This window comes from Rattus norvegicus, chromosome 16, assembly GCF_036323735.1.
Source record: "Rattus norvegicus strain BN/NHsdMcwi chromosome 16, GRCr8, whole genome shotgun sequence".
NCBI lineage: Eukaryota > Metazoa > Chordata > Mammalia > Rodentia > Muridae > Rattus > Rattus norvegicus.
The window spans coordinates 64337157-64409245 of NC_086034.1; the positions used below are offsets into that span (position 1 = coordinate 64337157).

At 43.6% G+C, this 72089-nt stretch overlaps 1 long non-coding RNA gene across 1 annotated transcript; it reads left to right on the forward strand.

The window, feature by feature from the left end:
• Positions 1 to 19996: 19996 nt before the first annotated feature.
• On the forward strand, positions 19997 to 26703 carry LOC134482398 (uncharacterized). Its single transcript, XR_010058438.1, has 2 exons — positions 19997 to 22378; positions 26401 to 26703. It is a non-coding gene; the product is annotated as an uncharacterized LOC134482398 (long non-coding RNA).
• Positions 26704 to 72089: the final 45386 nt, after the last annotated feature.

Here is a 72089-nt window from a genome sequence, read left to right on the forward strand (position 1 = left end):
GTCTCCCTCCGAAGCCATCTGGATTCAAGAGAGAAAACGTAGACTCCGTTTTTAAAACCACACACCCGTGAGCAGTAAGTCCTTTCAGCATGTTCCAGCTCAATCCACACCACCAGAGTAACCTCCAGTTAACAAGGAAACACTAGATTTGGCAGATGGGACTGCCACCCTTAGTTCTTTGAAAGCCTGTCCTATGCAACAGCAAACAGATTTAGCCCACGAGGCCTCAAGGACAGAACTAGAGAGCTATGAGCCAACAGAAGAAAAAGTACTCACTAGTTTTTAGGGATGCCTGTCAATGAATCCTTCTGGCTAGCATGACGGTATATTCTTCGATTTGTGAACTACTGATGAACCCCAAAGCAGCAATGTCCTAGAGGGCCGTTAGTCATTGTCTGGGAGATGAGAGGGAATCATTTCTTTAGAAAAACAGGGGATGTAAATGACCACATGCCAGAAACATCACAGCAAGATACAAGAGATCTTGAGCAATAGGCCAAGGCCTCAGCTCTCTTTTTCTCAAGTCACTCCTGAAGCATGTGACTCCAGGGATGGAGGGAAGATCTGAAGGACAGTTGTATGTCCTTCCTGTATCAGGGGCTGAACATCCCCCACCCATGAGACATGAATTCTTTTAATCTTTGTCAAAATGGCATACTTTAGGAGAGGTGAGAGCAAAGCTTTTTTAAAAATATGTAATTTAACATGAATGTGTTTAGTATGTAATTTAACATGAACGTGTTTCAAGCTGTATTCCATAAGCATCACTGGACAAGAGAAACCAGGGAAACCAGTGTCTGGGAAGGGTGGAGAGAACTGCTTCAAAAGAAGGAGAGGAGGTCAGAACTCCCTGGTAGAAGGCTGGTTTTGTTTTGTGTTTCTTTTCTTTCTTGGCTTATTGTAAAAATAGGAAGCCACAGTTTTCTGAATAACCAGTAGTAAGTGGGTACTCTATTAATTCCTCTTTCTCAGCGTGGGGAATACAAACATGGTTCCTTTTGGAAAAGACCAGGAAGAAGCCTCTTTCCTTGTCAGAACAGAGAGGGAGGCCACCCTTGGTCATCTGTTCCCATCCCCACACTTCCTCAGAGCAGGGATGATCTGAGGCCTAACTCACTTCCTGGGAAGCCATAACAGTCTCTATGTAAACAGTATAAAAAAAACTTAATCATACATTCGCAAAGCAATCGAAATCCCAGAGGAAGAAGGAGATAGTGTGGGGGTGTAGGCGTGATCCCAAGGGAACATACTTCAGGTTGGACTCACGAGGTCAGTCATTTAAAAATGACCCTTTTCCAGAACCCAAAGCTGAGATTCTAAAGGAAGTTGCACAAGTTATCATAAACAGAGCATTCAATACAGAGAATAACCAAGGGGCTCCTGCATCTTCCCTCCTTCCCCCTACTTCCGTCCCGTCCCCACTCAAACCTTAGCACTGTATTCCTACACTTCCGCACATGCGCACTTTACCATCACAGCCCCAGCCCCTGTGTGGCTCCTTTCTTGCTCTGTGGCCCATTTTAGCCTGATTTCTAAGGGTAAAGTGAGAGGCTTTCAGGAGAGAATTCCAAATCGGAAAGAGTCAGATTAAAGTGAGCCCAGTAGATATCATGTGGTCTCTGGATCTGGTTGTGTCTGGAGGTCCAGAGGATTCTGACTTTGGTACCTACTTCTGGTGAGCAGATACCAAAGCGAGAACGCAGGTTCTGGTCCCTCTTGAGCCCGTTGGTCCTTTTATCTTCTACTATTTTCTTGTAGTGGGTGAAAAAGCCAGTTCCCCTGGGGGTGGGGGAGCTCAGCACTACAAACCTTCTTCTGAGATATAGGGATTTTAATCTGCTTGTAAACAGCCCACCATGAGACCAAAGGAGAAGGCTTCCTACAGATACAGTGCATAACATCACACAGTCAGACTCAATGGAGATCCGAGGATAAAAACACTATTCATTTTCCCTGACACAATATGAAACCAAACAGAGTCCTGAGTCTGGTATGCATTGCCAAGGATCAACTTTACAGGGCCACAGACACCATCCGTAGTCCCCAAGGCCCCTTAAAGCGATTTTTCTAGCATTAGGCAGCCTCCAACATGTAGATGTCTCAGTGCTGAGCCGGTGAGATTGAATATCAACCCACTATTAGAAGATGGAAAGTGAATTCAATACACAAGATCAAATGGAGGCTTTGCTTCCCTCCTCCCCTCTCCCCTTTCTTCTGTTCATCTCCCTGTCTTCTCTCCCTCTGTCTTTTCTCTTAGTGAGCCAGCAGGTCTCTGTTGTAAAGGGATTTCAAACTTTCAGAAGCTCAGTCACAGTGTTATGTTCAACAAATTTGTTTTTAAAGGAGCCATCGGTAGAATTAGGGGAACGATGTATTTGGCATAGATCTTGTCCAAAGAAAGAAACAGCCTTGGAAACTCGATATGAATAAAATTTCAATGTGACTCAAGGGGGAGTTATTTTATACATGAATTTGATCTATGTGAACCCAGTGGCAATAAACAGGACTTATAATACTATTGATGGCCAATAAACACAAATGAAAATCAGAAATAATATCATACTCTAGGAACCGACTCAGCCAATTCCCCACTCTGCGAGACATGTTTTTATTGGTTCACGGGCATAGAAATTCAAATAAGCTGGAGAAAATAGAGGGATGGACTTCTGCAAGTGCACTCTTGTTGCCTGGATTCTGAAAGAAAAAAAAAAAAAAAACCAAATCACCTGTCTTTTGAGGAAAAGCTCAAAGCCTCTCCCATTTGTACTGGCTAAGGAAGAATCTTTTTTTTTTTTTGGAGCTGGGGACCGAACCCAGGGCCTTGTGCTTGCTAGGCAAGCGCTCTACCACTGAGCCAAATCCCCAACCCCACTAAGGAAGACTCTTATCCAGGCAATTTCCTCTGAGAGTTTTGCATTACAAACCAGCCTGAGTTATATACTTAGAATGTTTAGTGTATAGGGCTGGAGAGATGGGTCAGCAGGAAAAACCCTGGCTGCTTTAGCAGAGGACCCAGGCTTGGTTCCCTGCACCCACATGGTGGCTCACAACTGTAACTCTAATCACAGGGGATCTGACATCCTCTTCTAATTGTGAGTTCTGCAGAGAAAAATCTCCAGCTTAAAATTACCCTTTTCTTGTAAGTGATTGGAGAAGCAGTTTCTTGGTTGGTCTGAGAGGATCCACAGCAAATTTGGCTTGCTGGGGAAGAAGGGTCCAGTGACTAGAAGAGATATTTATAGGCAATGTGTTTGTCCTTGGAAGACTTCCTTGAGGAAGTAGGAGTCTATAAACATGCCAACAAGCAAACTGACCCACAGGTCATATAAAGAGGGGTGCAGACCTCAGAAAGACTTGAGTAATATGGGGAGAATGTTTCATTCATTCATGTATCCTTTCCCTTCGCTGTAGATCAAACCCAAGGCCTGGTGTATCCTGATCAAGTGAGCTCCAGAGCTACACTGGAGCTCCTTTGATTTATTTGAAAGACACACCAAGAAGAAGAGACAGCCGAGGTAGGTCACAGACCTGATGTGAGTGGAGGGAGAGGGGCCTAATTGTCTGATCCTCACATACGCTTTTGAGGTTCTCTTTCCCTACTATACCTGCGTCATCACTATGGAGGGTCACAGCGGTGAGAAATGATGTCTGAACAGCTGGGTTCAGAACACAGCTTCCTTTCCCAGAGAGAAACACCGGGGCAAGACCCTGGATCAACAGCCGTGGTTTTCCAGTTACCCTGAGGAGCAGCAAGGTAGTTAGATGTCGTGGACAAGCAGGCATATACTGTCAGAAGGGAGCGTCATTATTAGTGACCCAGTGAAGAGCTCATGAACCCTGAGCCTCAGAGGTTCATGACTCTCTGTTGACTCTGGGTTCGTTCACTCTTCGTACGCTCAGCCATTCATTTTAACTCCCTTTTCGTGGCTGTTTTGTGAATTTTCTGTGAATCAGGAGCTGTCTACTCATGGCTTATGCGCTGCATGAAGTTCATCTATTTTGTTTGCATTTGCTTATTTTCTAGAGCAGAATTGACTGTTACCGACACATACAGCCAGGACTCGTCACCATAGCAATGGTGTGTGTTTAGTGATTCACAGTTTAGAAGGTTTGTTTCCACGAACCCCTCAGTTCAGCCACCTGTGCATGTGACAAATATTTGCTGAACACCTACTGGAAGTCAAACATGAACCGAGGCTGAGGGAAGATGAAAAATTAATACATTTGAGTCTGGAAAGAGTCATGCATTAGTGTTAAAGGGAGACATAGCAACGATGAAGTGTCACAAGGAGTAAACCTGTCAAGAACAATGGGTGAAGGACAACATTAATTTTATAAAGGATGTGAAAGGGATGTGTGAATGACAGTGGTGTGTCTTCTCGGAGGAAGTTGTGTTGAAGTAGCAAAGGTGACATGTTCCCAGGCAGAAGGAGAGTGACTGATATCAGTAGAGAGCCCCGATCCCCATGTCCCATGCTAGGTAAGGTGGCAGAGAGAAGCTAGATCTTGACTTCTAAGAAGAAGTGAGAAGCATCTGTTTCTTTAGGGGGTGCCTCCAGACTCTCCATGGCACAAAGGTTAGCACCCTTCTTCACTGTCTGTGAACAGCTATGGTAGCTAAGGAACTTGTGAGATGTTATGTGGGATTGGCAAGTCACCCAGTGACCTAGTACCAGAGAAGTGCCCAGCAGAGGGTCTTGACAGTCCTCACTCACTGTCATGCTTTCAAATTCCACAAAGGTTGAATGAGATAGTGAATGGGGTTTCGGTGTATCAGACAAGGTCATTTACAGAATGCCTACCTAGTGATATCCGGATAGACAGAGAGCTGTACTTCAAAGTGTACTTTGAAATTCCCTGAAAATAAATAATAATGATAATATACTAGGACTTCATTAACCCATCCCAAATGTAAAAAGACATATCTATCTTATTTCCTAACATTTGGGAAAGCAAGGAAATTTGATACACACGTATGTGCGTATACATACATAATGTGTGTGTGTCTGTGTGAGTGTGTAAAACACACAGAGACGCACACAGTTGGAGCTATCTATCTTGAAAAACATCTTGCCTGTGACAAGGCGTCTGGGCATTAAACCTGGAGCTCTCAGCTGCTTGGCTAGACCAAGGCCAGGCAATGAATCGTCTTTGTGTGGGGCTGACTAAAGGACAATGGGAAATGTCTGGAGACGATTTGTGCGGCCAGCATCTTCAAAACTGAGAGAGGATGGAGAGAAAAAATATGACCAGGGCTGGTGGTGTGAGGAAACGATGATTCAGTTTGTCTCTTTGACCGGAATAGTGCATAGTTTCAAATTGTGCCCAGTAATCATTGGGACAGAAACAATTCTTGTCAATAAATTAGAGCGGATGTGGGGAAATCACTCCCAGGGTGAGGTCTAGGCCTGACCGAGTCCCGTGAGGTCAGTCCTCACAGAAGGAGCTGCCAAAATTTATATTCTCCTACTTACCCTCTGTCTCTGAATGGATAGAAATCCATACAGTGCAGCCCCAAACCCCCTCTCTGCTTGTCTTCTGGCCGTGTGCTGAGGTGTGTGATAATGGTGGTCCACAGGGAGGAACTGGATAGGCCTGATGGATAGACGATAGCTTCACTGAGTGTTACGTGGCTACCCTGACTACTCCAGACTTCTGAATTCCTCCTGAAAACATCCATCCCTCATTAAAATGTCCCATCCCATCATAAGTACCATCTCATCATTATAAATAATGAATTTCTAATGAGTGCCCCAAAAAGACATTTTAGCGTGTATATATAAATATGTATGCATATTTAATTAGAAAAAATATATGCACACTCTAAAAGTTGGAGAATGTTTAAATGGGGATGAAGTAAAATATGTCTTTCCCTTGATAATTTTTTATCCAAGTTCAATTTCTCATAAATAAGTGCTAATGATTTATTGTGCATTCTCTGAAATATTTTTATTATGTACAGAGTAATAAACCTGCTCATGCTCTGGCTGGGTTCGAACCTTCCACTTAGCTGTCATAGTACTACACAAGGTTCTTAGCTTTTCTACAACTCAGCTGTGTTATCGTTTTAAAAATTATTTATTTTATTTTATGTGTATTAGTGTTTTGCCTGCATCTGTCTATACACACCATGTGCATGGTTTTTGGTTCCTGCGGAGGTCAGAAGAGAGCATCAGATCGCCTGCAACTGGACTGAGTTACAGGTGACAGCCATACTGGGACCCAAACCTTTGTCCTCTGCAAGAGTAGCAAATGCTCTTACCTACTAAGCCATCTCTCCAGTCCTGCCATCTTTAAAATAATACTAGGTCATAGGTTGTCACAAGGATATAACAGATTTAAACATAAGCACACATAGGATTTATGTCTGATATGTAATAAACCCTAAATATTCACATAAAAAAAGACTAAAAGGAATATTGTTTTGAAAAAGAATTCATGAGGGACTTTGTTTCCAAAGGAAGGTAAAGTGGAAGTGGAAGACTGAGTTGTGTTTTTTTTTTGAGCAGGATAGGTTGGACTTTCAGTAATTCCTACTTTCAGAGAAGACCCTGCTTCAAGGGAGCGAGAGATTTGTCATTCCCCTGTGGTGGTCAAAAACACAGACTTGAAGGCCAGACAAAGATAGTGACCCTCTGCTTGCTAGTGCCATGATAGTTACCCACCATGCTTCTCTGAGCTTCAAACTTTGTCTGTGCGATGAGGACAAAGGATTCTTTCCAAGGATCATGGGAATACACAGCCATGACATTGTAATCTTTTGAGCATGCTGAGCACGGTGTCAGGAAGTGAAGGGCATACTTCCTTCCTTCCCTTAGTTACCCAGGAGAGACAAGGAAGATAGAGAGAACAAAAACCAGGACAGGAGACTTGACTTTGGTTGTTCTGAAAGTGACCGATTGGCACAACAATGTTATCTCACTGTTTTATTTTGTTTGTGACTTTTGGCAATCCGTTATGCATAGGTCATAATAGTTTTTTCAGTGGACAGAGCACTTTCAAGAGCATTTACTTGGTTGCTACCCTTGGAGTGAGAAAATGGCTAAGGTACCGTTGGCAATGGATTAGTGTTTGGCCAGTGTCACCTAGCTCACGGCATCTCCATACTGTGGCAAGTCCAAGCCCTCACTCCAGTTTCCTGTCGATGGCCAGTACAGAGTACCTCAGGCTTCACAGATAAAGTCTTTCGGGGGGGGGGTCATCTGGGTCCTCACAAAGAGGTTGTCAGACCAAAGCATCTTTACCACCAAGTCTACCTCCCATGATTGCTTTGATCCAGAATTCTTTTTATGGTCCTGGTATGGCTGATGAATGGAATATACTGGACTAAAGTAATTATAGAGGACCAAGATAAAGCCATGTCTCCCTCACCGAGGTGATCTGTGTTTGGGGAAGTACAGCTCACTCTTACCTTACACCCCATTCACATATTTTGACTGAAACACGGTCGGGGCGATTTATCTACAGCGTTTGGGAGGGAGAGGATAATGGGGATTTTAATGAAAACGCCAACGCAGTAAGGCTAGGAATCGGTTCTTTTGCAATAGGAAGCAGCTACTTTGCTCAATAGGCGAGAAAGCCTTTAGCTTGTGTTCATGAAAATTATGACCGGCTCTGGCTCCGTTGAGATTTAACCAAGGGGAAAAAAAGAATCTGAAGGGTTCAGAGGCAGTTCACTTGCAAGTTGCTGCCTAGAGCAATAACATTTCCCGTTTTCAAAGGGGGCACAGAAAGAGGCTGTTCCTGTGCCTTGGGATACGGGGTCTCTGAATCCTCAGACCGTATGCAAATATGTGTTTCTGGTTGTCTGTGCTTTGTGTCTCATGGCTATGAGACATTATTAATGGTCTGATTGTAACATACCGGAATCATACACTGAGGTCACCACATCAGGCACAGGTCTGCACCACTGTCTTAGTTCGGGTTTCTATAGCTGTGATAAAGCACCCATCCCCAAAAGCAGTTAGGGAGGAAAGGGTTTATGTCACCCTACAGTTTACAATCCATCATGAAGGGACGTCAGAGTCTGGAGCCGGGAATTGATGAAGAGGCCAAACTCTGCTTATTGGCTTGCTCAGCCTTTTTTCTAATATAGGACCATCTGTCCAGGGGTAGCACTGCTGGAGATGGGATGGACCCTCCCATACCCATCATTAATATAGAAAATGTTCCAGAGGCTTGTGTACAGGCCAATCCTGTGGAGGCATTTTCTAAATTACGGTTCCCTTTTCTCAAATAACTCTAGTGTATGTCAAGTTGACTAAAGTCCTTACAGGACAACCTTGAACAAGAATGACAACCTGATCATCCACCAATGCCTAATTTGTGTGCTGTGTCTCTGACATGGGCCATCTAGAGCAGGGGAAGGTAAAGGGGTGGTCAAGACCAAGCTCTACCAGTGCTGATGTATGTGTATCTTAGGTAACCATCTACTAGAGGCCTAAAAGAGACCTTCACACTCACAAGGCACTGCCATTGAGTGGCAGGGCAGGGGCACCCTTGTGTTTTTAATATACCGTGTCTGTCATAGGTTCATGTCTTTGAACACTTTGTTCGAGACTGGTGGCACTGTTTTGGGAGATCATACTTTAAGAGGTGGGACCTCACTGGAGGGAAGTGGGTCACTGTGGGCGGGCTTCCAGTTTTATAGACTGGACCTACTTCCTATCTGCTGTTCCCTGTTCCACTATGGAGCTACCCACTGCTTGCCTTTCCCACAGTGATGAGCTGTATTTCCCCAATTGGAAGCTAAAATACCATACCAGCTAAGTCACTTCTTTGGTGAGAATGATGAGAAAAGTCATTGGTGTATCCATCTAGTCTTCCACTGAAAAAATGAAACCGTTTCCAAGAAGGGCTCCATCACAGCTCCTCATGACAGAGGATGATGACACTCAACAGCTACCATTTTGTTCCAAAAAAAGGAAGGGCAGCCAAGATTTCAAACAAAACTGTGTTCAAAGTCTGCCTGGTTGTCAGGGTGCTCATAAGACCAATAGCAGTTAAAATCAACCCAAAACGGAGTCTGCTAGTGATATCTGGAAACTTTGTTCTCCCTCATTTGTTCATTTGCATTATGATATGTATGAGTGATTGCTCTGCTTTGTGGTGACCCCTCTCACCGAAAGGCCAAGATTATTTCTCTGCCCCAGGACTCTGGATTTGGCTGTGGGACTTGCTAACAAACATGACACAAACTGAAACTGAAATGTAATTGCACAGTGGACTTTCTATCTCTTGAGGTTCTCAGAAACCTGAGGCTGCGATGCGAAGATACCAGAGCTAATCGATTGTGTGATGAGAGAAATGTGGTCTAGACACTCCTTTGTTCTGGTCAACGATATGCCAACCACCAGAGACATGAATGAGCCACACTAGGTCATCCAACCTCCAGTCAAACTAACTCTCCAGGGGCCTACAGTTGAGCGAGTGAACCCAGCAGAGTCCAGATCTGCTCAACAGATAGAACGGTTGTTGATTCAAACCATTAGATTTTGCAGGTAGTTTGTTACTCAACAGAAACGAATCTATATTTCTTCTCCATCACTTGCTTCTTCCTGCTTGGAGGGCAGATGCAAGATGAAAGGCAGAATGGCAGCTTCCCAGTGATCAAAGAAATAAATGTCCCACAGAATGGTTGGAGGGCCTGGGATAATGGCTATGCTGGAGAAACCATGACTGTTCCAATACCTTCTGCTCAAGACTTTGTTTAGTGAGAACAATAAAACCGTGCTGTTAACCACCTTTGCATCATGTGCTCTTAGATGTGGACCAATGAATCTACTTTTGGTAGTCTAAGTAGAGAGTGGTTTATTAAAATATGTAACATCCTAGAGAACCTCTAGAGATCCAGAAAAACAGTGTAGGATTGTATGTAGTCAGGAAAAGGGCAGCCAAAGACAACAGAGCTAGAAAATAGGCCCAGAGCAGGACTGTTCCTATCGAAATGGAAATGTTGGGGATGAACATCAGAAATTTCCTTCACAGCCAACCCTGAGGGACAGAGGCTTCACATGGGGCCACTTCTACCTCAGTCTCCTGCCTATTTGATAGAACCATGGGTTGGATTCAGTCTCTCCTCACTAGTTGGCAAGGTTGGGATTCCTCTTCTAGGATTGCAGGAGTGGCCAAGTCTATACCAACTCTTAGAACAGGACAAAGAGTCCCAACAGTTTATAATTCAGAGATTCGCGGGGCAGGACAGGAGGACACCACGGCTATGTAGGGCCACATAAGCATGGGAGCAGACAAGTTGAGTATCCTAATTCCTTTTCTTGCCACTGTGACCAAATACAGGACAGAAAGAACTTTAGGGAAAAAAGAAGTCATTTTGGCTACAGCTTGGGTAGACTTGGTTCACAGCCGGAGGAGCATATGGCTGTTCATATCAAAGCAACAGTCCAGAATCAGAGAGTTCCATAGGAAGCTGGCCAGCCTGCAAGTCCTTAAGGCCTGTTGGCATAACCTGTAGAAGGCCTCATCATTTAAAAAAAAAGTCACAACCTCCAGAAGCAGACTCATAAGCTGAAGATAGTGTACCTGAACACAGGAGTCCATGGTAGATACCCCACTTGCAAATAAAGGGCCCCGAGGAAGCCAGTTGTGAGACTGAGGTGCTCCTGGGTCCCATCGTGGGAGAATCTGGCTGACTCTTTTGAATAGCTCCCTGTGCTAGCACAGGACCGAAGCCTCGTATTCAGTACATTGACCCCACAACAGGGAAGATTATTTAGGTAGAAAACCCTACCTACCAGAGCAGAGAGATCAGAAGCCTTTGGTCATTTGAAGCCCTTCTAATTTTCCCAAGTTGGACATACTGTTGAGCTTTAATTCAGGCTTTATTCTCTGACATAGCTAAGCAGGGACCCAGCTGAAGGGCAGGTTGGGAAGCCTAATTTTTATCTTTCTGTTCTCTAGCTCAGGAAGGCAAACTCTGGAGATCAGAACGGCTGGCAAAGGAGCACTGTTCCACCTTTTATTGTTCTGTATTCGTATAGAGCTTTCTTTCCATAGCTACAGTTTTAAGTAACAGCAATAGCAAGACTGTGGTTCTACCTAATACAGGCCTTCCTCGTCCCCTCGTCCCCGAGACAGATCCAAGTCTACTTGGTCAGCACTTGCAGCTCTGGGTGATGTTTATGCCTCCTATACAAAAGTCAGAATCCTGCTCATAGCCCAAGGACTAAAGGCAGTGGAAAAAAGGCCTGAGAGGACAGGAGATGCATATTCTCCCTCACACAGGCATCATGGAAAGGAAGGACATAACAGGCAGCTACTGCCGTCACATTCTGAACAGGCAAAACACAAGAAGGTGTAGAAGCAAGAGGATCTGCAGGCGGGATGGTAATACTCATGGGTCTGTAGAAAGCCCCAGAGCAAACACCAAAAAAATAAGAAGAGACAAGGTGTGCAAGAGCGCACTGCATGAGAGTCCACGCGGCTTTAGAACTATGAGGAAGACTCTGCAAGGAGCTAGATCCTTGCATTGCTAGGAAAAAAAGAGCCAGCAAACACATGCTAAAAGTCACAAAACAGCCACTGCATGCTGTCTCCCATACGTGGGGAGAACTGCACATGCTACTGTGGGGGTGGGCAGGAAAACTAAGAAAGGTTTTTGTGGAGGACATGGGACAGTAATAGAACACAGGGGGCAAGAAAAACTGGAAGCAGGGCGAGTGAGGGTGGAGTGGTTCAAGGAGAGGCAGGGGGATGGGGAGGAGGCCTATCGACAATACGGTGTGCTAAAATGCCAATCGACACCTAATGTGCTGTATGCCAATGTAAAAAAAATCACAAATGAGGGCTGACAGTTTTTGTCAATTGTTTTCTTCATTTTAGACCCCCTCCCCAGGGTGGGGCAAAATCTCAATGTATTTTAATTCGAGTTTCCATGATTTTTTAGGAAGTTGAGCTTCTTAAAGTTTCTATTGCCCATTTTAGCTTGCTCTTTTGAAGTTGGAAACATCAACTTGAAGTAAAACTGTTAGAAGAAAACACAGTCATTGCCAGGTGTGGTGGCTTAGAGCCTTAATCCCAGAACCAGAGTGGAGTTCTATGAGTTCAAGGTCAGTTGAGAACACATAGTGAGTCTCAGACCAGGTAAGTCTTCGTAATGAGACCCTGTCTTGGGGAAAAAAGAAAAGAAAGAAAAAGGGAAAAAGAAAAGAAAATATAGGTAGGGTCCTATAAGACAGAGACAGGAAAGGGCTCAGTGAGATAAACACACACACACACACACACACACACACACACACACACACACAATTTCGTTCTATATAAAATCTATATCTTTGTATATCTATCTATTCGGCAAGGTAGGAGAAAAGAGCCTGACCATGAGCTACACCCATCTGGGAAGACAAGTCATAACGAGGCCTGGTAGTTTGCATGGAGCATATCCTGTGTTTTCAGAGGTTACAAGAACTTTCCAGGCCCAGTAATGCCTACGCTGGCTTCCCTCTCCGTCAAAGAAAGGAGATACTGTCTGAGTACAGTGAAGTCATTTGATTTCCTCGTGCCTCCAGCAGGCAAATTCTCCTATCCTGTCATCTGCCTCTCAGCTGAACAATTCTGGCTGGCAGCAGAGTGACAAGAAAGGGTTTTCTCTTATAAACATATCTTAAGTGCTGTGTGGTAGACAGGATAATTAGCTGGAGGTCAGGAGACCTGAATTCATCTCTTGCCTTGCTAGTGACTACTTCGGCCAGTGACTACTGGGTTTTGAGCAAGCCACTTCATCCTGGAAGGGTTGGGGGGCTGGGTGGGGGGAGATTTGCTTCATCTGCAAAAATGATAGTGTTCACTTGGAGCTACTGTTTTCCAGCTGAACCCTGGAATGGTAAGAAGACATGGTTTATGCCTGAGGAATGGGTAAGAAGATCAAGTGGGCTCGATGTAGTTCACCGTTAGAGCTTAGTTTCACATATTGGTGTTCCCATGCTATAAAAACCCTAAACCATCTAAAAAATTATCCAGACCCCGATAATCTGTGATTGCAAGACAGTGGTTGATGGTTCTAAAGATAGCCTACGCCCACATGCCTCAAATGAATATAATTTTGGGTGGACTAAAAATAAAGAATGCTGGTTTCATTTCATTTCCTTCCTTCCTTCCTCCCTTCCTTCTTTCCTTCCTTCCTTCTTTCCTACCTTTCTACCTTCCTTCTATGCTTCCATCCCCCCAGAACAGCTTAGAGAGAGAGTGGACTGACTGAGAAAAAAATATTTTGTGAGTAGGGAATTATGTGTCTTTCCCGCCAAGATTTCTTACATAAGCATGATTTGTCCTCAGCAGCCCCAGCCCCAGTGTAAAGCTTTACTGCATGTGCTGGGAGGTTCTTATAGGCTGGGCCCATACATCTGCCTTAATGGTGTGTGCTGGGAGCTTCTTATAGGCTGGGCCCATACATCTGCCTTAATGGTGTGTGCTGGGAGCTTCTTATAGGCTGGGCCCACACACAGCCTGCCTGGAGCTTGTCAGACCTTCCAAGGAAGTCAGTGGGGAAGACAAAATTAATGTTTCTTGTTGACACCTCTAGAATCTTAGTCACACTAGGAAATTATTAACCCATAAGATAAATGCCTGTTGCTGTAAGGAGAAGCTACATTACACATAATTTTAGAGCAGTTCCTAAGCAAGTAGGCTTACCCAGTGTTAGTTCAGAACAGCTGTTAAATGCTCTGGCAATATGAGAACTGTAAGGAAACCGACATTCTCAAGATGCGTTGCTCGATATAACTGGAAAATGGTTTCCAGGGCACAGACATTTGGGCTAATAAAATATAAGGGATGAAGGGACTCTAGAGAGTCAAATATTAGAATTCAGATAATTGGAGCTTTTGTTCTTGTTGTTGTTTGTAGATAGATAAGCACCCAGGAAGATCCCATTGGGACTGTCTTCTAGTGAGGAAAGAGGTTTTGTGAATTAGATCCTTCATCATTATGCCCCCCTAAGAAATAAGGGATGAGAAATAAGAAATGTGTCCATTTCAAGGCAAATGGCTAGAGAAGAAGACATTTAATGTCTTGCTAACTGTAGGTAGAGCATGTGGAGAACTGTGAGCTGGTACAATTATTATCAGCACATCACATCTGTACAGGTTGGTTGCTTAAAAAAAACCTTTTCCTGTGTGTGGTGTGAAGAGATACTGAGCCTTAGTCAGGTATGATAGCTCAAGCCCGTGACCCAGATCTCTATGAGAGAGGGCTAAGACAAGAAATTACTACGAGTCTGTGTCTACCTAGGGATGCCTAGCAAGACCTCAACTCAGAATATAAAAGGGGAAAGCCTGCCACAGAGGAGTGGAAGCAGTGACAAGAGTAAGAGAAGGGATGCCCTCCTGTGTGGTCATGGGTCCCCAGGCACTGCAAAGGACTGACCACAAAGACAACTTTGAGGAGATGCTGGCTTTGACAAGGCAGTGACAGAAGTGACCTAGTGAAGAAGTGTGCCAAGACTGTGCAACATGGCTTGATGTCCTTGAGAAGGGCTTTGAGATCTGGCCCTCATTGATCAGGGCTTCCCCCAATAACCCCTGCAAACACTCAGCTAGATTCAAAGGCCAGGCCACCAATGTGTTTATAACAAGAACGACCCTCAGGCATTAGACTGGAATACACTGCACTCTGGACTGAAGACAGGGAGTGCTTGAGGAAACTGAGGACCGGGGTAAACTACTAGACCAATGAGAGAGGGGCCCTTGGATTTGGTCACATTACAAGTCAGAATAAATGTTTGTAAAGACTCTTAGCTGTCCACTCTTGACAAGGTCTCCAAATATTACTTCTTCAATGAACTCAAACTTGTTCCCATAGTCCCACATACATGCTTTCATCTTACCACTAGAATCAGGCTGCCTGGTCATAAAAGTCATAGAATCATTTTGCTTGGAGAAATATTTTGTAGAAAAACTATGATGTATATTTAGTCTCTTTCCTGTATCTCTGATGATTAGATCCATCAGCATCACTCAGTGATCACCTTTTCTCTCTCTAGACAGTGCTGAAGGAACCAGACACTCCTGTCACTTGACACTCACCATGGTACCCCCTCTTTGAATAGTCCATTTGTTCTTTGAGGCATCAATTATCCTGATGCCTGTGTATTCTAGGATATTTGGAGAACTTTCTGGTGCATTCTCAAGTTTGATCTTTTATTTGTTTATTATCTCCGGTGCTGGGGATGGAACCCAGGGCCCTAGGCTTATAAGGATGTATCCCACCAGTGAGCTACCCTCTCTACCTCAGTTTCAAGGTGCCTATTCCAGTTTGGTTGAGAATTGGAGGATCTACATATTAAAGAATTGTGTAATAATAAATGGGTTTCCCCAAATATTATATCTTCCCTAAATTTACTAGATCAAATCCTGGATACAAACAATAATAAATGATTCCCCATTCTTTGACATTTGATTTTCTTCATGCTATTAATTTTCTTTTGGAGCCATTTCCAACTCAACTTTGAGCATAAAGAGAACCATGTTGTTAAAATAATGCTCTCCCATGCCCCAGCCCTGACCACCAGCAAGTTTCTATGAGGGGGGAGGTTTTGAAGGTTGCTGCTACAGGACAGTTACACACCCTCTTCTCTCTTTTCCATTTATGGATCCCGTGGGTTGACCTTGAGTTAACCTTGACATGACTGCTTCCAGCCTTATTTTTCCACCTGCAGAGAGGAAGATAAGGGAGTCTCAAGTCTCCACCGGTTCTATGATCTCAGGAGGCTTCCCTTAGCTTAAAGAATCTGAAATTGCACATACCGTCAATGGCTCTTGTTTCTGTATGCTCTATTCTGTGGATGCCTAGTCATATTCTAGATATTTGGAGCTGAGTGATAGGGTTCCCTGGGGGTATCGTGTCCGTTGCTCTCTAGGCCATTCATTCAGCCCTTTCCAGGGACCAGCCTCTGAACCATCCCTAAAGCATAACTGTCCTTTTTGTCTTTAGAGGCTTGCAACCCACACAGAGTATTCTGATTAAAAATGTGCATTTTGAGAAAAATGTAAAGTTACACCCTCATACAGTGGAAGAAAGGATCTCTGTTAACTCTCCACAGGCATGAGAATAAATCTCCTGTTAGAAAGAGATTGCTCATTCTACATATCCTCCCTCTGCTGGGGGCTAGCCCAGCACCCAGTTCTCTCAAGGAAGGCAATGAAGGGGTATGGAGTTGGTGATTATGTAGCCAAAAGCTGCTTATTTTGTCAATTTAACTCTTTCTTTAACTCTTTCCTATTCTGTGGCTAAAAGATGCTGGCTTCAGTCAATTTATCCCCTGATAAAAGAAGGGGATTTAAGAAGGGGGCATAGTTACCTGGGCTCTTTTCTCTCTGACTCAAGGGTCCCTTGTTGGCCAGGTGGGATGCTAGGAGTTCATTAACTCTTCATAAGACAGAGAGAAAAGAAAAGGAAGAAAAGAAGAAAGTCAGCACACACACACACACACACACACACACACACACACACACACACTAGCTGGGCCTGACCACCTGTTTCACCAGTTTCACAAGTGCATGTGCAGATTTATATGCACACATATATACCTATATAAGTATGTATGCATGCATATACATGTAGACACACAGACAGATATATCTATATACATTTGGTGGATGGAGCAGAGCCCCAAAAGTCATATTTTAGATCTTCTTTCAGCCTTTTTATTCCTTCTTAGACAAAACTTCTTTACAAAATTACCTCATAGATAACATGTTACACAAAAGGGGAATTACAGAAAAATGTCGAAAGTAAGTTCAAAGCAGTGTTTCATTCCGCAAGTTCATTATAAGTTCAAAGCAACAGTTTCACAGGACCCTGCTTTATTATAGTGCACGCTTGTGGCTTCATCCTTGGACTTGACCTAAAATAAATGCTTTTCCTTGATCACAATTTGTTCCAAGCCTGTTTCTCTTCTTAGTATAATTTATGAAAGCTCATTGTATTCCTTATTATGCAGTCTTTACTTACTATTCTCTGAGGAAGCGACACATTCTATTATTGATTCTAACTTTATTACGTCTTTTTAGCAAAACAACTAAAACCATCTCCTTAAAATTTTCTTCCTAAAATTATTTGAATCAAGTCAGGAATGCTATAAAGTCATTAATTCATCTTAACAGCATTAATTCATGAAATTTCATCTTTGTGTTGATCTGTAGAAAATTTGCCCAATAGGGTGGGCTGATGCCCAGGGATCATTAAGCTGTATAATAGTGGCAGGAAAAGTAAATCAGCAGAAAGAAGCAATCTGGAATGAAGTCTCTGGGGCTGTGCCTCTTCAGAGTGTATCTACCATAACCATGCAAAATGGTGGGTCATCTCCAGGAAACTCCCTTAGTTGTCATAGCCTTCTCTAGATGGTTTCTGTCACTCCTCCAAACTTCATAATCCACCCTGAGCAGAGGAGCTATGATTTGATTCGATTCAATTCAATTCAATTCAATTCAATTCAATTCAATTCAATTCAACTCAATTCAACAGAGGAACCCTGTGGTCACAAGAACAGACCTTTACTTACCACCTGTTAGAGCCTTCACATGGTAATTCACTCAATTCAATAAACATGCTTAAAGGACCTATTATGTGTCTTGTCTGATGCTCAGTACCATGAAGGATCCAAAAGTAGTATACAGTAGACACTTAATGAGTCAGATGTGATTTGGATCAAGTTTCTAGGGTGTACAAACTCCATGGCCCCCTTGAACTTGAGAATCTTCATCTGACAAACAGACATAACTGGTTTATGATGATGTTGTGAAGTAAGGCATGTATTGCACCTGAGCAACGACTGGTTCCAGTCAGCCCTTAATAACTGGTAGCTACTATAATGATCAAAAGTAGAGAGATGACATCCATTCAGTGGGCCTTAGTCAAGAGCCTTTCGTATTGCAGACTCTGTTTTAGGACACTGGGACATGCATTGCTAAACAAAACAGGCATCAACACTGTTCTCACTGAACTTGTCTCATAGGAGATACAGTCTGTATAAAATAAACAAACCTAGAAATATACAGGGCCAAGTTACAGTAGGTGGTATGAAGGAAATAGATGGTGTCTGCATGTGCTTGTGAAGTTCCTGTGGGCACAACTAGGTGGGTTTTTAGAAAAGAAAATACTCTTGTGAAAGAGAGGCCCAGGGAAGGAAAACACTTGACAACAGGAAACTTGATTTTGTTACATTATTGACTCACAGTATTTTAATGACTGAGCATTTATCTAGAAATGTCTGCCCCACATCTTTTGCTGAAGGACCCTAGGGGCTTTCACCAACCTTACACCCACCACCTCAGGTCAAGACTAGTCCAAATACCAGCTTCCTGCCTTGGGTCAAGGCTAGGCCAAGTTCCATTCTCCATCCAAAGTTCTTGGGAGGAGCAGGGACATTCTTGAAAACTGCAGAATGTACTTACTGATAGTCACCTGACCCTCTGGTCCCAGATAGAGTACAAATGAATGCTAACCAATAGATTCAAAGGTCAATATGCTTAGCCAATAAGTTTAAACTGTAAGCTGTACCCCTAAAAAGTATAAAAACTGCTTGTTATAGCCATTCGAGGTCGCCTTCTAGTTACCAGCCTCGAGGGGCTGATTAAGGGTCAACCCCAATGTGCTGGAAAAATAAACCTCTTTCACTTGCATCAAACTCTGTCCCTATGTCTCATTTGGTGGGGGAGGGGTCTCCCAGTAGTTAAGACTCACTTTGAGTCTTACACAGCCAGATAAACAGAGTCAAGGAGAAACAAGTTGCCTCCAGGCATAAAACCAGATGAAGAGAGTGAACTCTTCAGAATTCCAAGGTTTTGTTTTTCTGTTATAGGCTCATAATTTGTCTAATATCTCTCAGAACACCTAGGATTTTTCTAATTAAAGAATCAATGTATCTTTTTCTTTTACCACCAAGAAAAAGGAGGCTTAAGGTGAAGAACCTATGAGAATCATACATTTTTTAAGCGGTTTGAACTGGAGCCAACTCCCACTCCCCATCCACACTTTGCTGTTGAGTGCTCCCCTTTGCATGTGGATAATGTTGCAATCACATTTCCATAAAATTCTCTTGGGAGCCTAGAGTCCAGCAAGCTTAAAGGCTCTGCTGTTAGATCCCACCATACACTGCTTATAGCATGAACCACTGTGCCAGCTTTGCCAGGCTACTCATCCACAGTAAGCCAGAAGGGGCTCTCACTAGGGATCTGGCTGCTGTCACCAACACCTGGACATGACCCAGAAAGTAATAAGATTCTAGCTAGCTCTGAGGGAAGTAGATGTCCTAGATGGCCACTACATGGGCTTGGATAAATCTGGGTTTGAATTTCCATTCTACTGCTGAAGGGCTCTGGCACCAGGAGTTCTTCACAGCGATCTCTCATCTGACTAGGTGTGTGGGTTCAGATGAGGTGGAGAGAATTCGGGCAGGGAGGAGGGACAGCTTTCAACGCCCCCAGCTGCTGGCGGTTCTCCTTTCTGCTACTGCCCGCTTCAGTTGCTCAGGCAGGGCGGAGCCAGCAGAAGACTGAGTAGTAGGCGAGGGGTGCAGGGGAGCTTCTGGTGGCGATTTTGGGGACGGCAGATCTCTTCCCCAAGCGGAGGTGTTACAACTGTTATGACAGAAGCTCTCAGATGATTGAATAATTCCTGCACACCTTTAATTCTGAACACAACACTTAAATACAGTTTTTTGGATGGGTCAATGTCTGACAGTAGGTACTTCCTATTGGTTTGGCCCTTGGGAAGACCTCATCTACATATTCAGGGGCGTGGTCTTGTTTCTCAACTGATCTGTCTTGAGCCTACTTGACCTGTGGTCACATCTTCACCTGTGGAGGAGGGTTTTGGGGCATTGTCCTCTTTCACTGATCTGTCTTGAGCCTATGTAACCTGTGGTCACGTCCTTGCCTGTGGAAGAGGAGCTTGGGGTATTGCCCTATGTGACTGGTCTGTCTCAAACCTCTCTACAGGGGTCTGGGGCGGGGGGGGGGGGGCGGCGGTATGTAAGGCCCTGATATCCTGGGGGAATGGGAATGCCTGCTGTCCCTTTTAGGGTCTCCCCAGGATTCGACCTATCTCAACCAGGAATCAAGGTACCTTTCACCGCCTGTCGCCCCACATACTACTTGTTCAAAACCTGTTAATCCTGACTACTAATGTTCTTATGAAGAAGATGATGACGAAGATGAAGACAAAGACGAAGATGAAGAAGAAAGAAAGAAAGAAAGAAAGAAAGAAAGAAAGAAAGAAAGAAAGAAAGAAAGAAAGGAAGGAAGGAAGAAAGAAAGGAAGGAAGAAAGAAAGGAAGGAAGGAAGAGAAAAGAAATGAAAAGAAAAGAAAAATCATCAGGGACATTTGAACATGTCAAAACCTTGTGACACTCCCTCTCCTTCCTGCTTGAGGCTCAAGATGTGAATTCTCAGCTATTCCAGGTGCCATGCCTTCACTCCACCATCATGAACTCTAATCCCAAATAAACACTTTCTTCTATATATTGGTCATAGTGCTTTATCATAGGAATAGAAAAGTAACTAATACACTATCTTTGCTGCAATAATTAATAATATCAATAAATCCATGGTGTTTATGGACTGCCCACTTGCTGACTGGCATCATCCTTAGCGCATGATCATGATCAATTTCTTTAGTAGACAAATGAATGGGCTTATATCTACAGAACTAGGGTGCTTGGAGTGCTCAAAGGATGTTCTCCTTAAGATTTCTGGCAAGCGTCCTGTAAGCTTCACCTCAGTCACTATTTCCTTTTGGCTTATGAGACACTTTCTGACCTTTTGAGTAACATGGTGAGCTCTCCCCTGTTAGGGAACCACTGTACTATCAGTAGCTAGAGTTAGAAAGTTCTAGAAGGGTAGAAACTATATCTTATTCAACTTCATATTCCATTACCCATACCACTAGTCTACAGTAAGGAAAAAAAGTAAAAAGGAAAGGGGGTTGTGGTGCTTTGAATACAAATGTCCCCTCCGGCCACAGGCCCATAGGGAATAGCACAATGAGGAAGTATGGTCTTATTGGAATGAGTGTGGCCTTTTGGAGTGGGTGTGGCCTTGTTGGAAGAAGTGTGCCACTGGGATAGAGTGGGCTTTGAGATTTCAGATGCTCAAGCCAGGCCTGGTGGCTCACCATCTCTTCCTATTGCTTAAGGATTCAGATGTAGAACTCTCAGCCCCTCTCCAGCACCATGTCTGCCTACATTCTACCATGTTTTCCACCATGATGACAATGGACCAAACCTCTGAAACTGTAAGCCAGCCCCAGTGAAATGTTTTCCTTTATAAGGGTTGCCATGGTCATGATGTCTCTTCACAGCAATAAAACCTTACTATGACAGGGACAAAAGGAAGGAAGAAGATAACAGGGAGGAAGCAAGGAAGGACAGAAGAGGGAGGGAAGGAGGGAAGGAGGGAGGGAGGAAGGGAGGCAAGGAAGCTGTTACTACTTAATAAGTCAATGCTAGTATTAACTTTCCTCATTCTTGGTCCCTGTTCCCAGCTCTCGTTGCCCCACCAGGTAAGAAACGGGAAGATGAATTTGAGTTTAGATTCAAAATGGTTGTTACCACATGACCACAAAATGACCATTTTGAGGTGTTAGAGGAGACAGGTACCCTCCTCTTAACATGAAATCCTCTTTCATTCCATTAAAAAGCAAACAGGCCTGAACCTGGAGCTAAATGCAACCCTGATGAAGTTGGAAGATGAGAGCCGAAGGGTACTAGCACCCTGGCCCTCTACCCTGTAGAAGGAAAGAGAGAGCAGGTGGTAATCCCTGAGGGATGAATGGGCCAGGTAGAGCTCTCTTGGAGCAGACACTTCTGCAACCCCAGTCTTCTAAGCTGTTATTGAAGCCTTCATCTCCACTCCTAAGGTCTTGCTTGGCATCTAAGTTCTATAACTGCAACTGTGCCTGGAGAGACAGATGAACATCAGGGAAAATGAAGTGAGAGACTAAATGGAGTGAGAGCAGAGGACCTATATTCATTCACCCGTTCATTCTTTAAAATGTCCTTTCAAAGAAAAATCTCCATATGTTATTTTTAGGTTTTTTTCCCTAAGAACAAATATCTTGAATTAAAATATTTTCTTCTTTACCTTCATAACTTCATTTTAATGCTGACTATGTCCTGAACAGTTCTAGACTTAGGGAATAGGTGTGATGGTTTGAATATGCTTGGCCCAGGAGATGTGACCTTATTGGAGAAAGTGTGTCACCATGGGGGTGGGAAATGAGCCTCTCCTCCTAACCATGTGGGAGCCAGTCTTCTTCTAGCAGCCTTCAGATGAAGATGTAGAACTCTCAGCTCCTCCTGCACCATGCCTGCCTGGATGCTGCCATGCTCCTGCCTTGATGATAATGGACTGAACCTCTGAACCTGTAAGCCAGTCTCAATTTAATGTTGTCCTTGTAAGAGTTGCCTTGGTCACAGAGAGGTGTGGTCAGTAAAATCCTAAGACAATAGGGTAATAAGTAGTGAGCTCTATTGTTGTGAAGTGTAGTGATTTAAATGAAAATGGCCCCTTAGGTTCATAGGGTGTGGCACTGTTAGGAGGTGTGGCCTTTTTGGAGTGGGTGTGGCCTTGCTGGAGTAGGTGTGGGCTTTTTGGAGTGGGTGTGGCCTTGTTGGAGTAGGTGTGGCCTTGTTGGAGTAGGTGTGGCCTTGTTGGAGTAGGTGTGGCCTTGTTGGAGTAGGTGTGGCCTTGTTGCAGGAAGTGCATCACTGTGGCTCAAGCCAGGCCCAGTGTTGCCTGTTCTGCGGATGTAGAACTCTTGTCTTCCTCTCCAGCACCATGTCTGCCTGCATGCTCCTATGCTTCCCGCCATGATGGCAATGGACTAAACCTCTTAATTGTAAGCCAGCCCCAATTCAATGATGTCTGTTCATAGCAATGGAAACTCTAAGACATGGAGTGTATTTATTTCCCGTTAGTGTACAAAATAACGAGTTTCATCAATACATTTTCATGCATCCGTTGTCCTTTGTGCAAAATATGAACTGGAAATACATTGAATCAAGAGAGAACCCTGCAGACAAGGAACTCAAAGTCCCTCCATCATCCCCCCTTTTACTTTATAGAAATGAGAAGCTCGAATAACTTTCAGGACACCAATTCCTATTCCAGTAACTTGTCCATTCCATAAACGTAGACAAGCCTATACAACTTTTCATGTAGGTTCAGGGGTCTCTTATAGACACCCTGAATCCCACTCACAAATATAGAACCCACATTCTTGGGTGAGAAAACTGTTCTAATGTCTCTCTTTTCAAAGCCATGTTCTTCATAAGTTTTATTAGGAGAATATGATATTTCTCTTGCTCCAATGCATTCCTTTAAATGTATTATTTTTTAAACATTCAGCAAAAGCTTCAGCCTTTATGGAAGGAGTTGTACTTTGATGCAATTCGAGGAGACTGACTGGGAAGAAGAAGAAAGCAGAGCTATGGTCTGTCCAGCTCATCCCCTTCTTCACCTGACACAAGAGGTCCTCTGTGTATAGCTCATCTGGCTTAACAGGGAGTCAGGCTGGCTCCAGAGCTTTCTGTGACAGGCATGGCTCAGCTTCCAGGAGAGGATGGGGTGGGAGTTCGGTTCAGGAATTCTATTTTCCAGTTTTCCTCCTCACCAGCTTCCTCATGTCATGCACCTCCCCATTTAACCCTGCCAGGCCTGTTGCGTGCCTCTGTGGCCCAGCAGACCAGCAGAAATACTTTCATCCCTAGTCACCAGCCACTATGTGCCAGGGTCCCTAGGGATTTAGCAGAAAACACAGATATTTACATTACAGTTCATAACAGTAGCAAATGATAATCATAAAGTAGCCCCAAAATAACTTTATGGTCGGGGAGTCAGCACAACATGAGAAACTGTATTAAAGGGTGGCAGCATTAGGAAGGTTGAGAATTGCTGGTCTACAACCTGACTTCCATCAATTTATTGTCAGAAATACTCTCCTCTGTCACATCATTCCTGACCCATCCCCTCGATGGTCAGAGCCAAAATGAGGTTGGGGGAGGCAGGAGAAGTGACCGGAATGTAAGCTTAAGCTGCACTCACCCTCCAAGGTTGCTCCTGGGCACCTGTGCCTTCGTCCCCATGGGGTGACTTCCTAAACCTGCTTGAGATGCAAGGGCTCTCTTCTAGAGTTTTCTAATTGTTGTTTTCGATATCTGGAAGGGATCACAGGATGATATATAGAAAATCCTACTGCTGAGAGAGAAAATTCATAGGGAAGAGGTTTTCTTTTTTTTTTTTTTAAATCTCAAGCACAGCCAGTTTTATGACCAGTGATTAATCCCTTTATGAAAAATAGCAATTTGAACATTGGCAAGAGTAATTACACCTTTTCTTTGTGTGGTAGTTGAGCATTTCCTGCTGTAATAATTCAGGTGAGTGCCTCATTTGGGGAAGCAGAGGTGTCAGCACACCATTAGTTTCCGGTGCCTTGGCCCATTTGTTTCCTCATGAACTGCATCGGGGATCTGCTGCCGCTGATTCATGGTGCACATCAACTTGGGTTCTACAGGGCATCACCAAGAAGGGCCTCTGCACAGAATACATTTCTCAACTTGGTGACAACCCAGTGACCCAGAGATTTACTTGGTCAGAAGGGTCTTTAGCTATAAGTTTCTCTCTTCTAAGATATTCAAAGTCGTTGTATCTGGAAATGTAAGGCAAGGTAAAGGAAAAAGAAATCCCTGTACTAAGGGTCAGACCTCTTAGATCCTTAGTCCTGCCTTGGTGTCTAATTTTTCTAAACTTGACCTACAAGAGGAGACTGGTTGAGAGCTACACCAATAAAGACCTCGTCAGCTTGAAAATTCCTCGGGGCCTCTTGACATGAGCATCGGGCTGCTTCCCTAACTTAGTTTTCTAAAAGATCTTTCACAATAGCAGTGCTAGTCTGGTTCACACCCAGGTGCCACACTGTGTGCTAAGACACTCAAGGCACCTTGGAAACCTCACGTGTATTAGCCTCCTGACCCCACCTCTTAGGACGCCTCCTTTCCTGCCCCACGGCATAATACCCCCTCACATCAGCTTCCCCTCTGCTGGAGCTGCTAACTCAGGCATGCTCAGAGGAGGCTTCTCCATCAATTCCCCAGCACCATCTCCCTCCCACTAAGGTTTCTGACTCATCAATGCAGTATAACATGTGGCATCCCAGTCAAGAATAAAACTGCAAATTGCTTTTCTCAGTTTGTCCCTTCAGGATACCAGAACTGTGCTGGCAGCTGAAATTGGATTGTTCACAGGTTAGAGAACATTCGACTTGATCCGGATGTGTTCTTTAACTTGGACTTTTAACTCTGCTGGTGCATATCCACATACAAATGTGCAGAATTATATATATGCATATATTTATATCCATATAAAATATGAGGTTATATCTATGCGAATGTCTTTATATTCATATACAAATATGGAATTATATACGTATATGTCTATAATAAGCCTAGCTACTGTTTATAGTAATATCATTCTATGGCTACAATTGCTTTACCTGTATTGGATTATCTAATTATAACCAAGCTTTTGGAGTTTTATTCTGAAGGATATGTTCAGAATACTCTTCTCTGAGTATCAATTCTTCCAACTGCTTCTGGAGAGACAGCTTAGGGTAGGATTGAGTGGTGCCAATGGCAATGCCAATCGACTTCTAGCAGCATCCTCGTAGTCATGTGAAGAAGCAGGGGAAAGCACAGGTGGAGGAGCGACATGTCCTGGGCCAGCAGGGAACTACAGAGTCTGCGTGCTACTTGCATGCCACCTTTGGATGACATTTTGGCTGTCATTTCACACCACAGAAGGCACAGCATGACACTCAACCAACATGGCTATTGTCTGTGATAGATGAAAGTCCCGGAGGACACAGTAATTCAGTAAGGAACACTGAATTAAAGAACACAGTACTGTAACCTTAATGCTGGAGCCTCCCTTCCACAGCACCCTACGTGGTAAATGAATTCAAAATTTTAGTGAGGATGAAAGGGGTTTCACTGGACTCCTAACGTTGACAGCGGGCAAATAGAAGGAAGTGGAGAACCCATGTGTCCTGCTGAACCATTATGAAGCAGATAGACGCATATAGGAAGTTAAGGCCAAAGCCCCATTGGACTCTATACCGAAATCCACTTCATGCTTACTAAAAAACCGGCAAGACTACCAAAATGGTCTCACTAATACTGAATGACCCCCCCCCCCACACACACACATACATTTTTCTATGCTGGACACTTTACTTTCCAAGTTTATGTAAATGTCAGTGGGAAATGGGCTCCTCGGTAGGTGGTTGGGTCTTGAGCCCTCATGAATGTGTTGAACGATTCATAGACTAATGGATCACCAAAGGAATGGCTTCGTCAGAGAGTGAACTCATCAACTGTTGTCATTTTCCAGGTGCTCCCTGCTACGGCATGAGCAGCAAGATGGCGCTCACAATGCCAAGAAGTGCTTAACTGTCTTCATCCTGGTTTACCAACGCTCTCTGTTTCCCGCATACTTTCCCCCAAGTCTCTTCATGTTAGAACAAGATTTTCTTTCAAAAGGGACCCAGCACATCAAATGCTAAGAACTATTTTTCCATCCTGTTTAGTTTTAGAACCTGAGGAAAGAGCCCCCCACCAACTTATATGGCTACAAATTTTTTTTCATTCCCTGTTTGCCCAAACAAAATAAAGCTATTTATTTTATGCATAAGGATGTTTGGCTTGCATATGTGTACTTGGTACCTGCAGAGGCCAGAAGAGGGCATCAGATTTCCTATAACTAGAGTTATAGGCAGTTGTGAGCCATCATGTGTGTAGTGGGAATTGAACCTGGGTCCTCTGGAAGAGGAGCCTGTGCTCTTAACTGCTGAGCTCCCTCTCCATTCCTGTGTCTATGTTTTAAGAATCTTCCTTCTGAATTTGCTAGTTGCTTGAACTTTTAAGGAATTCAATTGTCTGTGATACACACTTTCCCATTTGGGAATCTATTGATCTCGTGTATCACATTGCTTTTTCTGTGTTCTCTGATCCCAGTATAGCCTGGCTTATTCTTTGACTCCAAGAGGGATTTCAGTGGATGAAAGAGAACATGTTTTTTAAGAAGAACAAGGAGGATTCTAAAATTAATAAACTCTCATCGATATGCTCGGGGGTCAGGTCTCTTTGGCACAGCAGTGATGTATTCCGCTGTTGGGTAATAGAAAGAATTTAAATTCTCATAGTTACCTCGGTGTCATTTTTCCAGGGAACACTGGTTGTTCTCCCAGGACTCCTGGTCTGGGAGCCTAAGTGGAGGTGAGACAGGCTCCTCTGTGTGACGTAACAATCCCAGGGCGGACCTTTCTGTACACTGGGCATGTGCCAGGGTGCAAGGAAGAGAAGGAAGAACAGAAATTTATCATGGGAAGTCAGATATTATGTAGTATACAATGCATTTCTCACAACCCAGAGCTCCCTTCTTCACCAGGGCACTGCAGTTTACTGAGGCAAGTAAGCCTCTCCAGCACCAACTGCTACAGCACATCTCCGACTTTATAGGTGGCAGGCGAGAACACTTGCTAAGTGTCTCATGACAGCATTGTAGAAAACAGGTAAGTCACTGACTGGTCTGCCCATCCACATCTAGAATGAGTGTCCCTCTTGGGCACAGGTCATATTTTATTGGCATGCCACATAGAGTACTCAGTGGTCCAAGTGTTCTTTCTAGTGCTTTTAAAGGGACCATGCATAGGGCAGGTGTCCCTTGTGCCTTGTGTTCTATCATTCGTCGCTCACCGTGTGACATCTTTTACCAGACTTTTTCCTCTTTGTGGCTACTCCCCCTTTGTTTTCCAGTGTCATAATACTTTTCTGGAATATGTCACTGGTTTAATTTCTGTGTCTGTACCACCCCCATCCCAATTCATGTGTCGGACACTTAATCCCAAAATTCATGTGATGGTGGTACTTGGAGATGAGACCTTTAGGAAGTAATGAGGATATGATGATGTCATGAGGTCCCCAGGACATTAGTGACATTTGAAGAAGGAGAAACACAGCCATCAGGCTCACTCTGTTTCAACATAGGAAGCACTTCACTGTGTTAGGAGCCAATAAGAAGGCACTCAACAGATGTCAGTACCTTGCTCTTGAACTCCCCTAGCTTTTAGTGATGAGAAAGAAATCTCTCTCTTTTGTAAATTACCAGGATGTGATCTTCTCTTGTAGGGATGTCCAAGAAACCAAGGCTATCTCTTTTGCTCCTTCCCACCCCACTGAGCAGGCCACAAAAAAGCAACATGCACATAAGCCAGGTGGATTCCAAAGAGGATTTTCCAGGCTTTGCAGGCTCTAAGAGTATTTCTGTGGACTCTCTTGCATTCTCATCATTGTCACTGTCCCTTGCCCTCCTTTACTAACTGCCAGTTCTTTGGAATTCAGATTGTGTTCAGATCAGGATAATCCAATCCTGTGTCCCATATAACTAAACTGAGGCACAGCCCGGTGAGCTTTTAGGGTTTAGACTGATTAAGATGTAACCTTTGGCTCTACCTTCTTCTCCTGAAGAAACCTGGAGGGTAAATGACTTGCTGCCATAAAATGACAGGGAAAGTTGTTTATCGATACTCAGCTCAAGGTCTCCAGGGTTTGGTGGTGTATAGTATATATAATGTTTGGACCAATGGATGCAAGCTGATATTCTTGTCAAGTACCTGGGGCTATGGAAGAGGGAACAGATGTGAGTGAGGGTCAAGGTTAGAGAGGCCTGAAGCTTCCAACAGGACTCAGGACTGGAATGTGCTGGAAGGCATGTTAAGATCGACCTGGGCAACCCTAGGGAAACAGGAGCAGTCGTCTGAGTGGGGGCCATTCCGTTGTTCCAATGAAAGTGGCTTCTTTGACTAATTATGGTGCTGATGACTGGAGACACTACAGATAAATCTGCTCTAAATAGCAACTTTTAACTCTCTCAATGAGCAGTCGAGAGAAGCTTAGTCACCACAGCCAACTGTTGTCACATACCTCAAGTACACTTATGTGTGCAGAAAATTCACAGCCAGTCTCTTAAGTGTACAGTCTCTGGCTAGCCATCATCATTTAGGCTTTTGGACTTGAAAATTATATGGAGGAAAATATGCCTTTTCTCTCTAGGTTAGGTTTTTGTTATTGTGTATCATGGGGACTTTTAGACGATAAACCATTAAGGCGATACCCATAAAGAGAGACCAAGGAGTCAGCATTAGATGATTAACTGTAGCCACTTCTCTGATTATTGTAGGAGGGTGCTGCAAAGGAATAGAACCAGACGCTTTGGACCAATATAGCGGGGCTCAGATGTAGCTTGGGGCAGAAAGGAAATGGGGTTGAAATCGATGTCTTTGGAAGACGCTGGAATTTAGAAAGATAAGGCAGAACCTGATAAACCATTAAATGGAGATGCTCAGATGTTTTCTATCTTGGGAAAAGATACACCTTGCCAGCACACTGTTCTGTGAGTCACAGCTCCCTACACTAAACTCCGTGGACTAGTTTTGACCCCTACGGGTTCATGTAAGCAGAGGTGGTGGCTATGGCAACTGCCTCCAACAAGAGGTGTGCATAGAGCAGCATCAACATCATAGCTTTCACTCTGAACTCTGAGCAGAGGTGGGGCTCAGTGTAGCACCATTTGTAGATGATGCTCTTGCTTTGTGTCTTAGGGTTAGATTGAGTTCAACATACGCAGCTCACATCCACACATGCAATGGCATCGAGTAATAGGGCTAGCAGGTGCCCCTTCTGTGCAAAGAATACACATTCTAAGACCCAGTGAATGCCTGAAACCATTGCTAGTGCAAAGGTGTGTGTCATATGTATGTGTACATATATATATATATGTCATATATGTGTGATATTATATGTCATATTATGTATGTGTGATATTATATGTCACATTATGTGTGTGATATTATATATGTCATATTTGTGTGATATTATATATGTCATGCTATATATGTCTGTGGTATTATATATGTCATGCTATATATGTCTGTGGTATTATATGTATTATAAATGCCATAAATGCATGGCAAGAGAGAAAGACAAGAGAGATAGAACCATAAGCTGTCTCCTTTTTCTATACATAGCTATGATAAAATTCAAATTATAAATTAGGCACAATGAGAACCCAATTATAATAACAAGGAAATAGAACAGTCCCAGCTATTGCTGCAACAAGAGTGATGGGATTGTGGTCTCGATTAAAATCTTTTATCAAACCGAACTCGGCCTCCTAGTGATGACGGGAGGTCGTCCTTAACCGGGAGCTTCACGGTTTCTCTTTAGCAAAACCGTTACTTGCAGTACTATTCTGGTGTTTTGGAACCCTTCCTAACTACTAAGGATTTCCTGAAACTAAGCACAGAGATAGCGTGATAGTTGAACCGATACCTAGTGACTACTAAGTGACGAGTGGGCGGTAAGCGTATAAACATCGTGGATGTGCTAAAGCAAAGAGACGACTCACCTCTCAAGTAGAACAACGCAAGTGAGATGTCTTTTCGCCACTCAAAATGGTGTGCAATTCAAAACACGGATGGTTTCCAGAAGCTTCTACTTAATATTTTCAGACTGTGGTTGATCACAGGTAACCTAAACAAACAAACAAACAAACAAAAAACAGGGAAAACATGAAAAACGAAGTACAATTGAAAAAGGACTATTACGCTCAAATCTATTCATTGACTGGTCGGAGAATGGCTGAATATTCCATGTGCTACGATAGTTCTCAGTGACCTTCATCCTTGCCCTGCAGGAGCCCCCAGCTGCCTCCAACCTCCCCTTCTAAGTGGACTCAGGTTGAGTTTCCTGCATTTCTGACTCCTTTTTGGCTTGCAGACTTGGAGGCCTGAAGGGTCGGCTGAAGTGGGTGGAGCCAACAGTGGTGCGTTCCCTTCTGCAAAGTCTGAACACGAACACAGAAGCGTTGGCAATAGCCATTGTGAGCATAAACTTCAGAAAGACATAAAGAAACCGGAGGACTGAGCCCACACCTAAGTGGCTCGTTGAAAAGAAAGACAGGAGTGCTTTGACAACCCGGACCCAGCTCTGTACGGCCCCCTTCTGTGGATTCCACTGCGCATGCTGCCAAATGCTAGGCAGGGAGGAGGTGGGCAGAAGCCATGGAAATTTTGTTGCAGTCTTCCAATATTCTTGGCTATAAAAGTAATATGACCACACGGCTCTTGCTCATTTTGGAGTAAAGCGCTCATAAAAAAAGTAAATTGTGAACGTAAAACTGGTAAATTGGAAAATGGCCATCTGTCCTGGGAACTCACTAAAGTGGCAGTTTCCTCTATCGAGAGACCATGTGGATAGCTCTATGCCGCTAGGCTACCATGGCCGACTGTCGCTTAGGCCCAGTTGGAGCAGGGTTTCTGAACTGGTGTGGGAGGCAGAGATCAACTCCACCTTAGAAATGAGGCTGGATGTTGGTCACTGTGATTTGCAGCAAAATATCAATATCCACATGGCTTCCTTTCGGCTCTCCAAAATGGAAATACTGATCCCTAATGCCTACAAAGGCAGGTGAAGGGTTTTAGAACTGGGATGACAAAACTACACGGCTGAATTTCATTTTGGATTGTCACTGTGGTTATTGGCCCCTGTCTTGTCTTTCTTTTCCTTTCTTTTCCTTCCTTCCTTTCTTCCTTCCTTCCTTCCTTTCTTTCTTTCTTTCTTTCTTTCTTTCTTTCTTTCTTTCTTTCTTTCTTTCTTTCTTTCTTTCTTTTTCTGAGACACGGTTTCTCTCTGTAGCCCTGGCTGTTCTGGACCACACAGAACAAACTAGCCTCAATCTCAGAAATTCGTCCGCCTCTGTCTTCAAAGTGCTGGGATTAAAGGTGTGGACCACCACCACTCTTCAGCCCCCATCTTTTAACTCTAGAATCGGGGAATGCTTTTAGTAAGAGTTCCCAAGACTGCATTCTTACAGGTACATATTCAAGGGCTTGCTGGTTGATGGGAAGGCGGGGACTACAAATAGCCACAGAGACTAATGTGAACATTTCAATCTGTCTCAAAATAGAATTAATTTCACTGGAGCAGATGAATATGTATCTCCTGCAGCCCGGCCCCCAGCCCAGCATGCCCACACCTCAATGGAGGACATAGTCAGTGGCCCTGTTCTAGATTTTGGCTCAGGGAAGACCCTTGATTCCTTTGGTCCTTGACACATGAGCATACTTGAGCTTAAGTGTGTTCAGTACTCTGTTTTCCCAGGTATCTTAGGAGACAGAGATGCTAAAAAGAAATTGGTGGATGCCTCGTTCATGAATCTGTTGGGCCCTCCACCATGATTTCAGACAGAGCAAGACAGGGGTCTTGGGTGCAGTTCTCAGTCCTGGAATGGGACCTGCACAGGCAGTAAACCCAAGCTCAGTCCATCTCTTACCAAGAAAGGGAACTTGCTCCCTTTGCCCAGCTTCCCTGACTGTGGTAGAGATGAGTGACGTTCCTTGTGACTCATTCTGAGTCAGATGGGGAAGGAAAACAAACCCATCAAAGTCCGACTTTCAAAGATTTGTGTGAAGATTTGGCAGTTTGATTTGCGACCAAGATTGATTTGAAGAGGTTAGAAGGGAAACTGTGAGTGCTCTCTTTCCTTTGTTCATTTAACCCTTTTGTGGGTAGGCTGGGCAGAGGCTCTAAGACAGCCGGCTCTCAACCTGTGATTCAAAATACCTTTAGCAAATTTCTATCTCTAAAAATATTTACATTACAATTCACAGCAGCAAATTTACATGAAGTAGCAATGAGAATAATGTTGTGGTTAGGGTTACCACAGCATGATGAACTGCTTTAAAGGGTTGCAGCATTAGGAAGGTTGAGAAGTGTGGCGGGAAAAGGGACCTTACTACTGAACCAGGTGCTCACAGCCATTCTTAGTCAAACATCACCTAGCCCGGTCCCACCTCTTCCCAGCAAGCTCGATTGCCCTCTTCACCTGAGTGTCTTAACTGTCTCATTGCATTGAGTCTTAACTACTCCGGTCTCTTTAGAGAGAACATGCTCTTTATATATTTATTGATCTCCTAGGTGCTAGCATGTTAGCATTTCTTCTAGGCTCCGCCCAACAGTTACCTAGCAACAGCCAGGTTGAGTCTGGCTGGCTATAAAAGGACAGTTTGGCCTCTCTTGCTCTCTCTGATCACCCCCCCACCCCACCCCCGCTTCAATCTGGCCTCTCCCCTTCCCCCTTTTCCACTTGTTCACCACCGATCTCTCTCTTCTCTTCTCTTCTCTTCTCTTCTCTTCTCTTCTCTTCTCTTTTCCCTTCCCTTCCCTTCCCTTCCCTTCCTCTCCTCTCCTCCCCTCCTTTCTCCTCCTCCTCCCCTCCCCCTCCTCCTTCTCCTCTCTGTCCTTTGTCCCCTCTCTTTCTCTGCCTCTACTCCCTTCTCAACTCCCCCCCCTCTCATGCATCCAAATAAACTTGATGTTATATTAGACCCATCTTATAGCTGGTACCTCAGGGTTGCAGGTGGGGGTGGGGTGGGGAATGCCTCAGCTTTGTCTCACTAAGGCATCCCCTGCCACCGCCTGATAAAGCATTTGACATTTCACTAGGATGCCATAAAAAGTATCCAAAGCATGTGTCTTGACGAATCTAATTTACTGTCTCACAGTCGGAAGTCTGGAATCCAGGGGCAGGCAAACCCATGCCCCCTCTAAAGGTTCTGGGGAAGGGTGTGTGGCCCAGACCTTTCACTTCTCCATTGTAATAGCCTCAGGTGTTCCTTGTCTTATATAGAGTCTCCCTGAGTCATTTCCTGACATAAAGAGGAAAGCCTTACTATATCCAAATTTCACTATTTCTTAGGAATGTCAATCACATTGGGATTGGTTAGGATTTGCCCTAATCTACTCCTTGTAACTGGATAACCTCCACAATGACCCTATTTCCAATTAAGGCCACACCTTAAGTCACAGGTGCTAGCTTTTGGAGTGTGTGTGTGTGTGTGTGTGTGTGTGTGTGTGTGTGTGTGTAGGGGGTGTCATTACTGAACCCATAATGGAATATGAACTTTGATGACCAGAGGTGGGACTCAGAGCTCCCTCCCGCCATTTTTCACATACATCCATATTCTCTCAGAGGAATTAAATCATCTGGGCTTCATAGTATTTCCCTAGAAAGCAGGTATTTCTCTCGCCATGGAAACTGGAAGCAATACATTTAGTACTGAACATTGCAGAGATGATCCCTTTGGGCTCAGAAAGGTCCTGAAGTCTGGGTGTGTTTTCACACTAGAACAGGAAACTGGGTGTTCCTTTGTTGGTGTCTGATGGGCTGAGCCTATGGAGATACCGCTTGGGGGACAACTTTAAGCAGTGTGTCCTTCCCATGTCCCCACCCAGTGATGCCACCACCACGTGCCTGCATTGGAGTTGACCCCGTCAGGAGGCTGTGACTGAATGGAGCCCTAACCTTGACATTTAGACTCCGAGGTCTATGAAGATGGGGGTTGAGCCTGGCCACTCCTTTGGGAAGTTTTCCGGTCACAAGGAGTGTGATTTGAAGCAGACATTTGTTACTTAAATCCAGAGAAATGTAATATATGCTGGAAAAGGATGCCATGGTCTCCATCTTGTCACTCCCAATAGGTTATTGGGAACTGAACCCAGGACCTCTGGAAGAGCAGTCAGTGTTCCTAACCTCTGAGCCATCTCTCCAGCCCCAAAGATCCTTTTTCTTGAAGGCACTGTTTCTGTAACTTATAAAATGAAACAGAACAAACAAAGAAGATACCTAGATGGTTTGTAAGATGCCATTTAAACACACGTATCCATGTCCTCACCTCAGCCTAAGTGTCTGAAGTAAGGCGTTCTACTACATTTGCATCCAGCGAACATAGCACAACATCAATGGCGGGCTGACTTTACCTGGGAAATCTTTGTCTTTGAACACACGAATCTGACTTCTTGGCATGGCTTTTGCAGGTTTGGAGTCTTTTGTGGCTTATAAATCTACTTCTCCAATCGCAGGCTTGATTCGTCATACTCTGGGCAGGGGGAGAGCTGAGCTTTTGGGGGGCAGGGAGCTCTAGTCACGTATAACTGTGAGCCTGTCATTGTGTTCAAGCAAAGGGGGATGAATAGAGTCGAATTCCTCTATGGCGGAGGTTGAGCCTTCTGGGATGAGCCGATGCTGCTTTTGACCTCACTCATGCTCATGAGGGAAGCAGAGAGCATGAGCAACAGGAGGAGGTTTATTGTGACCAGTGATTTCAGATGGTAGAGAGAACATGGCAGGAGAGTATGGGCCAAGCATGGGATGCAGATGTGGCTGCTGCTTTGCAAAGGGCAGCCCCACCAGGAAGCAGAGAACGTGGCAGGAATGAGCCAAGGTTACCATATTCCCTAAGGACCCACCTCCGTTGACTTACATTCTCCAGGAAGCCCTACCTACTAAAGGTTCTGCAGTCTCTCAAGTCAGTATCACCAGATGGGGATCAAGTGTCCAAATAGGAGCCTGTGGGGTACACTTCGTTTCACATTAACCGTACATAGCCCAGGGACTGGGAAGACTATCTATTTACTATTTCCGGTCTAGAATATCCCCAAAGTCCCAGGGATTGAGGGCTTGATACCCAGCTGATAGCATTGTTGGGAAGCCGCACAAATCTCACTTAGATGAAATAGATCATTGAGGATTTGTCCCTTCTACCCTGGTCCCTTCTATGCTTGATGGCTTCCTCTACACACTTCTGCCTCTCCTAAGATGATCCAGGTCAAACAGTCGTGTACTGAAATGGTGAGTCAAGAGAAATCTCTCGTCCATCAAAATGGATTATCTCAGGCATCGTGTCGTAGTGACTGGAAGCTTACTGACACAGCCCTTCCTGGCCCTTCCCTTGACTTCATGAGTGTTGCGCTCATGTGTGAGAGCCAGCAAAACCACTCAACATGCTGACCTTGGCCATTGAGATCCAGCAAAAAAATTAAAGGCCCCACTCTGGTGTGCTCATTCATATATATATATATATATATATATATATATATATATATATATATATGAAATCTCGAGTTTGTGTTTTGTCTTTTGAGGCAGGTTTTCACACTGTTACCCAAACTGGGTTAGCCCATGCTGGCCTTCAAATTTGCAGTAATTCTCCTGGCTTAGCCTCCTCCATACAGAGATAACAGACATGAGCCATACTCCCCAGCCTTGAAGTTCGTTCTATTCCAGCCTTCCTTAGCCTGTATGAATGCGTATTTGTTGGATGAATTGACATAGAATCACAGAGCTATGCACTAGGGAGTCCCTCATAACAATTTTTGAGTTCCAAGGAGCTCAGTGACTTGAGGAATGGTCAAAGAACAAAGCAAAAGATGAGCGCCGCCTCCTACCCACATCCTTCCTTCCACCCAAATGCAAGAAGAATGTGAAAAATGACAAACTTCCCCTGCCCAGATCCCCCTGTTTCCCTCCCGTTTCTCTCTGCCCCACCCACTCCCAAGCACACAGATAAGAAAGAGCTGGAATTTGCAAACCCTCAATGCTTCGTTTGTTTCCCATCTGTTTCCTAAATATGCCCAAGCCTTTAGACTTTTAAAAATGTAACCCCAGGCATGAGTGACAGTCTCAGACAAAGGGACAGGGATGTTCTTACTCACTGTTGCATCAGTCCCATGGCTGGATGTGGTTCATTTACCTGTAGGAAAAGGGACAGTGAGCGGAAAAGAGGATTACAGTATATCCAGAGGCAATCAAGGGAAAAAATAAAGCAACTGCCAGGAGGGTATTAGAAGCGGAGCTATGCACAGGGGCAGAGAGAGAGAGAGAGAGAGAGAGAGAGAGAGAGAGAGAGAGAGAGAGAGAGAAATATCTTCCAGCAACAATTTCTAGACTTCATAAATCTGTAATCCTATCAGTCGCTAGGTGGTACAATTCTATTTCAGGCAATTTAACAAGTAAACATAGCTTGCTGGCTTTGTTTACAATTTTATTCAGAGTATCACTAAAGGACTGTTGTTTTTAATTGACAAATTCTTTTGAAGCAGATCAGCCTAAGCCTTGGAGAATTTATATATTATATATATATACATATTATATATTTTATATATATGTATAAAACCATTTGTATATAATTTATATATTTTCTATTATATATTTTCCATTATATATGTATTTTATTACATATATATGTATATATAAAGAACATATATATTCTTTTTTTTTCTTTGCTGATGCTCAAACTCAAGACCTAAGCCGGTATTCCACCACTGAGCTATATCCTCCCAGCCCGAGAATGCGTATTCTAATTCTTTCTACACACATGCATAGAGAATGTGGAGGTATCTGGGGTGTTCAGCATGGGGGCTTAGATGAATCCCCAGAATGTGAGTAACTCATTTTAATAAAAGCTACTTGAAAATCTATTTCTATTGAACATGTGCACTTGCCTTGTCATATCCTGGGAATTGGGGGGGCATAAAGGTTAAAGATAAACATGCAATGTCCAGTAATTGCCGTGAGAGGCAGCTGCTTTTGATGAGCATTTTCTCCTTCCACCCCTGCAGATTCCGCTGTTACTGAGCTTCTGGAAGGATGACAGAGCAGTTTCATGCTTCTATCCATAGCAGATCTAGAGCCCTATCTACTCTCTGTAAACATCAGCTCCACTGACGGACTCCAGCAGCTTCATTTCTGGGGTCCCACCCTACTTTTGGCCTCCATTTCTCTCTTCACACTGGACCTCCCAGCCTCTGACTCTGCTGGTCTTCAGAGAAAGTTAATCAAGCAAACAATAAGATCAGCTCTGTGGGCTGTGACTCACCCTCCCTCTGTCCATCCTACCGGCTTTTACATACACCCCTCCCCAAAGAGCCTTGAAGTGGTGAGTCATGGTGGTGGGTTTGAGAAACAACAGTGGCTGGAGAAATCAGGACGATGGAGATGGTGGGAGGAAGAGAAGATCAGAATTCAATTTGTAGTATCTCTGTGAATGATTCATTGAAAGAGTTGAACCAAGAGAGCTTAGAAGAGTATGATTCATGCCGTCCAAGGTGAAGAGCTGGGAAATTTCCTTCCCCCGTTTTGGCCCTGGTAATGAGTGTACAAAATGAGATCAGCCTTAAATGTTAAGGCACAATGGTTTATGGAAGAGAGCTCAGCTTTGGGAGTAGACTGATGTGAGTTCAAATCCCATACCTGTCACTTACCAACTATGACCAGAGCAAATCAGTTAGCCTTTCTGATCATCCATGTGCCCATTTATACGGCTGGGATAATATATTATGTCAAGTGAGAGGGAGGTTAGGATGGGGTCATGGTGATAGACTGACATAATTTTCAGAAATGTATATTGTATTAGCTATCTATTTCTATATGGCGAATTACCCCAAACAGCATGGCTTAAAACAAGACATTTATTACCTCATAGTTTATATAGGTCAAAATTCCAGGTATGTGTATACCTGGGTTCCTCTGGCTCCGGACCTCTCCCAAGGCCACATGGTCATCTGAAAACTCAGCCAATGGAGGACCTGTCTTTAAACTTACTCACACAGTGGTCTCTGGCAAACAGGGGATCCTCACTGGCTATTGTCCAGAGATGCCAGTTCTTTGGCATTTGAGCCTTTCTGCAGAACAGCACACAGTGTGGCAGCTGGCTCAACTCAGAATGCTAGACAAAGAAGTGAGCAAAGCCTAGGCTTCCTGCAACCTTGCTGAAAATGCTAGCAGGTAATGTCTATGTTGTACTGTGGTGTGTTTTGATCCAGGTTTCAACTGTGACTCAGGCTGGCCTGTAACTTACTAGGTAGCCCAGGCTGGCTGGAAACTTATAGCGCTTCTACTGGCTTGGCCTGCTGAGTTCTGGGATAATGGGTATGAGCCACCACACTTGGCATAATAGCTCATTAGTTTTGTCATACCTGACTCAATAGAGGATGCTCATGCTGTCTGTCCTACGTCCAACAGGAAGGGAATGACAGAAGAGGAAAAGGGTTAGCTGAGCTACCTCAGAGGGTACCCATCACACTCACGTATTCAACAGATACTCATCAAGGGTCTACTGTTGTCAAGGATTATGCTGGGTGACTAAACATAAAAATATATAAAACAAGACATGGTACCTGCTACACAGAGAGAGAGAGAGAGAAAGAGAGAGAGAGAGGGAGAGAGAGAGAGAGAGAGAGAGAGAGAGAGAGAGAGAGAGAGAGAGTTGAATTCATACAAAATCGCAACCCATGGTTCCAATATGGGCATAGTCTTGTTAAAAATTTGTGAATGAGGGCTGGAGAGATGGCTCAGCGGTTAAGAGCACTGGCTGTTCTTTCAGAGGTCCTGAGTTCAATTCCCAGCAACCACATGGTGGCTCACAACCATCTATAATGAGATCTGATGCCCTCTTCTGGTGTGTCTGAAGACAGTGACAGTGTGCTCATATCATTAAATAAATAAATCTTTAAAAAAAATTTAAAAATTGTGAATGATAAAAGAAACAGAGAAACAAAAGAGGGAAGGAAGGAAAAAAGAAAAGAAGGAAGGAAAAGAAAAACTGTCCTGGAGTAGTCTTATGGTAATCTAGGAAGAGAAGGGAGAGACAGACTATCCCAGGCAGTTACAATACTGTATGTCAAAGTCCCAACTGGCGTAGCACTCTTCAAGTTTTAATCACAAGTTAATCTGCAGCATACAGAGCCTGGGAAAAGGTACTCTTTTGAGTTTTTAGTTGATGTCACTTCAGTCAATAGCAATAGAACTCCGAAATGCTATGTTCACAGCTCAGAAAAGACTTTCAGCAGATGCTGGACTCTGGTCAGATGTTCTTTAAATGCAGACTCTGGTACCACAGCTGGATACTGCTCATCACCACCAGTGCGAGGTTTGTGGAATCCCAGAAGCTCCAGAGCTGGGGAGCTCATGAACTGCTCAGGAAGCCAGGGCTTGTCCCTAAAGGTACTTTCAGAGGATGTGTACACTTCTCACAAATTTGCATTTCTACCAAGTAGGGGATGGGACTGCAGTCATGGTGCCACACTTTGAATAGTCTATTCTGGGTTCTTGGAACACAAATGGCTGGTTGCTCTGAGCTGTGTGCCATGGTCACTCTAGTCACTGGGCTTGGGTTCTCATCGGCACTCCACAGAGCCGAAGCAACGGTCTCTGCGGTCTTCTTGTTGTCTCTAATGTCACTTTTGCTGTACCCTGCACTCCACTAACTAGCCTATCTCTTGGATGAGTAACTTCTAAATTCCAGACCTTGTGACATTAACACTTAAAGTCCAAAAGCTCCTCTCCCCCACCGCCCATTCCCGAAGTCCCAGCCACTTACTTAGACATTCCGAGTCCCGGTTCTTACCTCCCGTACCAACAGTTTTGTCTGCTTCTGCTTCCTCCTTTCCCATTGTCTCAGGGCAGCACTCAACAATTCCCCTTCCCCAAACCTACAAATAATCTTCCTGCTTCCAAGCATCATGGAAAATCAATAACTCAGCCCGTGCCTGCAAAATTCTTACTCATTCTCAAAGATACAGCTCAAATGGACAGGCTGTAACCTAAGGCTTTCTCTGGCCCCCATTGTTCTACTCAAACCTACCCATCCTTTATGCTCCAGCAGACTCTTACCACCAGTCTCTCTCTCCCGAGATTGTAGAAGAATTAATTTCTTTGGTACATATGTGCTGCTCCCTACCAAGAGAAAAGGCTGTGTCTAAACGTGGGGACCAACACAGAGCCTGGCACTCTGTTTACAGTCAATAAATACTGGCTGAACGCTAATGAGATGACATGTTCCACTGTGTGGCACTTGGTGACACCGATGCTGAAATTGTCCCCTCCTCTTGAGATGGAAAGATTGCAGACGCTGGGGAAAATTTAATGAACTGTTATAGTTTAGGAAGTTTTATCTTCCCAACAGTAATGTTTCTGATCAGCGTTGAAGCAATTAGAAATAGCAGCTTCTTTCCAGCCTCTCCCTATATTAAGAAACACTCTGATCAAGCCCTTTCTCATTTCATACCTTTTAGGAATTTGGAGGCTCCTGTCCAAGCTGGTGTCCCAGGTGGGTAGCCAGAGCATTCAGGACTCGTACAGCAGTATAATCTGGACTGGAAACAATTATCTTTTGTTGTTGTTGTTGTTGTTGTTGTTGTTGTTGTTGTTGTTGTTGTTGTCCCTGTTAGAGAGCAACACCAGGACATAGATGAGCTATGCTAGAAGCTTCCAAAGAGTCCAAGTTCTAAAATGCTGACTAAGGACCTAGAGCATTTATCAAATCCAGTGAGAGCAAGAATGCCAGTGTTCGAGTTGGCCGTGTTCATTTGCATCATGAGGGAGATGAGACTGAACGCCAATAAGTGGACACACCCCCCACACACACACACAGAGAGAGAGAGAGAGAGAGAGAGAGAGAGAGAGAGAGAGAGTTGGTATACCCCAAAGACTAGCCTCAGGTTCTGCTGGCACAGCATCCTGGCATATGAGAACTAGCAGCGTTGTAATAATGTCTTAGTACATTTTCTGTAGCTGTAACAAAACACCTGAGACTCAGTGTTTAAAAAGGAAAGATAATTTCCCTCATGGTTCTGGAGGCTGGAAACTGTCTGCAGGGAAAGCTTCATACCGTGAGAAATGGGAAGAGTGGGTGGGCATCTGCAAAAGGCAAGCACTGGAAAGTGTCATTGTATAATAAGCCGCTCCCCCAAGAAAGACAGTAATTCCCTACTCACCTTAAAGGCCCTCCTCCCCAAACAAAATCCAGCCTGAGTTTTAGAGGGGCAAATCTTAGCAGGTGCATGCAGCATGTATTTTTAAATTCGTTCGTATGCTTTGGAGTATGTAAATAAAGCTTCTTAAATCATAAATAGTTTCTGTGTGAGCTATGCTAGGCTTTGTGGCTTTTTATGGTATTTTGGCTATTGGAGAGAAGTGTCTATGGGAGAAATCCGATGTTATTTTCAGGCTGGACTAATCATGGGTATTTGGACCTGAACATGAAAGCATTACCCAACTTACAGAACAAGGCAGTAATATATCACCAAGGCATACTCTCAGCTCAGTTGAAGGCTACTGAAAGTCACTAAGTATTCCACACTATATTAATTTAAAAGTTTCTCCAATAAAAATGTAATATATATGTATATATTTCTATATCTTTAAGCTAGCCCCAAAGAAAATTAAGCAATGAGTCATATTACTTTCAAAAGTTTTGTTTTTTTTTTAAAAAAGGAATAAAATTCTTTTATACATCAAGCTGCCCACACATACTTTAAAAGGGCTGGAAGTTGGGAAAACTGTAATAAGCACAAAAATGACTAGGAATCAATTCTAGCCATCCCACACATCCACGAGGAATGAGGCACTGGGAAAAAAATAAACAGGCCAACAGCTGACGTTCTTGGTGTTGGAAAGGGGTGATGTGAAGTCTGGGGTACAGCGTTAATGCTACTGTGTGTCAGGGTTCCTCCTCCTCCTCCTCCTCCTCCTCCTCCTCCTCCTCCTCCTCCTCCTCCTCCTCTTCTTCTTCCTCTTCCTCTTCCTCTTCCTCTTCTTCTCCTCCTCCTTCTTCTTTTCTTTCTCCTCCACCTCCTTTCCTCCTCTTTTCCTTCTCCTTCTCTTCCTTCTCCTTCTTCTCCTCCTTCTCCCCCTCCTTCTCTGCCTCCCTCTCCTTCTGTTGTTCATTCAATATTTACATGCAGATTTAATTTCCCACCTGCTACATCTTCCCTCTGCCTCTTCAAGCCTTACTGGGTTTGTCAGTGTTTTTCTTCCTAGGTCATATGTTAGCTTGTCTTTGTGTTTGGAATCGGGCAGCTCACTGGGCAAACAGAAGGGGCTGTGGTGGCTCCCACAGCCCCATCGGTAAAGCCAGCATCTGAAGGAGTGTTTCCTCATTTCTAGTTGTGTTTGGGTAGACAGGTGTGTCGATGACAACAACAGCTCAGTCCTTGAGGCCCCCAAACAAATGACACTATTTTATGACACCATGGAGACGGATGGGTGGGTGACTGTCCCATTTCCTCCTTCTTGTGGTCTGTCAGGTGGCAGCTGGAGTTAGAATTGTCTGAAGACACAACTGGGGTTGATTTGATGACTGATTTGCTGGGATGTCTGATTTGCTCTCCCTGTCCCGTCCTCATAGCCCTGGGGCCTCTTCTCTCTCCAGTCCCTATAGGTTGCTTGCATAAGTAGCCCCTCTAGCAGAGCCTTACAGTGTCCTACCTGACAGTTCAAGCCTAAAAGTGCAAAAAGGAGGCTTCCAGGCATCCTTGAGTCTCACATCCAGCAAACTGTCACATCAGTCCTATTAGATGAGTTGCAAGCCTAGCCCAGAGCTCACGTGGGTGGAACAATACAAAGATGCGAATACGTAGGCTCAGTTCACTGATGCCTGTGAAGATTAAACTCTCAGCTTCATAGGATTGAGAAGCACGTAGGAGACTGCAGAAGCAGAGCTCCGGGTATGTCTGTGAGGTGTTTCCGGAGAGGATTAACTCACGAGGTGGTGGGGGGAGGGGGGAGATGTCCTCTACATGTGAGCACAGTTCCATGGGAGAGAATAGATAGAATGAAAGAGAAGATGGAGAAAGCCCCCACTGTGCAGCATCCTCTCTAGTCTTTCTCTGTTTCCTAGTCACCGTTAATGTCTGTGTCGTGCCTTCCTCACCTTAGAGGAACACCTGTGAAAGCATGAATAAAATAAACCCTTCCTTTTTCAAGGTAACTCTCCTAGGTACCTGGTCACAGGCATCAAAAGCAAACAGAGCCAGGATATGAATGCTATCTATTAGAGTGGAAAACATCCTAGCAACATTGTGAAAGGTCAGGAGATCAAGTTGGTAATACCACTTGTGCTGGCTAGTTTTATGTCAACGTGATACAAGCTAGAGTCATTAAAGAGGAGGAAGCCTCACTTGAGAAAATGCCTCCATCAGATTGGGGGGTAAGCAAGCCTGTAGGGCATTTTCTTAATTAGTGCCGGATGTGGGAGGGCCTAGCCCATCGTGGGTGAAGACAACCCTGGGCTCGTGGTCCTGGGTTGTATAGGAAAGCAGGCTGAGCAAGCCACGGAGAGCAAGGCAGTAGGCAGCATCCCTCCATGACCTCTGCACCAGCTCCTGTCTCCAGGTTATTGGCCAGTTCGAGTTCCAGTTCTGACTTCCTCTAACTAAGACTGAGATGACTAAGATGCGGAAGTGTAGGCCATGGTGTTTCATCACAGCAAGAGAAACCCTGACTAAGACACTACGGATAGTTCAGGAATGAACCAGCTTTGTAAACTAGAATTCAAATAATACTTTCTTCCCAGGCCCACCTGCTCGGATTTTTACTCTACTTCTCTAACACTGTCTCTACAAACATCCACAAAGTTTGGTTTTAAGCCCATGTTAGCTACGCAGTAGCTACAGAAATAATAGAATTTTTCTTTGAAAGTAGGTTCTAATCAACAGAGAAACTGGTGATGGCTTGTTCTTTTTGTTGGTTTGTTATGTGTATGTCTATATTATTTTAGTCATTTATATAAAATATAGTATCTACAAGTGAGAGGAAAAATGATATGATTTTTTTAAAAAAAATGTTTGTGACGGTTAATACTCATTGCCAACTTAACAGAATACTTTGATACCAGAGACTTATGGGGAACATCTCGGTCAAACCACTATAGGTGACATCAACATCCATTGTTCTGTGCTTCTTGATTATAGATGTAATGAAACAAGTTGCCTCATGCTCCTGCTGCCATCATGTCCCCACCGTGATGGACTTCCCCTTTAAACTGTAAGCCAAGATGGACCCTTCTCCCCTAAATCATTTTGTCATATATTTTGTCTCAACAGCAAGGAAAGCAACTAATACAGTGTTGTATCCATTTTTCTGCAAAGGACATTATTTCATTTTTCTTTATGCTTGACTAAAACTCTACTATCTTAGGTCCTTTTCTGATGTCGTGATAAAATACCTAATCAAAGCAACTTCAGAAAGAAAAGGTTTATTTTATCTCACAGCTATCACCTACCGTGTTAGGGAAGTCAAGGGAGCAAAATCTTGAAGCTGCTAGCTACAGTGAGATCAGGGTCAAGAGCAGAAAGCAAGAGTGAATGTATGTTAGCGTTTAGGTCATTTTCTCCACCTTATACATCCCAAGTACTGTCCAGGGAGTAATCCCAGCCACAGTTAAAGGTATCTTCCTTTGTCAGTCAATGTACATCCTGATGATTCTTGAGTCTCTCAACTGGTGATTCTAGTCTCTCAAGTTGACAATTAACACTGACCATCACATCCAGTGTGTGTGTGTGTGTGTGTGTGTGTGTGTGTGTGTGTGTGTATGTGTGTCTGCTTGTCTGTCTGTCTGTCCTTGTCTATCTATCTATATATGTCTAGATCTATTTTTTAATCTATATAGAGTTATCTGTTCATTTGTTGACAGAAATCTGGGCTGTTTTCATAACTTGGATATTGTACTTAGGGCTCCAAGTAAATATGTTTGTACAGATGTCTCTGTGATACACTGACTCAGAGTCCTTCTAATATATAACCTTTTTTCCCTAGTCCTGTGACAAATGTCATGTATCTGTTATTGGGAAGTTATCCAATCTAAGATATTTTGTTACAGGTGCCTGGCATGCTAAGGCTGGGGAATCCCAAATCCTAAAGGTCCATTGGAGAGCTACTCAGCTTGTCACAGAGAGGACTCCCACAGTCTTGCTCCTGCAGAGTCTTAGGACAGACTCCCTACATCTATGGTTGTCTGTGGTGGTGCACGACTTTAATCCCAGCACTCAGGAGGCAGAGGCAGGTGGAATTTGAGGCCAACCTGGTCTACTTAGAGAGTTCCAGGACAGCCATGGATACACAGAGAAACCCTGTCTCAAATACACACACACGCACACACACACACACACACACACACACAGTCTATGCCCGCCTACAGTCTTGTAAACTGTCTTCCGGGCAGAAAAAGCAGTTAATCCTCTAAGAAGGACATTTATTCACCTGTATTGAGTGGGAGATTCAGTACTTCCTGCTTCTTAAAGGGAATTTAAGATGATTGTGACTATGGGTTTCCCCCTCTTTATGGCCCCAACTATTACTGCCAATGTTTGTTCTGGTCAAACATTGTCAGATCTCTTCCAGAAAAAATAATTAACTTCTCAGATTTTCCTATCACTTGTTTAGCTTCCTTCCTTCCTTCCCTCCTTCCTTCCTTCCCTCCTTTCTTCCTTTCTTCCTCCCTCCTTCCCTCCTTCCTTCCTTCCTTCCTTCCTTCCTTCCCTCCTTCCTCCTCCCCTCCTCTCTCTTTCTTCATCTTTGTTGGGGGGCACAAAGATCTTTGTACCCACAGATCATTTGTGAAAACAGGAATGTTAAACATACCAGGGCCTCTCCTCAGTGGAGAGACCTGTTTTCCTGCCCAGGAGGCTAGGAGTGGGCTTTGTTAACAATCTGAGTGACCTTTTTGCTATGTGTGTGGGGCGGGGCTTCACCTAAGTTTTGCTGTAGAGGCAGACCTCACCCAAATTTCCCGGAATGGTTATCCCAGACTCTTCCCTCTCTGGACCATTACCCCATCCTTAGGGGAGATGTCACATGTACTTTATGGCCTGCTGACTTCTGTGTTATCAGTTAGAGGCCACAAGAGATTCTAGGCTATAGAACCCACCCTCATGGTCACATGGACTCTGTAAAGGAGTTTCCATGTAGTCACATCTTAAGCTTTATTGTGCACTTGGGTTGGAGAGATTGTTGCCTCGAAACCTTTTCCCAAATTGCACTTTTGTTTTAAACATGCTGACCATGAACCACTTGCCATTAGACTCCCCGGAAGTCGAATCCATGCCAATGAAGCCAATCTGAAACTGGTTTTCATTCTCGTCTCTCCACACAGTTCGATTTCCTGTCTGGTACCTGCAGGGATCCCTCCCCTCTTGTTAGAGTCTTGATTTCTTGAATCACCACCTTTTCCACATTTTTCCCCCACTGACTTACAACTTTCTGCTGTTTTCAATATCTTTACCACGGCTTTAGTGGAACTTACTTTGGTAAGGGGTGTGTGACTGATCCGTGGAACTGTGGTTTCTTAACCACAGTTATGTGTTGTTTAAACTAACATTCAACAACTGGATAAAAAGTTGTGCACGTCCCAGAAGAACAATAGTTCATCCAGGGCCCACCATCTTCTAGACATCGTGAGCATTGGCTCACCATAGGCCTGAAAATGATCAGATTGTCATTAGTGTAGCTCTGATATCAGACTATAAAGGACCACATGAGGACATGGGACACACAACAATCAACTCAAGGACACATGCACTGTCTGATATTATGGCTGAAAGAAATCTGAAGAACTAAGTAAAAGCATGCTTCACATAGAGAGGTTTTTAACAGAAGTTGCACTCCATGGAGATGAAAGGATATTAAATGTTTAGGTAACGGGGCAACTCCATGGAGCCTGCTTTCCTTCAAGAGTAAGGATCTTGACTCCTATTGGTACCAGAATGAGTGCCCATGTCTGTCCATGAGTGGGGAAAACCCTTCCAGATGTACCAGGTTTCTTTTCCTTGTCTCAAACCTCTAGTTAAAAGTCCTTTCTTGCTTGGGATAGTGACTTTGCCTTTCCCTGACAGTTAGAACAATTTGCTTACAGTTGCTACTCATGACCCAAGGATCTTTCCATTCCAGGAAAGTTTAAAATGGAGTGAGGGAAAATGTGGAAAATAAAAGTCAGAGTTTTATTATGTGAGGTAGGTTTAAGAAAATTGAAATAATCTTTGTGCGTGTATGTGCTGTTTGTAATGGAAATTCATTATGGTTATAAGTTTCATTGACTAAATGATAAAATTCAAGTTTCTCAGAAGAGACTAAGAAGCAGGCATTTGAGTGATCTAAAAAGCTACAATTACATATATCATTTATAAACAGAGGTTAGGTGTGTGGTTTTTATTTCAGTTACTTGATTGAATATTAACCACAGGCCATCTTGAAAATGATTGTTAAAATATCATATTTAGAGATAGAATCTTAGGACTTTTAGTTCATTTAAAGGCCAAGAAAAAGACATGTCTTGGATTTCTAGTCAAGCACCCTTCTTGAGAAGGGTACAATGTAAAATGCTCAACCATTAAATGAAACGTGCAGGTGATCCCGGGGCGACTTGGTGAGTTTGCTGTTTGTATTCAACAGTAGGTTCTCCTTAGGATAAAATTCAACCATGGGTAGTTAGAGGCTGGAAATGAGATTACTATCAAAGTGACAAGTGACAGTCGAAACGTATAATAATAGCACTTGGGGAACAGTGGAAAACTCTGCAGGTTAAGGCAGGCAGAGTAAAAAGGGAGCTACAATGTTTATTAGCTCTATTTATGCACCTCACTCAAACCTTAGCATTAGGTAAATGCCTCTTCTTTGATTATAGTAACAATAAATAAAAATGTGTTTGCAGCTGTCAACATGGCTGAAATTTGTTAGCCTTTGGGAACCCAAGTTTGCAGTTGCCTTTATAAGTTAAAAACACTTCCAGTGGACCTTACAAAAGGAGGGTCGACTATCAGTCTTGAATGTTTGGCTCCCAAAACTGTGTTTTTAAAGGTGTGTAACCCTGAGTGAAGTAAGTGTTAGCCTTCCTCGTGTGGTTCGTGCTTGAAATTACAAAATGGAAATGAAATCGACTGCCCTTCAGAACCACAGGGATGAGCAAGCAATGTACAGCTCATCTAGCCCAAAGAGGAACAAGCAAAGGATGCTGCAAATGGTGGTCACTACTGTTGTGATTGTCTTAAAAAATGTGGACCTCAGCTAAGGTAATTAAGGTAACTCAACACTCAGGAAAAGCAATACAGAAATTAACACCTCAGCTAAGGTAGTTACGGTAACGGGACACTCAGGGAAAAAAAACAGAAATGAACAATGTGTTCATTACAGTTCTTCATCTAGGAAACAACTAGATGAATATTTGACCATGGAATGGTTGCCATTTATCAGGAAATTAAACCAAATGAATAAGGGTTTGTCTTCATAACAGGAGTGATTGTACAGACAAAAGTAAAGTCAGTTTCATGACAATTGCTCCAGGGCAAAGGTCTTTTAGCTTGCATAGTACTCTGGATGAAAAGCCTCAAGGTTTCGCCTCTGTCTCAGTAGAGCCTCTTGGCCAGCGGAGTTTGTTTGTCTGGTTGGTTGGTTGGTTGGTTGGTTGGTTGGTTGGTTGGTTGGTTGGTTGATTGGTTGGTTGACTGGTTGACTGGTTGACTGGTTGGTTGGTTGATTGGTTGACTGGTTTACTGGTTGATTGGTTGATTGGTTGGTTGACTGGTTTACTGGTTGATTGGTTGGTTGGTTGACTGGTTGAGTGGTTGGTTGGCTGGTTTTGTCTTGCAGAGATCATAGGGCATCTGCACACTCTTGCCTTTTAACCCCAACAGCCATTGTCGGATAGTGAAGTCTTGGCTGTCTGGTTCTAATGTGAAAGGTTTTGTACTAGTGTAATGTGGATATTCTTGTTGGGAAATTTAGTTACAAAGGAGATTCCCTGTGTTTGTATTGTCGACAAGACTCACCAGTCTTGTTAGGGTAGGAATGCCTTTCATCACAGTCTCAATGAACAACATTACTGAACGTAGATAATAACTAGGGAAAAACTGTTGGGAAAATAATTTTAAATCTTCTGTTGAATATTGTACAGGCATTGTGGTTGTCAGCTTTTTGTTACTATAACAAAATAACTGAAGTACTCAGGTTATAAAGAGAAAAGTTTTATTTTGGCTTACAGTTTTTTTTTTTTTGGTTCTTTTTTTTTTTTCGGAGCTGGGAACCGAACCCAGGGCCTTGCGCTTCCTAGGCAAGCGCTCTACCACTGAGCCAAATCCCCAACCCCTGGCTTACAGTTTTAAAGACTGTAGTCCAGGATCCATTGGCTTCATTGTTTTGGGCTTGTGGCAAGGTGTCACATCAAGGCAGGAACACAAATGGAATGGGACAAAAATTGCTCATTCCCTCCAAGGCCAGGAAGCAAAGGAGAAAAAGAGGAAGGATCTGAGGTCCAAGAGTCCCCTTTAAGGACACACCTAATCCAATGACCCAAGGACCTCCCAGTAAGCCTCACCTTTATATACCCCAAACCCTGATCTGATACTTTTAAAAGAAATACAGATGCAGGTAAAATCAAATCTTTTTTTTTAATTTTTTTTTAGATTTATTTGTTATATGTAAGAACACTGCTGACTTCACACACACCAGAAGAGGGCATCAGATCTCATTACAGATGGTTGTGAGCCACCATGTGGTTGCTGGGGTTTGAACTCAGGACCTCTGGAAGAACAGTCAGTGTTCTTAACCACTGAGCCATCTCTCCAGCCTGTAAAATCAAATCTTAATAAGTGCTCTTCATATATTTGTCACTGCCATGTTCTAGACACTAAACTCAGTAGATAACGGTAAGACGTGAGCACTGTCCTCAGTTCCAGACTTGGAGGGATTCAGAAAGCAAGAAAGGAAACACACATGGAAATAGTCAACCCAGTGTGGTAGGGTGCACGTGATGAGAAGGACAAGGCAGGCCCCAGGAGGATTTGACACTAGAACTGATTGGTAGAGAAAGAAAAGTGGTTGACTGATCGGAGGCAGGGGGAGAAGGCATTGGTCCAGAGGGCACAAAGGAAGGCACAGAGAAACAGCTGTGGTGTCCATGCAGGAGACTTCACCAGACCTTGCTGCTAGTGAGTGAGATAGACACCTCAAAAGAAATGAGAAATAGGGAAGAGTTGTCTGCCCTTTCAAGAAGCATGAACTCCATCCAGACAAGGCTGGAGAGCCGGGGGCAATGAAAGTGAGTGTTCCCCATTTAGGAGTCTCTTCTACAAACATATATATGTCCGTACAAGGACATTTTTCATAGTATTCTCTGGAAACGAATGAGCTGAATGTGACAGCTGTTTCGAAAGAGTTAAACCAGGAAATGGACAATAACGATCAGGCTTTGAAAGAGCAAAGGACCTTTGTAAAGAAGGAAGAGGAAGGACGGCTGAGGTGCATTGTTAAAGGAAGGAAACACGAGGAGAAGCCACAATTTGAATGGTGTGACCCCATTTGTATAAGAAAACACTCCATCTTTCTATTAGTCACCCCTTTCTTTCTTCCCTAGGCGTCACCTCCATTCTTTCTTCCTTTATGCTGCTGGGCTGGTGAGAGGGCCCGCCTATCCTTTGAGTCTCGGTCCAGAAAAGGAAGAGACTCTCAATATAAACTAGTGGAGAGAGCCAAGAAGAAAATGTCAGCTGCTCCTCGGGGAGAGGGCTTCATTATGGTCAATAATAGTTACATTGGTTGGAGCTCGGTTCCTGCCCTGGGCAGAATGGCCAAATCAAAATGGAGTCACTGGAGCTGAAGTTGCAGACCATAAAGCCAGCAAAGCCAGTTAAGTTGCTTATTTAACTTTCTGAGGTATCAACAGAGTAAGAAATAACAGCTGGATCCAAACAAGCCTGTTTTAGCTGACGGATATGCGAGTTTAGCCTCCAGTTTCATGAACTTGTAGCAGGAAAGTACCTTTGAAACCACCCGCTGTTCCTTTTCTTCTCCATTTCTGCTTTCTTCAGGCTTCTCTGTTTATAAAACCAAATGTTCTCTGTTCAGTCTCTTGGTGTGTGTGTGTGTGTGTGTGTGTGTGTGTGTGTGTGTGTGTGTGTGTGTGTGTGTGTTTGGGGGTGGGGGTGGGGTAGGGATCAGAGCTTTACCCACTGAACTATCTCTTCAGCCCATAATGTTGTCTTGACAGCGGAGTTGATAGAAGGGCAATTCTTGGAAGGAAGGAAAAAGAAGAGGACACAAGAGAAAAGGAGGGTACTGGCTTCTTTTATTACTAAGTACATCTTCGGACTTGATCTAATATAGATAGCATTATTATTTTACAGTTTATTGAAAAACTAAGGGATGGAGATGAAGTTCTAAGTGTAACACTCTCGCATCTATAGAGTGCAAGGGTTTGAAGAGAACAAAACGGTGGAAGCAGACAAAGAGAATATGTTATTCCAGCCCTGTAGATGAAGATTGACACCCAGACAGTGTCACATAGATGCAGGAAGGGGGATTTCTGAGAAATATTCTGGAGATAAGATGGGTGAGAGAACTTGATGTTTATAGGAAAGAGAAGAAGAAGCCAGTGATGCTCTTAACTGCTAAACAGGGCCTATGCCTTTGAGTGCAAACTCCCACTTAAGGACCAGAGGCGGCCACTCCTTTGATGAGCTGTCAATGCACCTTGGGAGTTTGGGATCCTTTTTGTTTGTTTGGAACTCTGTAGAGAAACATCTATGAAGGCAGTCAAGGTTCTATCCAGGAAGCCGGAGTAAACTTGGTTGACGGTAACAACAAACTGAGTGCCAGGAGTGTTTCTGTCCTATGCGCATGCTCAGGAAGATGCCGGTCCTCAAAGCGCTTTCTGATTTAAATCCGCAAGCTTCCTTTGTTTGCGGAGGGCATTGCTTTGGGAAAGCAGCTCCAGACTCCTTGTCTGCTGCAGTAAGACTTTGTTCTCCAGGAATAAGTCCACTGCATTCTTAAGAATCGGGTTAAGGTGACTGTGGACAATCATAGAAGAGGAAGAAAGAATTTTCATTCTTCTGGTCAACGTCTGAGACACTGGACAGAGTGTGAACAGTCGGCAGAACGGGCGGAAGGCTGATTTGAGGAGCTGGTGTGGCGGGTAAGATATTTAATGAAATTCAGAGCACGTTGATATCACAACTGAATGCACATGACTCCCGGAAGTACTCGGATAAATGGCTGAGAGGAAAGAGGCTATGCTGTATTTTACTGCGTAGAAGGACTTGGTAGCATAGAAAGAAAGCGCAAAAGTCTCAAAACTCACAATCGCCAGTTGCCGTAGATTTCCCATCATACCGTAGGGATCCTTTGCCAGTGACTCTCTGCGTGGCAGTGCCGCCATAAGATTGTAAGGGAGCTGAGAATTTTCTGTTCCCTAGAATCATAGTAACTGTCACATGTCACGGTGCTAAGTAAGAATGGCTCATGTTTGTGGTGACACTGGTATAAGCAAGCCTGTTGCATGCCAGGAATACGGAAAGATTACCAGGGTGGTTATGTACAGTGCGTAGCACTGTATGCTGATAATTTTGTTACTAGTGCAGGTATTTATACTATATGTATTTTATCATATTTCAATGTATTATTTTGGTGGCATCTACCATCACATCTGTTCTCTGTTTGGTTGTTTGTTTGGTTGGTTTTTTAAAACAGTCTCTCTATGTAGCTCAGTCTGCCTTGAACTCCCAAATCCTTCTACCTCAGCTTCCGAGGTCTGGGTTACCAGCATGTGTTGTCATATTCCATCTATACATTTGTCTTTTATTCCTGTCTTTCAGCATACCCCATCTACCTGTGGGAAGTGTTTCTTGCAAAGCACTGAGGTCTGTCTTACCAGCTGCAGCTCATGAGTCTGTGTTTACCCTGTCTTTGAACTGCGTACTGATAAAGGGCATGACCTCTACCACCCAGGGTCTGTGCAAGCAAATGTTGTGCTGTTCTCACTGCAAGGAAATGCTTAACAATACATGCATGTGTCAGCAGTATTGCATGTTACTCAGTGACATGTCCGTAGTTAAGACGAAAACTGCTGGCCAATCCAAGTCCAAGAGCCTTTGAAAATCTTATACACACCCAAGCAGTGACACTGTCATGAGCTCTCAGAATGGAGCCTGGTGACATAGCGGGACTATCTCAGCAAGACTGAGCCTTTGGGTTCCCCCGCTCTCCAAAGGAACAGGACAATTGGGGCCGAATCATCACTCATGTTTCTTCAAACTATTCTGGGCAACAGCTGTCTTAACACACATTTCCTAGAAATAGACATCGGGACAGAGATTGGGTCTGCTGGAATTTTATTAGGGAGTTGTTACACAATAAAGAATTAGTCTGTCCTTTGACTTGGGTCCCTGGTACAGAGTTCCAAAAATCCTTAGAATTTCCTGAGCACTGGAAGGGTGCTTATCACACTAATGAAATGGTTCAGGAGGGGTGCCAGACTGCCTTAAGAAGGGGTCTCATCGCCAGACACAGCTGTAGGCTTAAAGGGTTGAAGCTGAGCCTGTGTTCATGAGGGGGATAGGAGGGGAGAGATGTAAAGAGTGCCCAGTGATTTTATCATCCATATCTAGTGAAGATATGAATGATATCTCCCTTCCCCAAATTTCTGAGCTCCAAACTCAGTGGACCTTTTGGATTGTTAAGAATTCATCAACCTTTTGGAAGACCAGTGCACTGTTTCCATGGAGAAAGGAGGCAAACCCGATTGTATACATCTCACCCTGCGTATGGGTTTATAAAGAACTTGTCATGACAAGCAGACTGACTCCCTGACAGTAAAGTACCAAACCTGAAGGAATCTTGGAAGCCATCAAACGTACAGCAGTGATTACAAATGCAGGTGACCTGAGGTCCCCTGAGACTAGCAGTTGGCATCTGAAATGAGGGGAGTCCTGTGGAAGACTTGGCCTTTAACTTGGGGTCTGCATATGATATTTGAAGCGAAACTTCCCAAGTAGCTATACCCCATGTATCGTGACTGTCCTAACCATCTCCGTGTGACGATCTATTCCATAGTTTATCCACTTACACTCTTACCGATCCTGCTGAAGGGGATTTCCATGTTTTGATTGATCACGTGATTGTGAACATTGTGTACATTGTTTCCCCTATATGACAAGAGCTTCCCTATACATAGGAACATGCGGGTTAACATTGAACTTAAGAGATGGCACACTGTCTTCCAGGACATGATAGGAAGCCTGTGGCCGCACATGCCCACGAAGACTTGGAATTTCCCCAAATCATGTCATTTTTCTATTATAGAGTGAGTGGAAAATAAAATCTAGCTGTATCTCAATTTTTATTTCTCTGCTCCCCAGTGATGGGCCTTATCTTTTCATGCCTCGATTGGCCACTGCTCTCCTCAGAATTGTGTGAGTCTGGTGTGCATTCTCTCCCTGTGTCTACACCTTCCTCTTAAGGCTGCCTTCTCCTGAATTCCTTTGTGGCATTTCCTTTAGAGACACACTGCTGGTGGCAAACACTTTCTCTCTGCTTTGTTACTGGAAATGTCTTCATTTCTGTCCCATCACTGAAAGGTAATGTGACGAGTTCTAGACTGGCAGGTGTCTTCGGCACACTGAAGATGTTGGCTCCTCCTGCACTGGCTCTTAAAACTGTCATTGACAAGTTGGCTGTTCATTTAGTTGTCGCTCCTTCAAGGGCGACCAGTTTCATTCCGTTTCCTGTGTTTTAGCCTGTGCATGCAGATGTAACTCCGCTCCTAAGTGTGTGTGTTGTTCTCAGTTTTTAATCTAACTTTGGAATTCTTGACTTGTTCCTGAATTTATTCTGCAACACTGACTGTCACCTCTTCAAATATGGCCTTAGCCTCCACTCTTTTCTTTGGGTGCTGTAATGCTGTAAGGCTTTCTCTGCATTGCCTGATCGCTCGATCGATCGAGAGTAATTTATCTCTTACTGTCTTTGACTCTGCTACAGGCAGTTTCTTTTGGTCTATATTTTAGTTTGTTAATTTCCTCTGCAGCTTGACCTGGTAACACTCATGTATCCACCTGCTTAACCGTGCCTCGTTATATTACATTTCTTACGTATTTGCTTTGCTTAATTTGTGAGACTTTTTGAAGCTTCAAAACTTGTTTCCTACAAGCACATATGAGCTTGTCCTTCACTTCCTAAACATGCCAAATATGGATATTCTATTCGGCAATTAATAAGTATAACACACAAAGACCTTAATTGTTTATTAGGGCCCTTTGTTGTGTTGACAAGCTCTAGTTGCTAATGACTTGCTTCCTGATGTGCACATTTAATTCTTAACTTTAAGATGCTCATCATCTTTGGGAATCTGTGAGGATTATTCTTAAATTATATTTATTTATTCTTGTATGTATGTACATAATAGACACATGCCATCTCATGCATATGGGGAACAGGAGGCAATTTACAAGTCAGTTGTCTCTTTCTACCATATGGGTCCCAATGAGGCCAGTGGTTCTGAACCCATGGGTCATGACCCCTTTGGGGTTGCATATCAGATATTTACATTAGGATTCATAACAGTAGCAAAATTATAGTTATGAAATAGCAACAAAATAATTTTATGGTTGGGGGTCACCACAACATGAGGAACGAAATTAAAGGGTCACAACATTAGAAAAGTTGAGAACCACTGGGCTTGACTCAGGATATAGCCATCTTGCATGCTAAAGTTCTTTCAAGTCCATGTAAAAGTATATTCATCAAGAAAGCAAATATAGCATTTATACAAATAAACAAAACAAATAGAAAAGATAGCACATCAGACTGCCAATAGATACTAATGAGAGAGAGATACTTAATTGTGTTAGCAAAGTAACAACAAAAAAAGAGAAACGTACAGGAATAACTCAAGGATTAGGAAGGTAGTACCACAGGAAACATGTTAAACATTTCTGTAGGGTGATTTAACAATTGTTGAATAACAATAGCAAAACATTATATGTTGAGTGGGAAGATTTAGTTTCATTGTGGTGAATCTTTGAATCATGGAAGTGAGGGATTTTTAAATATATGGTGACGAAATGCTAGGAGGCATTGAGGGGCTGACTACATATCTCACACTTTTCATCAAAATAATTCAAATATCGATCAAAGTCAAAATTACCAGAAGAAACTAATTGTTCCCTCCGAATGGAGACATTATCCTAAAACTGAAATGAAACCTGACAGCAGTGAATTTGACAACATAAAAACGGAGAAAGATTCTCTGCCTGGCGAAATTATTTTAAGCCAAGTAAAAAAGACAAATGATCATGTGTGGGGGGGAAATGCATTTGCAATTCATATCAGAGTCAGGAGGCTAACTTCCTACATGTGGAAGAAGGCTCTTGCAAATGCCAACGAAAAATTATTTAACCCAAAGAAGATGAATAAAAGTTCCTTAACTCACAGTTCTCCAAAATACAGATGACACCAAACACGAATGGAGCGGCCACTCCTACTGATAGTAAACGAGATGGAGTCCCACGCTTACCCATTGGATAAGCAGATATAAAACAAATCTAAATTGTTCTCGGGGGTAGGAAGAAGAGGCTAATCCTGGATTGTTAGTGGGAGTGTACGTTGGTACCCCATCTTTAGCTGGGAGGTCAAAAATACCTATCATATTTCTATAAACTGTCTCACTTTTGGACACAAGAATTTCAACTTGAGGAATTTAGACCGTAGATAAAACCACACATCCATCGAATGATGAAAATATGCTTTAATTCACTCTACCTACCGTGCTTGGATGTTGTTTCCCAAACGTTGACGTGTTGGAGACTTGGTCCTCAGTCTGGTGATGCAGAGGAACAGAGGTTTGTGGGTGGGTGCTAGGTAGGAGGTTGCTAGATTTCGTTAGGGCTGTTGCTGCCAGGGAGGATTCAAATAGTTCTCATGGGACCCTGACTTAGATTTCATGAAGGAAAAAAAGGTATTGGAAGCATGAAATTGAGGCTGCAGAGATACTCAGTCAATAAGCTGCTGAGAAGGCAGGAATGAGGATCTGAGCTCAATCCCCAGCAATGAAAAAATAGTTGGTGTCGCTAATTCTAATGCCAGAGAGGCAAAGTCAAGTAAATCTCTGGGGACTGCTAGCTAGCCAATCAGCCTGGCTGCCTATTCGGTGAATGTGCCAGGAAGATAATCTATCTACCACAGAACAAAACACCCCCAAACAAGATAGACAGCTCCTAAAGCCTGGCACCTCATGTCACTTCTGGTCATATACAGGAATGGGCACACATGTGTTACACACACACACACACACACACACACACACACACACACACACACTGAAAAGAAAGTGTGAGCTTGTCCCCTGGGTTGCTGTCTAGCTTTCCGTCTTGCAATATGATTCCTTCCTGTCACGTGTGCTATTATGTGTGCCCTCGGCTAACCTACATGGCTGCACATCTTCAACTCTCAGCATCTAAAACTGAGCTCGAGAAGCTCTGTCTTCGGTATGCAATGTGATTTGATGTGTTTCACAATAGTGATTAAAAACAGAATTAATACAGGGCCATTGTTTTTCAAAATATCAAAAGGAAACCAAGTACCCATCAACAGGGAATGGTTTCTCTCTCAGTACCAGTAGGCATTTTCAGCTGCTGGAGTTTAAATGTATTAGAATTGACTGGTCGTGGGTTGGGGATTTAGCTCAGTGGTAGAGCACTTGCCTAGCAAGCACAAAGCCCTGGGTTCGGTCCTCAGCTCCGGAAAAAAAAAAAAAGACTACACTCGTGCACATAAAATAAAATTAAAAAAAAAAAAGAATTGACTGGTCATCAGTGTATGAGTTAGACTGGTACAGGTTTCATAATGATACCGACAGACAGCCCCTTCAGATGGATCCCAGTCTCATATCAGAGCCTAGCTCCTAAAATAATACCTACCTAGTGTGCTTCATTCAGTCACAGTGAGTTTAAAGGACTCAATGTTTCATTTTGGCTGAATATCCCCAAGTCAGAGTATAACCACTTCTCATTAGCTAATGGAAGGACAGCGCAGATAGAATCAAGAGGTTGAAACTTGAAAACTGCTCTAAGTCAGTGTATTCATACCCTGGCCTATGGGAGACAGCACTGGAGAATAGCTTTCTAAACTGTTCTGGGGAGTCCACTGAGTTCCTCTAATGCGTTGGTTCTCAGCCTGTGGGTTGTGACCCCCCTGGGGGGTGTCAAATGACCTTTTCACAGGGTCGCATAGCATATATTTACATTAGGATTCATAACAGTAGCAAAATTACAGTTAAGGAGTAACCATGAAATAATTTTATGGTTGGGGGGTCACCACAACATGAAAAACTTAATTCAAGGGCTGCAGCATTAGGAAGGGTGAGAACCACCGCGTTAAGCGATCTCTCTGGTTTTGTATCAGACATGAGTTACAGTCAGCACCACATATTTACCAATCCCCAGTAAATACAAGGAAGAAATAATGGCATGAATATATTACATGAGCGACCACACGTGTACTGCCTATATAAGATGATTACATGTGTACTGCTTATATGTGAAAGTGAAGCAATCGCTATATGAATAAAATACACAGCATGTGCGTGTTCCCAGCATGACTTCCAACAATCATTTTAGGTCTAGGGAAAAGTTGGATGATGCTAAGGGAGGTTGCTAAGCAGGCTGCTGCTAATTTGGCATCTACTTCGTATGAGATACACTACACATTTTTTACAGATAATTGCCTTCTTCAATAAAGGTATTTATTGAAAACTAGGTCTAATTCCCTGAGTCTTAAAATGAAACAGAACAAAATAAAACCAATAAATTCCAAGTATGGAGTATCATGGCTACAAATTATAAAGCATGTGTCAGATGCTCCCAAACCTAGTATATAGGACATGAGGTGATATGACAGACAATGTTTCTGCCTTCAAAGAACATGAACTTTTGTCGGGGAGATAAGCCAAGGAAACTCAGTGTACTTATTACTTTGATCTTAAAGCAAGTGTGTGCGTGTTACTTTGTTCTTGCTCTAACCAAATGCCTGATAGAAACCAAGTAAGAGGGAAAAGGTTTATTCTGGTTCATAGCTTTAAGGGTTGGAGTTCATCCCAACAGGAAGGCATGATGAAGTTGTGGAGGCTAATCGGTTCTACCACCAAGTAGTCCCCAGTAGTCATGAACCTATGAGACATTTTAAACTCAAATTCTAGCAGGAAAAGTATATTACAATGAGTGTTGGGAAATAACTAACCAGGGGACTGGGATTCAAGCTTAGAGGAAACCCACTTGAGAGTAAGTGGCCTCTGAGAAAGAGACACGTGAGGTAGAAGAGTCCACTTCGGAATGGGTCAGAGTGGACGTCATGACTAACATTTCAGAGTCTCTCTTAAGTGGTACTCATGGTGCTTCAAGTCCTGCACCTTCCCTCCACGGCCAATAGGAATCTGGACTCTGCAGAGGGCATTGGCCTTGTAAAATATTCTGCTCTGTTTGAAGGTATTTTTGCCTACTTCCCTTTAGACACAACCTATGAGTTTTAGTGACACCCTTCTTGGGATGGTCTTTCTGACTCATCAAGGGGAAGTTTTGCTTGAGATCCTGAAAGTATTGAGCATGTGCGTGTGTCCTTCTTTGTGCAATGTTATCTTAGTTGAGAGAATGTCTTCATGTTTGATGTACAAGCAAAAACACATGCAATATGAACAACATCCAATTACGCAGCAGTGTCCCATAATATCAGCAATAGGGTAGTTAAAGGAGTTAGGAAGGGAGCTGAGGTCATTGAGGTCCCCCTACACACACACACACACACACACACACACACACACACACACACACACACACTCTTAATTTAAGCAAGTTATGCTATTTCTTTCCTTTCCTTGATTCTCCTCTGGCCTGTGTTGAGTAAACTGAATTCAGATGCTTGAACACACACATGCCATAGATGGTGTATCTAAAACTCATGGGTTGTGTCTAAAGGGAAGTAGGCAAAAATACCTTCAAACAGAGCAGAATATTTTATAAGGCCAATGCCCTCTGCAGAGTCCAGATTCTTGTTGGCCACAGAGGGAAGATGTGGGACTCTAAGCACCAAGAGTACCACTTAAGAGAGACTTTGAAATGTTAATCATGACGTCCACTCTGACCCATTCCGAAGTGGATTCTTCTACCTCACAAATTTCTTTCTCAGAGGCCACTTACTCTCAAGTGGGTTTCCTCTAATCCTGAATCCCAGCCCCCTGTTTAGTGCCCTTGTCCACTTCATATGTATGAACAAAAACATAGCTATAGAATGTAATGTCACAGACCTGAAATGCAAACATTCAGGAAGTGGAGACAGGAGGATTGTGAATTTGAAGGTAGGCTAGAATGAGGGGAGGGGAGCAAGAAAGATAAAGAAAGAGAGCTGAAAACTAATATTAGAGGTGGGTAGCATAAATCTAAATCCTGTGTGGGGTTTTCCAGCTTAGATAAAATTTTCATGATACAAATTATAAACACCTATCAAATTGTGCCCCCTAACATTTAGCTGATGGTCATCAACAGATTCATATATGTAAATATTTATGCAAATATTCAACATGTGTTTACGAGGTACATACATAGGAGTGACTCATTGACAATCTGTATTAGTTCCTTATCCTTGGGGCTAACAGCCAAAAACTATTAATCCTCACCATGGAACAATTTTTAAAATGCATTAATTATGCATACAATTTACATCTTTATTTTTATTTCAAGGGCTGATTGAAATCTATTAATAACCAAAAGCGCGCTTGCATTTTTAAGCATCTCTAGCTGTTAGATGCTTTGCTTTCCAAAGCACAAAGCTCACTCAACACTTATTTCTAGGGTGCTGGCCAAGGGGAAAGGGTTTACGCAATATGACAATTGTCTTTGAAGAGACCGTGGAAGTTCAAGAAATAAATTTAATGCCTGCTGAGAACTTTGTCTTCTCTTCAATCTAATTTGTGTTTTTATCAAAGTAAAACAAAGATTTTGAAAAGCCCCCAAAAGACTCCAAACCTTATAAAGCTTTCAAAGCTCTTCCTTCATTACACCACACTCCTTGATGCTGCCTCGTTTAACCTAATTCTCTCCCATCTTAAATTTTTATCTGCTTCCAAACGGTTCACTTACAGTTTTTATTTTATTTTCAATTTTAGGAATTTTTTTTAACGGATTTTTTAACATAAAGTCAGATTCCCTCTTCCTGTGCAGTACCTTTTCTCTCATTCCTGCCTTATTTCATTGGTCAGGACTTCCTGCGTGAGGTTGTTTCTTGATCTTAGGGGAAAGCATTTTTCTTCCACCGTGGAGTAAGATGTTAATTGTGGAGCTCTGTGGATTCCTTTTAAGAGGCTGAGAGACTTCCTGTCTCTTGCTAGCTTCCTGGGTCATGTTGGTGTGGTTGTTTTAAGTTGGCAACGGGTATTGAGTTTTGTCTGATTTTTTTTTTCTCTATCTTTGAGGTGAACATGTGGTTTTCCTGTTTTCGTCTGTTGATGTGGTGAATTGCATTGATTAATTTTCTAATGGTAAACCAATTATTAGGTCATGGGTGAATGAATCTTTTAAAGTCTTCTGGGTCTGAGTCGTTAGTCGTCTGAAGGAATTTCTGTGCTTCTAGACTATTAACTTTTAGTTTTCATGGAACATCTCTACCATCTTGAGGTACCCGGCATTTACTGGCCTCACCAACTCTGTTTAGGGATAGTTCTGTCTTCTCTCATTTCTTAACAAGTTTCTCTAAGACTGGTGTTTTTCCTTCCCACAAGCAAGGCTTGAATTCACCAGTTTGAGAACCATTTGAGTCAAGGGTTGTTCTGGGGGTAGGGTATATAATTCTAATTTCTGTGACAGCTATTAGATTCCTTGAAGGTTTGTTTATTTATCTTCTACTGTGCATTTGAGAGGGGTATGGTTTTAGAATTTTTAATTTTTTTTTCATTTATTCAATTTAGTGTATAAAATTGTTCTGTATACATCTCCTCCCCCCACCTTTTTTTTTTTTTTGGAAGATTTATTTATTTATGTGAGTACACTGTTGGTGTCTTCAGACATACCAGAAGAGGGCATCAGATCCCATTACAGATGGTTGTGAGCCACCATGTGGTTGCTGGGAATTGAACTCAGGACCCCTGGGAGAGCAGTCAGTGCTCCTAACCACTGAGCCACCTCTGAAACCCCCCCACCCCCTTTTAAATGCCTGTGGTAACTGCAGTGTCTTCTCATCGTCATGCCTGACATGGGTATTTCCTTTACTCTTTCTTTTAGTTTCTCTAATTAAGAATTTATCAGTTGCATTAACTTTTAAAAGATGTAAATCATTGTTTTTTCTGTAGGATTCGTCCTTTTTAAAATCTCATTGCTGCCTTTTTATTAACGTGTCTCTGATTACTTTGGGCTTAATTTGTTTTTGTTCTAGTCTCTCACAGCAAGAGTACAGAACGTGATATTTATATTTTTCTAATATGAGCACTTTAGGCTATGCAGTTCACTATTGTCTTAGGTTGGTCTGACAAAGTTTGCTTGCATTATAGCTCTGTCTATATTACAAAATAATTTCTAGTTTTGTTTGCTTGCTTCGTGGGTGTGTGTGTAGCTGTAGGGAGTACGTGAACATTTTGGAATGATATGCCCTGCCCCAATGAATTTACCCTCTAATCATTAGAAAATGTCTGTCTTTCTTCCTGGGCGATATTCTCTGCTCTGAAATCACTCTAGCCACTCCAGCTTTGTTCTGATTTCTGTGAGCATGGCGTCACTGGCTTTCCCGCTTCAACTTTCAGCTTATGTGTAACTTCCGGTTTTAAAACTGACTTTCGAAACCCCCATCGTATACTGCCCTCAGCAGCTGCCATCTTGCCTTGTAAGAAAGCTCCTGTACTCTGGGGCACTCTCCAAGTTTTTGTGCTATTCGCCCCCGGGCCTCAGGACTCTCTTCTGCTGTGGCAGCCTAGTTGTAACAATTTATTGTAAAAGCTCTTGGTGGATGACTTCTACTTCAGACTCTCAGGAATGGAAGCAGGCAGAGGTGCCTTCACTCTCTAAGGGTTCAGACACGCTATAGTCTTGCAGCTTCTCCACCGCTTTTGTATATTATCGGGCTGATGCAGCAGTCTCTCGCCCTACTTTAATCAGAAGTCAAAGCTGGAATTTTGATCATAGGAGAAGAAAACTAAATTCTGTTTCCTATTATCCATGCCGTCACCATTCCCAGCTTGCATAGACACCTCCTCTGTCTTCCCTAATCAGGCAGGAATGCCAAGTTGTATTTTATTCAGCCGATATGAATATTCACAGCATGCTAACTGCATAACTATTGTTCTTTTCTATGTCACCGTTCCCTCCTCTTAGGCCTTTGTGTTTCTCCTGGATTTATGATTAGAGACAGAAATACAGATTCACAATCAAGAACTCAAGAGCCTTTAATTTTCCTAAATCTTCCCTCCGTGCTCAGAAACATCACGAATCCTGCTTGCATTTTCTCCCGGAGCCCTCTGTGCTGCTCCATTTGGGATCGATTGTTCTGGGTCCATGGTGAAACCGAGCTTTGGTCCGCTTCTCCCCATATTAAGCCTTTGTCCCCTTAATGTTTTGTCTTCTTTCTCCTTGGTCCACTCTCTTGTTCCTCTGCAACTTCCTTAGAAACAGCATGTGCCAGAGGTTACATTGTGGTATTGATTGATAGCTCAGCCTAGAATTAGAAGGAATTTCTCCCTTGCTTTCTAGAACGGCTGGAAAAGTCACTGAAAGACACGTCCAGGCCAGCCTGGGGTCTCCTTATTGTCTTCCTCTCTTGGATTTTTTTTGCAATCATTACCTGTTCATTCCTGAGGTTTCATAATAAAAAATTTAAATCTAAAGACAGGCACTTTGGTGTTCTGGGATGTTTTCTTCTCTTTTGATTCATTTTGTTCTTTCATCAATGATCTGACTTTAGTGGTTAGAGAAGCTAACCACTGTCTCTGGGTCCTGGTTTCTGGGATCCACTTCCTGGGGAATTTCATCAGTCTGCACCTTCGAATCTCTCTCTCTCTCTCTCTCTCTCTCTCTCTCTCTCTGTGTGTGTGTGTGTCTCCTCCTCTTTCTTCCTCCTTCCCCCTCTCCCCTCCCCTCTCTTTCTTTTCTTCTTGTTTTTTTTTAATTATTATTATAAAAGGAAACAATCCTTTTAATGGTATTTTCTTATCTAAAGGGTCTGGAATATTTTTATTTCTCAGAAGGACTTTAGGAACTCTGAAGTTATTTTTTTAGTCCAATCTTTTTTTGTCTGCTTAAGCTTCTTTTAAATTATATATTTCCAGTTACATTTGTGGTCTGAGGTAAGAGATTTCCTGAAGTGCTGGGTTTATTTCTAGATACTCATTGGAACATGGTATAATGGTACTATGTGAAAAAAAAGTAGTTATAAACCTAATATAGGCACATTAATATATTTTATTAGTTCTGAAAAAAACACAAAGATCTAAGTAATGGGACACATACTATCTATATCTCTCTGTATCTATATCATCTTTCTCCTTCCCTCTCTGTCTTTCTGTCTCCCTTCCTCTGTCTTTCTCTCTGTCTCTCTTTATATATATACATATATAAACATATAAACATATATCTTTATGTATAATATCTCTAATACATATTTATATATTATATATAATGTATTATTTATATATTATATAATTAATATATATTAAATGCAGTTACTGTCAACATTCCAGCCGAGTCTCTTTGTGAACAGGCACAATTATTCTAAATTGTATACTGGAAGGGAATGAACCAGAGGACAGCTTTGGAAAAAGGAACCCGGTGAAGTGAATGAACCTAAGTAATGACAGCTCGTTCTCAACTACGTCACCAAGACGCCAAGGTGCTGGTGGGAAGACAGATGCGTAGATCAACAGGACCAGAGAGTGGATTTGGAAGTGGATTGCACACAGAAGCTCCCGTGAGATTTCCTCTTCAGTGTCTGCACCATTGGGTTTAGAATCGCCCAGGAGATTGGTGAGGCACGGCTCTGTCCCTGCTAACTTTCCCAGGGAGAATTAACTGATGTTGAGAGGACCCACACTAAATGTTAGGTTAGAGGCCCAGATGAAGGAGAGAGAGAGAGAGAGAGAGAGAGAGAGAGAGAGAGAGAGAGAGAGAGAAAGAGCGCTATCGTGCTCCTTCTCGACACTTCCTGTCTGCCCTGTTGTGAGCTGACCTGCCAACCTACAGCATCACGATGAACTGGCGCCTTTTTCAGCTAACTAACCCAGTGCTCCCAGACATGTAACATTAATGCAATGGCCTTTTCAGAAACTGCTGTTGGAACAATTGAACAGCACTGGCAAATCCACCAAGCAGCCATCCCGATAGCAAACAAGCAAAAAACTCAAAATGACTCAGGCTTGGTGCAAAATGCAAAACTATGGAACTTTTGTATGAAAATGTATGGAGCCAGGCATTGTGATACAGGCCTGAAACCCTGGTGCTCTGGGGTGTGTGTGTGTGTGTTGAATGTTTCATGCTTTGCCTTTGTGTTTGTTCCTTTATGACTCATTTATTCCTGCACTTTGTTCAGCTGTCCATTGAGGTCTTGAAATGTTTCTTTTTGATTTTTAGTGATTGAGATTTTAGATAGTGAAGGAGTGTGCATACACGCACGTGTCTGTTCGTGTGTAGGTGTGCATGTGTCTGTATATGCATGTGCTGTGTGCATGTGTGTCTGTGGGTACGCATGTGTGCGTGCGCGTGCGCATGTGTGTGTAACCAGTTGAGAGGTGTTCCTTGTTAAACAGCTATACTATTGTGGTCGGGGGTGGAGTGGGTTAAGCCGGACATTTCAACTTCAACTTTTCACGCAAAATGGGAAGAGGGGGAATTGCAAAAAGTCGCTGGCTGAACAAGAGCGATTTTCATTCTTTCCTGATTCAAATGAGTCGTTTTGATGCCCCTTCCTTGCCCCCACACCAAGATGGGACCTTCTCTTTATGCACACAGTTGACCATCAGAGTGCATGTCCGCTGGGAAGGGACCCAGCGCTGGAACCTGAAGGAGGCGCTTCCCCTGGGACCGCATAAACCCTTTCACCATCCGATTTAGAGAGGGCCCTCTCTTCTGTCTAGAAAGATAATGTTTGTTTTACTTTGATTGAAAGGTTGATAGCAGCAGCGGTATGTTCCGCAACTCGCTGTGATGTGGGTGGCACACTCCATTGTCTCTTCTGATTATACTGACTGGTTCTGAATTGCATTCCCACGGAGGCGCTCCTGTGGAAGACACGGACACTGAGCACGCCACAGACAGCATTTCCGAAAGCTCTATTGGAACACCTCTCATCTCTGCTCCCATTCACCCTCTGGGTGGTGGCGGGAAAGGGCTTCAGCATTGGAAGGCAAGAGGAAGGGAATGAATGACCAGAAACTCAGCTGGGAAAGGGGATGCTGACTTGGTTCCGAGCTCAGGAGCAGGTGGCCCCGCCCCAGCAGAGAAAGCCTCAGTTTCAGGACTTACTGCCCTAGGGTGCAGCATAGAAGCACCCTGCGGCTGGGGCTAATCTCAACCTTTCTGGGTGAAGGAGTTTACTTCAGGAAACAAGCTTGGAGAGATTTTGAAACAACCTGCTTCAAATGCCTCGCGGTGTTTGGGTAAGAAGGGACATGTGTTCATGTCCCCTCTTACAGCAGGCTACTTCTCAAAGGTGTTGTTTTGCTTCACCATTTCCTCCTCAGACCTTCTCCATGGATTGAAATGAGAAATCAACCTTTGGAGCCAGCAAGGCCTCTGGGGTCCACAGAAAGCTGTCAGCGCATACTGATTAACAAAAACCCTGTGCTGTGTTTCAAAACCAGAGAGATCCAGGCCCGATCCACATGAGTCCTATGTCAGTTGTACAATCTTAAGAAAATCCCCGACATGGGTTCTGACAGGACTCTCAGGTTCCTCTTCTGTTGGTGAAAATACCTCAGGTGGCTACTGGGAATCGGGTATCACTTGTAGGGCCGCTGGCGCCATGCCGTTTCTATTCCTTCAAGAAAGGAAACTAAATACCAGAAGAAGTAACCTGGCCTGAAGTGTGTCCAGGACGTCTGCAGTCTCTGCACAGTGAGACGGTACCCCTTTCTGACTCTTCCAGCGTCTCTTAGGGTGGGGCATGTCTCAAGGTCCCAGTGAGCATCATTCATTCCAAATGCAATCTCTGAAGACGTCTTTTTAAATTGTGGTAGGAACCGGGGAAGTGAGTCACTGCATAGTGTTTGCCGTGTGAGCCCAGAGCCCAGAGTTCAAATCGTCAACACCCACATAAAACAAACAAACCAAAAGGCAGATTCAGTAGCACCTGTCTGGAATCTCAGTGCTCCAGTGGTGGGATGGCTGGTGGAGACAGGAGAGTTTCTGGAAGCTCTAAGGCCAGCTAGCCTGCCAGGAGTTGACAAGGGACCCTGCCTCTGATGAGTCGGCAGGTGAGGCTGTCCTCTGAACTGATTGGGAGTGTGGAGCACATGCGCAGATTAAAACAAACAAATAAACAAAAAATATGGTAACCAGAGATGTGTAGACGCTACTATAACCCATGTCAGTAACAAAGTATTATGAGCTATGAACTTTACTGGTCTTTCTAGTCTGAAAGGAAATATATATATATTTCCAGGGACACCACGGCACCTGGAAAAGATCTTTGAAGAGGAAGCTTCATATACAAGGATTGATGATATTCCTCCTTAGCCCTGTGAGCTACACAATCTGCTGGTCCACGTCCCACATTGCTTGCATAATGAAGGGTTGGGACCAATGACTGCCACCTTTCTGGGATTAATCCTAAGGAAGATGGTCCCAGGGAGTAGCTAGCTACTCTGAGACACGGTTGAGTTGGATCTCTTGACTCCAAACTGAATCTAAAACAATAAGACATATATAAAACACTATAAGCATATAGCCTTGATGATCTCTCTCCTCTCCAAAGCTGTGTTCGGTAGCGGCTATTTCTAAAGGGAAATCCGTATTTCTATTGTTACCACTGCGGTCTATGTTTCTAAACTGGAGTTTTGGACATTTAAGGAGAAGAGTGCCCCCTAGTGGAAGCGAATCCAATCTAATGGTAGCCAGCGGGCCCCACCATTAAAAGCTGTTGACTGGGATTCCCCTTTGGGAGACCTCTAGAATGCTCTTCCCAAAGACAGATTATCTATCCTGAGATAGGTGCTTTATTCAGAATAACAAAAAGAAAGTAGATGTTGTGTTTCCATGAAGGGTACAGACTGTGGGAGGCGGGGAGGATTTAGAGAAAGAAGGTGGTAAAGAATAGTCCTGGACAAAGCAAAACGGATGATGTCCTGATCAGCCCGACACACTAGTGAAAGTAATTTGATAAGAGGAACCTCATCTCAGAAAACTCGTCCTTCAGATTGTCCACAGGCAAGTGTGGAGAGCATTCCCCTGATCTGTGATTGATACGGGAAGGCCCAGCTCTCTAGACATCCCCATCCCTCGGCAGGAGATCCTAGGTTGTATAAGCCTGTCTCAGGCTAAGTAAGCCGTGAGACAGAGGGCCAATCAGTGGCTTTGTCCCCATGGCTTCTGCTTCAGTTCCTGCCCTGGTTTTTCTCAGGGATGGAGTGTAAAGTGTAAGGTGCAGTTAACCCTTTCGTCCCCAAGTTGCCCTTGGGTGTGGTCTTTATCACAGAAATAGAAAGCAAGCCAGGCCAGGTGACAGGCAAGACCACACTTCTTGGTCTCTCTCTCTCTCTCTCTCTCTCTCTCTCTCGTGTGTGTGTGTGTGTGTGTGTGTGTGCACATCCTACATGTATGCACGTATGCAGAGGTCAACAGTCAACATCAGATAGCTTCTTCTACTGCTCTTCACTTTAGTGTTTGAGACAGGGTCTTTCACTGAACCTGGGGTTCACTGCCTCAGCTAAGCTGACTGGCTACTAACCTCGACAGCTCCTCTCATCTTCCCACCGAGTGCTGTGTTCCCTGGACTGCTGAACATAGCTTCTACCTGGCACAGAGGACCCAGGGAGCAGGTTCTCATTCCAGTGAAGCCAGAACTTTCCTGCCATCTCCACAGCTCTTTTTATCTTACTTTATTTTTGAAATAAAATGCTGAAGGTGCCGGGAAATGCTTAATTCTAGAACTTTGTCCGCCAGAGACACTATCCAAGCGAGTGTGTCAAACAGCCTCACACACCCTTCATCAGGAAGCAAGCTACCGTAGCCTGTAGGAAGAACTGTGGCAGCCACCTCTATGTAAAGACTGGGGGCCACCCAAGCCTCAAAGGCATCTCCTGCAGGAGGACCTAATTGAAGACTGCCTGAGAGACCAAGGATTGCTGACACAGACAATGCCAGCCAATTAGGAGCAGCTGTTTAGAAGAGATGCTTTCTTGGGACCAATGGGGCCCAGGTGGAGGGTATTAAAGGAGCTTGCAGCAGTGTTTGGAGAGCTTGCTGCAGCGTTTCTCACCTGCTCCTGGAGTCTGTGTCATTGACTCTGTGCTACCTCACCTCCAACCCCCAAGGGCAGGTAGGGTCAGGCAGTGGGTAGTTCAGGGCATAGGCAGCAGTAGCCTGGTACCCATTCTGCTGAAAAACCACACTCTCTCTCTCACTCTTGAGCTCAAAGCCTCTTCAGGGGTGTGGGATGCGGACCTGATGCCCAGTGAGTGTGGGAATCAAGTGGGAGCAGGGGAGCCACTGAAACAACAGCAGAAGCAGTCAGACACCTGCAGAATCCTGAGGTGACTGGCTATAAGAAGTAGCCAGAACACCAGTCCCACCTCCTCACTGGGATGGACAAGATTAATATTGAAGATAGATTCATTCTTACTGCATATGGGAATGTATTCCGTGTCATTCCGGTTATTGTTTAATATTTGATTCTGAATGTGGGCAGAACCTTCAAGAGTATGCTATATTCAAATTCAAGGTGCCAACAGTAAATCAGCTCGCTTGCAGAATTCTTGAACCATTATCCATCCCCTCCTGCCAGTCTGTAGCACAAGGCTGCAAACCATGCTCACAGGTTTGCCCTACAAAGTTCTTTGGTGACCCATGGTACCTGGAGTTTGGGAAGCTTCAGCATCCTTTCCCCAATACCAGGCCTCTGATATATTCCTTTCTTCATCTGTGGCCTTCCTTGTTGTCTCTGTTCTCCGTCTCACTATTGATCTCCACACAGCCTCATGGCATCCCTCACGTGGTCGTCCTCCCTCACCTGTCATCGTCAGGGATCTACGTGATATGTCCCCATTACAGTGTCACTCAGCATGTGGTAGTTGAAGTTTTCACATCACTTACAAGTTCACTGTGAGGTTTTCCATGGTTGCTATACACATAGTTCAACCATAAACGGTATTTGCTCCCGGGCGCGGCATACACACACCTTTGTTTCCGGCACTCTGGAGGCTCAGTCAGAAGGATCTCTGTGGGCTTGAGGTCAGCCTGATTTACATGGTGAGGCTTTTTTTAAAAAAATGTATTTGAGGTTTAATTGATCATTAAAGATCCAAAACTAAATAAGGCACAATTTCTGCCCTGTAATAACTCATGACAAGTGGAGAAAATGGTAAATACACTTCCATGGCAGGCATTAATAATCAATGACAGAGTTCACGGGCAGCTCTTTTGTCTTTCTTAATGTAGTGATCTGTATGGCTTTTACATATTCATCTCAGCTGGAACTAAAAATAGAACCTATCCTCATTCTAGCAGATTCATTCATCTTAGTATAAATTCATTAATTGCAGGACATCAAAGGTATAAGAGAAGAAAAGGAGGGTATCAGAGACTGACTCGTTACTATTCTTGCCGAAAGCTATCTCTGTCTATGGACTTACCTCTACATGAATGTCATCTTAGGATCACTATGAAAACTGCTCATTGTCTGATGGCCACCCGCCCCTGGCAGGTGACAGAGTAGGAGCGCACTCTAATCCACAGGTCTGTGTGAGAAGTGGGACTGACCGCAGAGACTGCGATGGGTAATGAAAGGGGTCAAAAGAAGCCAAGCCATGTTCCAAACCTGAGGCTCCCTCTGTGATTTGCTTCCTTAAGAGGCAGCCTGACCTGGCCCTTTAAGAAGGGCTCCACACTCGCCTTGTGTGCAGTAAGATTGCTTCTTTCAGCTTTATGTTCCTGAATAGACTCCGGGATTGCATGCTTAAATATGGTCTGAATTCTACCTTTGGCCACGGAATGACCCCTCCCCTCCCCTGGCCACCATCGGGAAGGAAGGGAAGAGATTATTTTTCCCATTAATTAATTTATCTATTCACTATGCCTCCTGATCGCAGCCCCCTCTCTCCTCCCAGTCCCCCTTCACACAGCCCCTCCCCTCCCCTTCTCTGAGGGGTAAGCCACCATGGGTACCAACCCACCCTGTCCCTGTCGCATCAAGCCACTAAGGACTAGGCACATCCTCTCCCACTAAGGCCAAATGAAGCAGCCCAGTTAGGGGAATGAGAGCCACATGCAGGCAACAGAGTCAGGGTCAGTCCCCACTTGTTGGGGGACCCACGTGAAGACCAAGCTGTACATCTGCTACATATATGCGGGGCGCCTAGGTCCAGCCCATGTTTGCTCTTTGGTTGGTAGGTCAGCCTCTGA